This window comes from Bidens hawaiensis, unplaced genomic scaffold (genome assembly GCF_021521415.1).
Source record: "Bidens hawaiensis isolate Kalapana, Puna unplaced genomic scaffold, B.hawaiensis_p1.1 tig00018852_1, whole genome shotgun sequence".
NCBI lineage: Eukaryota > Viridiplantae > Streptophyta > Magnoliopsida > Asterales > Asteraceae > Bidens > Bidens hawaiensis.
The window spans coordinates 34,761-95,708 of NW_027492865.1; the positions used below are offsets into that span (position 1 = coordinate 34,761).

Here is a 60,948-nt window from a genome sequence, read left to right on the forward strand (position 1 = left end):
TAGACTCTTAGAACCCATAACCATGGAACTTGTAAATATAATAAATAAACTAAAATGATCAGAAGTTAAGCATGGTTAATATGCATAAACAAGTTATATAAGTATATATATATCAAGGACACGAAGTCCTCCATGTAGCCTTGCCTTACAAGGCTCGAAACCTCACCGATCGAGACCGGAGAAGTAAGCACCAAAGGTAACAAGGGGTGTATATTATATATATGTTTTACAACCATTTTCAAGTATTAATAAGACTACATAAGCTAATTAGAATGAAAGATTTAACTCAGTTTGACTTTTGGAAGTCAAACCTTCAAGAACACTAAAATAACAACCTTGAATTTTTGAAGTTTGAGAAAGAATTTGGAGATGTAGCAGGGGAAAATGATGGAAAATGGTGGTGTATATATAGGATAAGGGTCAAATATAGGTGAGAGTTACAAGAGTTTGCATACAAAATGGAACAAAACAAAACAACAAAAATCCGGGTCTGCACCTGAAGGGTGTCGCTATACGCGACGATATGGAAGTCTCCCCCATCACGCATCGCGATGGGGTGGTGACTGATATTATCCAATTTTCAAAAATGGCAGTTTTGGCCTTCGAAGTTCGTTTTAAGTGTTTTTAACGCGTTTTAAGGACCGAAAAGGTTGTTTTTGAGACCCAACAAGTATAAAACAAATATGATTATAAAATCCACCATTTTGAATATATCGAGGGTTTTGTTTACAAAACGGGTCGATTTACATAATAAATGTCACACCCCAACCTAAGGCGGAAATGTCGGGGCGCGAACTGATTGCCACAGCTCACAAGGTACTATCATGCAATTGTAAAGCGACAATATCTAATTAATTTATTAATTGTCAACGAACATTTAAGTATAACAAAAATAGAGAAAATTACAATATAAAACCAACTATTCTTGTTTATTTTTAACATCCTAAGGTCATCTCTACGTGAGCTTCAGTTCGATAAGCAATCCAATCTATAACCTGCAAATGCGTACAAAATATATATATTTGTCAACAACACATGTTGAGTGAGTAGATTCACCAGTTTTGACACGAACAAATGATAATATATAATGATATAAATAATAGAGTAAAAATAAGCAAAACTATTATCTGTGAGTATAAACAATGAAAGTGTTAAGCAAATAAGGAGTGTCGGTGAAACCATTGCCAATGCGATCGGGCTCCGGCCACTACGACGGTCGTATAATCATACTATAATGAGATTATGTTGGACCTCTCCGAATGCGATTCAAGTAAGCAAGTAAGCAAATAGCAAGTAACAAACAGTCGTTCAATTGATACACAACACAAAGATCACAGCTTGCGTTTGAGAAATAATAAGATAAATATTTGATAAATGGTACTCAAGTGTTCCCAAAACATTTGAAAACGGTAAAATAGGGGAGTGATTACTCACCTGATCAGATGAACAAAATATAATTGAAGATGATGCGTGAAAGATAAATCCTTCGGGATATATCGTCAAAGATTCATATTTAAGTAATATTAATATGAATAAGTTAATAATGAGACAACACGAATAATGAGTTTAGGATTTCGATGTGATTAAGTTAGAATTGGGATTAGAATGATTATTGATTGATCGATTGATTCCAAATATTATTTCAAAGATTAATATTTTTTGTTATCATTTATAAGAAACATCACTTTTTATTATTTACATATTCACCTTTAAATTAAAAGTAATATTTAATAAATACTTAAACAATTTTAAAGAATTAAGATGTAAGATATTCTTAAAATAATAATATCTAAAATAATATGATTAATATAATTGGAGATATACTTATACTATTCGAATAACTAAAATACGGACAAGTGGCTAATTATTTGTAAATAGATAAATATAACATGTAATAAAATAAATAATAAATAAATAATCATAATAATAATGGGTAATTATTCAGATATAATATGTAGTAAGACGTAAATAAAAATCTTATATATATATGTATATATATATATTATATTATATAAATATGAGCAAGTTTATAAAGACGTTCAATGACGAGAAATGTGAATTAAAGTGTCGGGTTTTAAATAAATAGAATAAGGTACACTGTTAATAAAATATCCTTATAATACTTATAAATATAAATATATATATATATACATACATATATATATATATAAGTATATATATACGTAACGAAAGCTTTTATCGAAATTTTGGCAAAAGACGTAATTAATGATGTCGGTTTTCATAGGATATAGTTTAACTAATGATTAATATGATTTTTCATTTATTAAGATTAATTATAATAATTAATTAAAAACCATTGATAAGAAATAAAAACAAAGAATCATGGTGGAAGGGTTCGAACCCGCGACCTCCTGATTTCAATAACCAAACAACACCAACTGCTCTACCATGACATTTGAGTTACAAATGGAAACAACCGATTATATGCAGATGAAACAGAAACCCCAAAACCTCAATAACCCTAACAATCTAAAATCAACCCTATCGTTTGATATTGATTCAATTAACATTAGGGGTTTTGTTACTTGATTAAAATCGATCATAAAGCACTGCCTAATTACCTGAGTAGACGTCGTTCTGATGGAGAACGGCGGAGGTGAGGACGACGGCCAAAGAGATGACGAACAGGCATGCTAGGATAAATCATCACACAATTAATGTTAGGGCTTTTGATTAGCGGATTAAAAAGAACTCAATGATATATTTAATTACCAGATACGATGAGGTATGTATGGTGAACGCCGACCCAAGTGTGACGGCCCAAGCTTGATCAAATACGCATATCGGCAGACCATGAAAACACAATTAAGTATGGGGTTTTGAGCTGCGATGATGGTGTTATTATGAATGCTAGTTTAATTGAAAAATAATGCTCTTTATAATGTAAAATCAGAAACGGTTATAGGCGGCCAAGTAAATAGGAAATACGTATATGTGTGATCGATTTAACGTAATTAAGGGCGTATATAGGCCGCGTTAGGCAAGATTAGCAAGTCCATGATTTTAATTTCTAAATATAAGACGATAATTGTGCTCCAAGATTGTTAAACGGGTCTCGGTTACTCAATACGGGTTACGGGTTGTTGGTAAACGGGTCAGGTGGATCAAATCAATAATAATAATATATATTTACACTTTAGTCCCTAAAGAATGAAAGTGGGAACATAAAGGGGTAATAGTTTTAGTTTGGGTTAAAATTGTCAAAATGTGAAAGTTATAAATATATAATATATAAATTATTAATTAATTATATAATAATAATCAAATAACTCAATAAACGTGATATTTTATTTAAGATAAACCGAACATTGAAATGGGTCGGGTTTTATATAAATATTAGATTTTCCAAAAGTCCGTGTTGTTACAATAAACGATTACGAAACGAAAATGAATCGAAACCCGAAATTGACGAATGTCACACGAAATTATATTATTTCTTTATTTATGTGTAAAACTGCAAGTAACACATTCGTTCAATTTAGATACTTAAACTTACAAGTAAGTAAAACATGTAGTAATATTGAGTTGAAAGTGAAGTTTCAAACACCAACAATATCGTTATCTAAAAAATATATTACTCCCTCCGTACCATTATAAGCGTCCAAGTTTTCAAAACACAAAGTTTAAGGTGGATTGAATGATTACTTTTTTCCTTACCAAATGACAATAATGCCCTTGAAAAGTGGGTCCATCAATATTGTTTATTAATGCTAGTTGTTTATGTTTAAGGGTAAACTTGGAAATTTGCTAATAAATTTAGAAAGTGAACACTTGTAATGGGACAAATAAAAAAAGAAACGTGGACACTTATAATGGTATGGAGTGAGGATTAAATAAAACCATATAAATCCAAAAGTCAAAAAAAAACAGATGTGAAAAAAAAACATTGCAAATTAAATAAGCCTCTAAATTAAAGTGAGTTCTGATTTGCAAATAAATCATGAGATAAAACAATTTACAGATCCTTAAAATAAGTTATATCCAATTTGCATAAAAGAAATTATTTGACCATAAAACCCAAAGTTTACTGGAATACCCCACTGAAATACTTAAGTAAATTAAAACCTATAAACATGGAATTAAATTTTAAAAATAACTGTTTGATCATTAAAGTAAAACTCTACCAGAATACCCTACTGAGGTGTTTAGCCCAAAACATTAAAGCTACCATATTCAATAATTTGATACTTTATCTATGAAAGTAAACAAAACCTAATTCACTTCAGCTTAAAGCCTCTGATTAAAATTAAACATAAATTTGTAGATCACAATTTTGAAGTTTATCGGTAAAGCATCTAACATAAAATCAAGACGAATCTAGATGTGGTCAAACCTGTAGAAACAAAGATTAATAGTTGTAAAACATAGCACTTGTAGCAATCAGATCTTTTAACATCGATGAATAGCAGCGATGACTTTCTTCTAGATCAATTAGAGTTCCATTGTAACAAACCGCTCCAATCACATAATAATAAATAATAATAATAATAATAATAATAATAATAATAATAATAATAATAAATGTACATGATTTAGAAGGGTGTAAAGTTCCTGCAACTTATCCAATCATGATTTTGTTATCGGGGTCATAAGCGTCAAATGATCTTCAGTAACTAACAAAGGCATAACGAAAAATAACCCTAATCAGAACACTAACATAAATAACCTTTTGAAATTGAATACAATAATAACAATATATATCATAAAACCTTAAAAAATTAATCAAAAAACCTAATTAATAAAGAACTAGGAATCTTTAATAGTTAACAAATGACAATCTTAAATACAGAACACAAGTCAATCAATTTAGGTAAACACATAGATTAGGGTCAATGATACAACTTACTTATTGAATTCGATTTGAAATTAGCATAATAAGAAAAAGACTCTTGCAAAAAAAATGGATTCAAACTTAGTGCGCAATTATGTGTTGCTTAAGCGATGAAATCGCAACATGGAATCGTTGATTGAAATGTAAGGTTTTGCAATTGTGTAGATAAAGAAAAACTTTCAATCCATCATGACCTTCGCTCAGTCTTCTCCCTATTTCAATCCACACCAACGATAAGGTGGGTGTGAGCAAGGTCTCGCAGGCAAAGGAAAGAGGAACTTGTTAAGATGAGTTGTTATACTCGTGGGTTATCCGGGTTTCATTAGAAGCCCCATACCCGTCAAAGCGGTTCAAACGCATAAAAAGATTTCATTTAAAAATTAAGCAATCTGGTGGCTTGAGAGGGGGTAGGGAGTGACCAGAGCGCGACGCGTAGGATATTAAAGGTTTCGTTCGTATTTCGGGGTTATTTTATATTACTCGTTTCTAATATATATATACATATATATATATATATATATATATATATATATTTGATTTTAATTTTATGTATTGTAAGGAAGTTAATAATTATATACTTAGGATTTGATAATGAAAACTGTTTCACAAATAAATTAGATGTTATATCCCGGTTTAAAAGTTATATGGGTTTGATAAAACCCATGGCTCGCTTCTTTTTTTTAATATAAAATTGTTTCTTAATTATAAATCATATCTTTTTTTAAACAATTAAATATTAACTTTTAGTATATCCTTATTTTATAAGATTTTCATATCAAATATTTGGTGAGATTAATTTTTAATTTAATGAGATGTTATAACCCGTTTAAGGACTATCTGGGTTTGGTAAGACCCATACCCGTGAATTCGGGTCAAATGCATGAGAGGTCTCCATTTAAAAATCAAGCAATCTGGTGTGTAACATTCGTTAACTTTCAAAACCGAAAACCTGACCCGTTTTAAATTTTCGGTTTTGTTTCTATTTAAATTTATATATTTTTATAAAATTATTAATTAATCTCAATTTTCGTTAATGTATTTTATGTGATCATTTCTATGCAATTATACTTTTCATCACCATTGTAGTATTACATACTCATTTAAAACATTCACAATCAAGATCAAATATTTATGTACATGTCCAATTCAATTTACTAGACTTATTATTTAACTACTACTACTACTACTTTTATCATCATCATCATCATCATCATCATATGTTACTTAACTAATAAAAACTAATGAATGTTTTAATTAAATAAAATTTATTAAAATAATTAAAATTTTTGAATGCCCCATTAAAATATTTAATTTGTTTTTTAATTATATTAAACAATTTAATTTCTTAAATTTTATAAAAAATAACCACTCTAAAAATTCACTATAAAAGGAAGACTAATCTTCCATCTTTTTCACACCTCAATACATTATTTTCTTATTTTTAAGAGCACTATTAAGTAAGTTTTTACTATTTCATGCATTTTATAGCTTTTGTTTTGATATTTATCTTGAATGTTCATACTTGTTAATAAGTTGTTCTTCATGATCATGTTACTTTTATAATAAAAATATTATATTTTGGTTATAAGAAATCACTATTATTATGGATATCCAAGATAAACACTTTGATTTTCTAAATATTATGTCAAAACTAGTTATTTTGCAAAAACAAATATAAATATTATCTAGATGTTATTATCCGTTGATTGTCATAAAATTATAAACATTTTTATTTTAAATAAGATGATATATACAAAATGGTTTTAATTAAAGATTTCTTATAATAGAACTAGTATACTTGATTTCACTAGATAATTAATTATTGTTTATTTTATTTCAACATAAACTAATATCTATAATTTCTTTAAAATAATTCATGTAAAACATTTAAGTTAATTAATTAGTACATTAATTAATTATGTTACTAGAATAAAAATAAAACGTTTAATAATAAATTGTTATTAATATTGTTATTTAATCTTATATTAATAAGTTATAATTATTCATCTACAAATCATTTTTCAACTAATAAATATCAAATGATTTATATAAACTTTAATTCATTTTTTGTTAAACTCATTTTAAATAAAGAAACCCCCCAAGTCCCCTTTTGCCATAAGTTATTAACTTTATAATTCCGGTAGCTAGTCCTTGATTTTGTATCTTCGTTATTATTTATTGTTTCGTGAGATTCAATTGCTTCGTTTGTTAACTCGTTTTCGGTTATTATTTCAAGTTGTCTCCAATATCAAATGTGAGTTTCTCACACCCCTTTTTTACGTTTATTACTTTTGGGGGTAGCATATATATCATATCCAAATTACAATTTCATTTATTCATTATTTACAAACTACAATTCGTTGCATGGACTTGTGTGTTTAATTGCTTACTTGCTCAAAGATTACGTGCTCATGGTTTCCTCTTAAGTATGATCATACGCCCCCTTTTGCGCTCAAGACATTTGTTGTTATGAGTGGAAAATGGCCGCATTATCCGAGTACGTTTGTGCACAATCCCAACTGGAAAGGACCTTACTTACGCTTATCCGAGTACGTTGGTGCACAATCCCAACTGGAAAGGACCTTGCTTGCTCATTTACACTTGTTCATGGAATTGTAGATTTTTATGTACTTATTTCAAAACTTGTGTGAATTCACCAATTATTCATTTAGTTGACTTTATTATATATATATATATATATATATATATATATATATATATATATATATATATATATATATGTTACAGTTGCAATTATTAGAGAATGAAATGAAGAAGACACTAGAACTTAGGTTATATTAATAAATTGACAAGTTGTTAATTGTTCTTCTATTTTCTTTGTAGTTCTTGTTACAAATTTGTATACTTGATGTTTAAATTAATTAATGACAATATTGTCACTTAATAGTGTCACATGTGTTTTGAGCAATCTGTACGTCACACTCAAGCATATTTCGCTTTAGCCGGGGTGTTACATGGTGGCTTCCATAAAAGAGGAGAGCGACCACATCACGACATGTAGGATTTTTGAGCTTTCGTTTATACACACACACACACACACTAGTTTTTAAACCCCCGTATTACGAGGGTTGTTTTATATTATTTGTTTCTAACACTTATTTATTTTTTGAATTTTTATTTATTTTTTTATTGAATGAAAGTTAATAATATATTTAAGGTTTGTTTATAAATTATTTCACAAATAAATGAGATGTTATAACCGGGTTTAAAAGTTATATGAGTTTGATGAGACCCAAAACCCATTTATTTTTTTGCTATAAAATTGGTTTTTGACGTGAGGTGAAAGACTCACTCAAAAATAAACCGATTATAACTAATTAGATAGCGATAAGCGGGTGTCGAACACAAGGAGTTTGTGGAAAATGTGTTACTAAGTAGCTTTATGATTTAACTCTTTTAAATTATATTGCATAAAAAGTAAATTCAAAGATTTGGTTGTTTGATTTGATTAACAAAAAGAACTAAAAACAATTTAACGAGTTTTAATTGATTCAATAAAAAGAATGCTCTCTCCCGATTTCAGGTTTCCAAGATTGATAATGTTAACTTTTACTTTTGGGATGAACTGCATAGTTATGGTTCGTGAGTATGTGTTTGATTGTGATAAAAGAGGACTAAGTACTTGGATTGTAAAAACGCAAGGTTGTCACTCGATAATCAGTTTATATAGCCAACCCTAATTCCCTTCCAATAAATCCCGAATGTCTATGCCACCAAGAACTGATAGTCAAGAACACGAATTACACTATACTAACAATTACTAATCAAACTCACAATCACCATATATAATCAAAAGATCAAGTTACTATCTCACAAATAACAAAAACAATTAACAAACATTCAATGGAAAACCTTACAATTCGGGAGAGAACACAAAAGAAATTAGTCGAGCATGATTCGGTTCATCATCCCTTCGATTATAGTAATCATATGAATCAAAAACAAGTATTCAATGGTTACACAACTCTCAATTGATGTTATTGAACCCCCAAGATCGCCCCTAGTCGTTCTCCAATGATAGATCTGTCAAAAGACACCCAAAAACCCAATAAAATATGCTGAAAACGGCAGTTACGACTGTCGGCCGTGGCCCACGGTTCACACCGTGGGTCACGATCCCTCCACGGTGGTCCAATAACCCACGGTACGGTGTAAACTGTTGTTTGAGCTGGGTTAACCGTGGGCCACTGTGGAACACTTGCTCAAGTTCTTGTTTTCTTCATATCTTTCTCGTTTCAACTCCGTTTTCTTCGCCGTTTTCGCCCACGTTCTCGTGATTTCGTCCTCTATCTCATTATACCTGCAAATAACCACACAATAGTAGTTATCCGTTTCCCACGAAATTAACACTTAATGCATGGATTTTTATATCAATTAAGCACACTTACGGGTTATCCTCCGATGCACCCGTCAGTTTTTTAATTATAAATAATATATATCTTTTTTTAAATAAATTAGATATTAATTTTTAGTATATCCCTACTTTATAGGATTTTTATATCAAATATTTGGTGAGATTAGTTTTGAAATTAGTGAGATATTATAACCCGTATTAAAAATTTATGGGTTTGATGAGACCCATTCCCGTGAATTCGGGTCAAATGCATTAGAAGCCTTCATTTAAAACTTAAGCAAATCTGGTGACTCCAAAAAAAGGGGAGCGACCACATCGGGGCACGTAGGATGTTTATGGTTTCGTTTATATTATATATAATATATATATATATATATATATATATATATATAGGATTAGGATCATGTGAGTACTATTTTGAAATTGAGAACTTTGAGGACAATTTTAAACCACAAAAAACATTCTTCTTATCAAAAAATAAAAAAATATATAAAACAAAAAAATCGAAAATAAAAAGTAAAAAAACCAAAAATTTTAATTTTTCATCCCGGTTTTATAAAAAAATTGAAAAAAATATATCGGTTTAACAAAATTATACACATATGTATAATACTTATTTTTTTAATTTTATACAAGCTTTTTATACACATATGTACAATTTAAGGTAAATAATAATGTGCATATGTGTATATTACGTAACTAGAGATTAAATGAAATTATACAAATGTGTATAATACGAAGTGTTTGTTTTTTATGAAACTGGAATGAAATATAAGAATTTTGGCTTTTCTACTTTTTTAAATTTTTTGTTTATTTTCGTTTTATGATTTTTTAAATATTTTTTTTGGGTTTTTTTTTTGCTCAAAATGGTTCTCAAAGTTCTCGATTTTCGAAGGGTTCTCTTAGGTACCTTACCCTATATATATATAACTTAATTTGCATTTAATACTGATTATATTCAGATATTATTACTATTGTATAAATAATAATAGTTATTAGCAATTTAGAAATTACACTATGAAAGTAGCTATGAGACTATGAGAGTATGAGGTGTCAAAAATTCGTGTTGTTTTGACTTTTTCAATAGAAAATAACATCACAAAACTTCAACAACAAAAACGCACCAAAATATATTTATTAAAATGTACATTTGAAATTGTCAAATCATGCAAACTCGAGCTCAAATTTTTCACCTCGGTTTCAAAACCGAGCTTGAGCTTGCCCAAATTCGCTTGACTTGAAACTGAGCCAAGACGAGCAATGTGTCACACCGACTATCGTTTGTTGACACTAAAGTTGACTTTCTTTTCGCTGTTTTGGAATAGGAATATTGGTTTCAAATAAACCCATTCATGTCCTATTACTCTATTAGTAAACAACATTCCCAACTTTAAATTTGGCTAGTGATGATCTCAATAAAAATGATATTTGTTTTTAACAGACCACGAGTAGCAAATGTTAACTCTTTTAGTGATTTGCTGACATGGCTCATCTAGGTGTCAAAAAAGCTTACTTGACATCTGATGTTGAGTAGGCACACTTTGTTGGACCCACCACTAAACACATCATCTTCATCAAATCATCTTCACAACGCAAGTCCACCACCACCGCAACCATCGCCGGAACTGACAACCACCACCATGTTCATTCGCTGCAACCACTTGCCTCATTTTTCCTCATGTGCTACGTCTGTGCCACGTCAGCTTCCCCATCATCAGCATCACCCCTCTACACCCTTCAACGCAGGGGTATACACCATTTCCTCATTCTCAATTTTCTATTTGATACAAAAAAAAGAGGGAAAGCGCGTGACTGGAGTGACCATGCCACCATCATCACGTCATGCATGACCAACAAAGGGGAGGGCGGTGTTCCAGTGGAGACACATGTGTGACCCTCTGCCACATTGGATGCCATATGGGATGATTTCTTTACCAACTCATCTCACGCGTGAGGAAAAGAAGGTACTCCCAGCCTATGCTATCAATATCGGTGCTATAGCGGTTAGCGGTCCTTCAGTAAAATAGCGGTCAAAATAGCGGTCCAAATATCGGTTCCGCTATTTGCGGCGATATTTACTGCTATTTTGCCGTTATTTGACTACCGATATATCGGTTAAATCGGCGAGTTTATCGGTAAAATATTTTTGACCCAAATTTGTTAACTTTTTGGCCCAAACCTATACCTTTTTTGGCTCATAGCCAAATTCCATTTGATTTAACCCTAAGCCCTATATCTGATTATTATTGAACGGCTTTAAACATCGACAATCAACTTCCTGTTTCTTCTCCAATTTCCAGCCACTCCAGCTGATGCTCATAAGCCCTATATTGTTATTTTGTGTTTTGAACTGTTGACTTTTATGATTTTGGTATTAAGACTTAAGTATTAATATTAGATAAATTTTGGTGTTTTATATATATATATATACATATATATATACACACACCGCTATCCTACCGCAATAACCGATATATCAAATATCGGTCATTGACCAATTTCTGTTATTTTTTGGCATTAACTGCATAGCCCCCAGCCTTACTAAACATACTAAACTATGTAGTGAAGGAAGTGAACCAAACATTACTAGAATAAAACTCCTATATTTTGTCACAGAATTTAATTCTAACTTTTATATACTTTAAATCATACCAATAGGTTGGTGACTTATTAGCAAAAACATAACTTTTAATACACTTTTAAGTTGGATGAGTTTGGAAGTTTTTAAGTTTGAGTTTTACATACGACAAATGAAAAGAAATTCACCGATAAGAAAATTACACTTAACAACAAGTCTGGTTATAATTTAGTTGTAATCGAAGTAAACACGTCAAACATGATACGGCTGAAAAAGTAGTCAATTCACTTCTTTCAAAGTCACCACCATCTATATCTATATTCTTTCTCTTTCTTACTTTATTTCAAAAAACATGAAAAGCTCTCTCTGATTTCTTCACAAAACACTCACTTTTGAAGGCTTGTTTATAAAATTTTAAAACTTTCCTTCCGTTTAATATCTTTAAAAAACTTTTCGCACTAGTTAGATCTGGTAACCAGAAGACAAAAAACAGCAGTTTCGTCGATTTTTTTCAAGAATGGCGAGGTTATGTGTAAGGATTCTTTGATTGTTGGCATATATACTTGCTACATTTACATTTTGTTTATGTTAAAAAATTCGGTAGGTGGGAAGTTCGTTTATGTTAAAAAATTCGTTCGGTAAGCTTAACCCACGAGCACAAACAGACGCCATGTTTTCATTTGTTTTCGTGAACGTTAAGTAATATGTTTGTTTAGGTTTGTCCAGTTATGTTTACTTATTAGAATTTTATTATTACTATTTTTATTTATTTATTTTAGACTTTCACTATTTTGACATAATTATGTGTACAATTAGTATGTTAAGGGGTGTTTGGCCTAGCTTATGCTTATTATATCCTTACACAAATAAGTTTTTTTAAATAAGCTAAAAAACCATCTTCACACAAGCTTCTTTAAATTAGCCTAATAAGCTTAAGCTTAAAAGCTAAACCAAACATCAAAGTAAGCTTATTTTATATAAAAAAGCTAAAAAAGCTATAAGCTTGGTTAAAAAAGCTAGGCCAAACACCCCCTAAGCCTCTTTTTGATATTATGTGGTGTACTTTTTGGATTTTTGGGTGGTTTTGTGTTGATTTAATTATTATTCTATATAATTAATATATGTTTGTTTGTGTTCGCCAATGTTTGTTTATGGTCATTTGTGCTCGTTAGTGTCCGATTACGTTCATTTGTGTCCGTTTACAAAATTAACGAATGGGCACGAGCAAGCTCAATTTCTTAACAAACGAACTTAGACACGAAATTTCATCCGGTTCACCTTTAGAAATGTTTAACGGACGAATACGAACAAGGTCTTGTTCGGTTCGGTTAGTTTACAGCCTATTTCAAAGTCTTGTGTAAGGGGAAACCTGGCCTCCATTCCTGGTATTATTATTCTTGTTATTAATATTCTGTTGAATCAATCTTTATGCGTGCCTGTTAGTTAATCGTATTTTAACACTGAGTAATCCATGGTGTCTTTCATTGCATTATGATATTCTGGGTGCTGGTTGGTTCAGTTTTGGTGTTTTATTGTTTATTTCTTGAAATATATTGATGTTAGTTTTAAGTTGTTTATGTTTGTGAAATTATGGGTGCTATAGTGGAATTTGTATTTGAATATGTGATGTTAGATATGCTAGTTTTGAATTCAATAAGTTATTATTTGACTACAAATGCATGCATACTGTTGACAATTTATATGTTTTTTCTTCTACACTTACATTCGTCAACACGGTCATAGGTAGCATATCTCTTGAAGTCAAAAACTTAGACATCATTGGCAGCTTCAAGCACAAGATCCAGATTAAGGCGCGTATGTCCTTGGACCAATAGGAACCTCGATGGAAGGATCATCTATTCTCTTGAAGTCAAACACGCATGCACCATTGTCTCCGTGAAACAAAAAATCAAAATTGAAGTAGGTATTTCTTTTGATGAGTGGTTGCTGATTGACAACAAAATGGTTATTGAGACACGGACGCCCTTTTTGACTTCCACATTACAGGAATTCGACCCTCACATTGTTACGCATATCAAGGGGATTTATCAAGATATTTATCAAGACTACCACGTACCAGAGAGACCATTAAGAGACCATTACTCTGGAAGTCAAACCCTCAAACATCATTATTAGCATAAAAGCGAAGATCCAAGATAAGGTAAATATCCTTTGTGACAAGCATGAGCTGATCTACAATGACAGTTTCTCGACTAAATCAATACCGTTGCTGACTATCACATTAAAAGGGAATCCACACTGACAATAATGTGTTTATCAAGGGAATTTACACATATGTTAGTGTGGATTTCGTTTTGATGTTATCGTCAACTAGGGCATCGATGTTATCAAGAACCCTTTCATTGAAGATCAATTCCTGCTCGTCATTAAGGAATATGTATCTCATCTTGGATCTCGGTTTTTATGTCGTGGATGGTGTCTGGTGGTTTTACTTTGAGAGTAGCAGTCTCTTAGTGTGGGTCTTAATGGATATATTGATGAATCTTGTTGATTTGCGCACTAGTGTGAGGGTTAATTTCCTGTTAATGTAGAAGTCGAAAAGGGTATCGTTGTCCTCAAGAACCATTTTGTTGGAGATAACACATGCTCATCAACGAGGGTACTCTCGTCACTCCAGATTTTCAATTTCACGTCGGGGATGGTGTGTGTGGGGTAAACCAACAAAAATATGGTCTTTTCGGTAAGGGTATTCACAAATATCTCCATCCTTCCCTTCAATATACCAGTGCGTGTGAGGGTGGATCCGTTGAAGTCAGCAAGGTAGCGTTTTCTTTAAATAGAACACTGTACATGCATATATGTACATATAGGCCTGTAAATGAACCGAACGTTCAGTGAACTATTCATGAACATTGGAGGGAAGTCTGTTTATGTTCGTTTTTTAATAAACGAACGAACATGAACAAAAAATATGTGCTCGTTTAAATAAACGAACGAACATGTACACATGTTCTGTTCGTTTATGTTCATGAACGTTCGTTTATTTATGTTCGTGTATGTCTGCTTATTTATTTTCGTTTATGTATTAATAGAAAATAACTAATATTATTTAGATGAGTAATCTACTTAAAGGTTTTATATTTGTTAGTTTGTGTTCATTTAAGTGTTTTCGTTTATGTTTGTTTTGTGTTTATTTACATTTGTTCATATATGCTCGTTTATCTTTATTCAGTTATGTTTGTTTAGATTTTAAACAAACGCATATAAATGAACATAAATGTTCATTTTTTAAAAATAAACGAATATGAACATAAATATTTGTTCGATTAAGTGTTCATGTCCATTTAAAGTTAAATGAACGAGCACGAACATGCCCTTATTCGTGTTTGTTCGATTCGCTTACAGACTTTCATTGTTCACAGTGATGAACATATCGGTCTCAATCTCTAGGCTCTACCGATTTTATTTGTGTTCGTTTGTGTTCGTGAACCGTTCGTGAACACATTCATATTCTTAATGAACGAACATGAACATAAAATCTCGTTCGGTAAGTGTTCGTGAACACACTATTTCCTTAACGAGCGAACATGAACAAGACCTTGTTTGTGTTCGTTCAGTTTGTTTACAGCCCTATGTACGTAATACACTAGAATATGTGCAATTCCAAGCCAAAAAATGTGAACAACTTTGAAAGAGTAGAAAAGGGTGTATACACCATAATTTTTTAAAAAACTAAACAATTTGTGTTTTGATACAATAGGTCGCATGGCATAACGACGCAAAACTCTGTAGACGGCAGCTAGGTTTATCCCACATAGGATGAAGTGGTGGTGGTCTAGGCTTGTTTTCTGGTTGTTCATGACGGAACGCTTTATGCAAAAATGTGTACATAGCAAAATGGTCATCATTTGGTGCCCCCGTATCATTTTGGTAAACGCAAACACGTATTATGTTTAGACTTTAGTCTTCCGAGTTCTAAAAACCTTGCTAGTATATAGCATGTTAGATGAATTTTTCTGAGAATCAATTCATTTAGCTTTGTATATTCTGTGAAGAATATGATTAAAAACTTATTTAAAAAAATGGGAAAAAATAGTCAGCAAACTGGCAATCCCTCGAGTCTTATTGTTAAAATTATTCTGCATTGTTCTGTACTTATGTTATTACCTTTGAATTAAGATCATTATTGTATTATGTACTAAAACATAAAATTATTGTTTTGGTGTAAATAACTAGTTCCAACTGAAGCATTAAATTTACACTTTTGAAGCAACATTAGCAAAAGTTAAAACACAAACCTAGTCACATGTACACGTTCAAATCATTCACTAAAACACCATGATTTAGCCTTTAACTACTGGTCATAACCAAAATCCGTATGATTTGACAACCTTCAACATGTAACAACTTAGAAACATCAACAAAGAACATCAACGAGTTCGACAACCATAAGCACATGAACTTGGATAATCTAAGTCAATTGCTTCTATATTTTGTGAATATAAACTATAAAACTAAAAAATGGTAAACATTCAAAAACATTAATATCAACAAACCGGCCGTCCGCTGAGTCCAATTGTAAGGTCATTAGTTGTTTATATCATAATGTTCTTTGTTTTTATCGTAACTTTGTACCAAAACTTACATTATTCAGATGCGCTTCTTTGATAATTTCATCTATTTGTGCATCATCTATACCCAATTCTTTGCACGATTGTTGGATTTCATTAACGCTTATATAACCACTACCATCTTTGTCAAAATATGAAAAGGCAGTACAGATACTATCTTCCTTATAAACCTTGTTCAAATGCAAGGTTGCAGCGACAAATTCTTCATTCCCCATCTTGCTTTGCATAGAAAGTTGACTCAAATAAAAAATAAATTACATGCATAGCAAATAATCTTAACTAGTATAATACTTGGTATGCACATGGTCATGGAACACAAGTATACATATATGAATGGAACAAAATGCATGAGGTATACACAATAAATCCGCATAAAAAAAATTACACTACATGTATATGTACGTACATATACATTAAAAATGTACAAATCCCAGCCAAAGAATGAAAGTAACAACTCTGCAAAAACTAAGAAAAGGTGTACAAACAATAATTTCTTATACAAGCACAACTTGCACTAAATTTAGTTATAAAAGATTGATTGAAATCACAATTCACAAGTGAAGGAGGCAAGAAAAAACACTATTTTGACCACCTGCAAACCACTTCTTTACATGGAATATTTTACATTCTTAAATTCTTTGGACTCTTTTGAGTTCTAAGAATCTTGCTGCGATCTAGTATGTTAGATGACATTTGCTGACCGCTTGTGTATTTTGTGAAGAACATGAATAAAAACCTCAAAATTTTAGAAAACTGAGATTAAAAAACAAGGTCAAACTTTAGTCAAGAAATTGGCAATCCGTCCCTGAGTCCAATTGTAAAATTGTTCTTTTGCTGTCTCCTTCCGACAATGACGCTTTCTTTTTGCATCATTGAAACAAACTCATTGTAATCGATATGCCCATCCTGCAACCATGTAATCGTCATTAGTTGTTTATATCTAATAAATGGGACCCACATGGAAATTAGCCATAATGGGTCCCACATAAACCGCTCAAGGAAAATTTAAGTTGGAAATTTTGTAAGAAACTTACATTATTCAGGTCAGCTTCTTTGATAATTTCTTCTATTTGTGCATCATCTATACCCAGTTCTTTGCAAGATTGTTGGATTTCATTCAATGTTATAAAACCACTACCATCTTTATCAAAATATGAAAAAGCAGCATAAATACTATCTTCCTTATAAACTTTGTTCAAATGCAAGGTTGCAGTCACAAACTCTTCGTAGTCGATTATACCATTATTGTTTATATCCGCCTATAGATATAAACATACATCAGCGAACTGGAAATTAGCGCGTTTTATATGCAAAACAAATAAAATGATACTTACAGCCTGCATTAGATCATGAATTTCAAATTCTTCGAGATCAGCACCAAAATTTTTCAATCCAATTTTGAGTTCTTCAAAAGTGATGTTACCACTGTTGTCTGTATCAATCATCTTAAACATTTGTTTTAAGCCAGCAATTTCTTCTTCTGAAAGCTTTGATGCAATCACCTGCAGCCATAAAAACATAATTAGTGTTCACAATTCCAAAATTGCCCATCATGCGTCTAATTTAATAATATCCTACTTTACCCTGAACCGTGGCATAATTGCATAAACCATCAAAGTTTCGTAAAACCCGGCACCATGTTAGAAAAAAGTCAACTTGATCAACGTTATTGGCGCGTTATGCTATGTCAAATAATAACCTACATACCTAAAGTCAAAATTTTTGAAAGTTCTATTGTTTTTTTGCAAAAAGATCGATACCGATACAGAAATTGGACAAAAGTTGACTACTTTTAAGTTTTAATGCAATTAGTCCCCTTTTGGTCAAAGTTATTCACAATTCCTAAATAGCCATTCTAATTTTAATAATATTCTCACTTACCCTGAACCATGGCATAATTACATAAACCATCATAGTTTTACATAACCTGGCACCATGTTAGAAAAAAGTCAACATTGTCAAAGTTACTGACACGTTAGATGCTATATCATGTTTGGGACAATAACCTATATATCTAAAGTCAAAATTTTTTAAAGCATTAGTGGTTTTTTTCTTAATGATCGATACACGATATAGAAAAAAAGTCAACATGGTCAAATCACGCACCTTAAGAGCCATTTTCTTTAGTTTATTCATGGCAGAAAACCGAGTCAAGTGAATCAAAACTGCAGGATCAAGAGGCTTGTCGGGAGCAACACCATCCACACTAATCCAAGGGTGGCCTACAATATTAAATAAATAATAGAACAATTAATGATCAAGTTCAACTATTTAAATATAAAATCTCGTGAAAGAAGAAAATTACAAAGAATTTCATGAGCAGTTATCCTCTTTTTACGGTCTCTAACGAGCATCTTTTTAACTAAATCTTTAGCACCCTCAGAAATATTAGGCCATGGATCTATACTGAAGTCAAGTTTACCATGCAAAACCTCTTCAAATATATCCTCCTCGGTATCTACAAGTCAAAATAAGAGAGACTTGACTTTTTTACGTACAACCAAAAGCGAGAGTATATTTCAAAAGTATACTATGTGTTATGTCTCACCTGCATAAAATGGAGGGACCCCACAAAGAAGAACATAAATAATAACACCAACACTCCAGATATCAGCTTCTGGACCATAATATTTAAGCAAAACTTCCGGTGCAACATAATAAGGGCTTCCAACAACATCGGTAAAAACTTGTCCTGATAATTGAATAATAAAATATCAATAAACTAATTATAAACAACATAAACTTGTCCTTAGGCTTGCAAACGAACCGAAACGAACATGAAAGGGCATGTCCGTGTTCGTTCATTTAACTTTAAGGAACAACCGATGGAACAAAAACAATTAAACGGACATGGTTTTATTGTTCGTGTTCGTTAAAAAAATGAGTGTGTTCATGTTCGTTTATGTTCGTTTATTAATAGTATAAATGAACCGTTCACGAACGCAGATGAACACACATAACTGAGAGAACAACAATTAAGAGTAAGCGTGAACATCAACTAATCGGGCCTAAAATATAATATAATCAGGCTAACCTGTAATGTTTGTAGTTTAAATTTCATAAACTAAACTGAATTGTATTAGGCCCAAAAAAATTTGAAGAATATATGCACGAACAAACTTAAAAACATAAACTAATGAACATAAACGACCAAAGTCCCAAACATTCACAAACATAAAGGAACGAACAAGACAATTGTTAATGTTCCTTCGTTTATTAAACAAACGAACTTCCCATCGAACGGTTCACTGAAAGTTCGTTTCTTTTACAAGCCTTCATGTCCTAAAAGTTAAATAATAAACATATGGTTTGAAAATGTACCCGGCTTAAAGAAACTTGACAGTCCAAAATCAATGATCTTCATAACCGAATCTTCATCTTCGTCAACGAACAAAAAGTTTTCCGGCTTCAAGTCTCGATGCATCACACCAAGGGAATGACAACCCTCAATCACACTAACAATAGTTTTAGCAAGATCGGCCGCCTTTCGTTCTGAATAATAACTTTTATCAATGATTCGATCAAACAACTCACCACCAGCACAAAGTTCCATAACCAAATAAACAGATACCGAATCTTCATACGCGCCTTCAATTGAAACTACGTTCGGGTGTCCCGATAAATGATGCATTATTTCAATTTCCCTCTTAACATCAACTATATCATCATCCGTAAGCAACTTCCTCTTTGCAATGGATTTGCAAGCAAATTGTTTACTAGTTGTTTTCTCTACACAAAGATACGTGGTACCAAACTGACCGTTTCCTAGCTTCTTACCTAACATATAAAAATCTTTCAAATTCCCTTTATTGGTTTTCAACAAACGGTCAGCTTGAAGCCCTTTACTCATCATTCGTGTCATTTCATGCGGCTTTTTAACCGACTGCGTGTGTTTGCTTTGTTGCTTCACTATCGAAATCTTTCTCGATGGCTTCGGCTCTACTTTGACTTCCGGTTTGACCTCCACTTTGACTTCTGGTTTGACCTCATCTTCGGGTAACCTAAGAGCTTGTGGAGGTGTGGTTTGAACAAGTGGAGGCGGGTCTTTAATATGTTTTTCGTCGGTCAATGCGGGTTGGATCTTATTCGGAGGCTTTGATTGCGGCCAGCATAACGCTTTGTATATCGAATGGAAACCCTTTAAACATACATTTCCCATCTAATTTTCAATTATATCCTAGTTGCTACATCACTTCAATTCAACCCATTTTCCCCTTTCATAAAAATAATAATTCAATCCGTTGCGGCATTTCAACAAACACCTGGTGTGCTATACCCAAAAAGGCGAAACTGCGAAAACGAACAAAACCCCTTTTGAAATCAATCTCATATATCAATTACCAACGCAATGTCCGTTCGCTGTGAATCAAATCAAAAGGAAATAATAATCTTTACCCGCCAAAATCTTGCAAGAAAACCCTATGAATCTTTTTATTTTAGGGTTTGAACTCCGATCATCAATGTCGGGAAGACGGTGGATGCGACGGGCAATTCGGTTAAATTCGTTTTATGAATGTTTCGTTAAGGTTTGAAGATTACGATTTGAAGTTTTTGTACATTTTGTGAAATCAATTTGTTTTGTAGCATTTTTATGAAAAAGCTTTGATTTTTATTTTGTTGGGATTTAAATTTGAGATGTGATTTTTGTAAAACATTTAAAAACTTATACATTGTATTAATTAATAAATACGTACACATATGCAAACTTATTTATGTGTTAAGGATCAACTTCAATCGACTTTTAACCTAAGAATTATACTAATAATTACAATTGGAGGTGTTTACTGTCCGGCTTTGACGGTTTTTAAGTCAAACCATGAACCGAACCGTTAGAAACGGTTTTTGATATCAAAAACCAAAACCAAACCATTAAAATCTAAAAGACTAAAACCGAACCATTACTAACGGTTTGATTATGGTTTGGTTCACGGTTTGGACCATCTTGGACGTTCTTTTTAAAATGCACGCTATACAAAAAAAGGCCGTCCAATATTACATAAAACAAGTTACGTGAAAATCAAGTTGGTAAAACACAATGTACAGAATTTTTGTGTCCGTAAAAGTATTAATCCAAGTTGGTAAAACCAAAGTTAAAATAGTTTAAAGCTGTTGAGAATACAAAAGCTATAATAAGCTATAATAACATATGATGTTTAAACTTTCCGTTACAATGTCTAAAACAAAGTTACAAAACAACCCAATTCATCAAATTTAGAGCACCCCCTTAATCGATGTATACATATAACATATCTCACTTCACTTTCCTCTCACCGATTTGAAATAAATAATTAATAATATCTAATATGATTATATGAAGCATAAAAAATACATATGAATCTTGCGGTCCGGTCCGGTTTTATGAGGTCGGGTTTTGGTATAAACCATAAATCAAATCGTTTGCTACGGTTTGAAAATTTTGAAACCGACCGACCCAAAGTAAAGGAGAAAAACCGATCGTGAATCCAAACCGATGATCGGTTTGAGCGGTTTCAATGTTTTATACCGAACCATAAACACCCCTAGTTACAATAATAGTAATTACTCAAATTCATTTTACTGTAGCGTAAAGTTTATTACTACTGCAACGAATTAAGCTAAAGTAATTATTATTTTAGTTTAAAACTATAACATAATAATAATTACTATAATGTCAAGATAATTAGCCTAATGTTTCTTACACATCTCATGTTAAAATTTGTCGGTACCAATTATAAATCATTATGTATGAATACGTAAGTCTACTTTTCGCATTATTCTTAAGTTAGACGTATTTAATTAATTAATAAATTTTAACTATCTTTAAGATTTTAAATGCCTCATACGAGTACAAGAAAATGGGCCTTTGTATATATAATTTTTTTACAAAGAACGTCAATAACTATCTATATCTATATATACTATTAAACCAATAGACTTTAACTCAACTTCCACTCTTCCTATTGGTTGTTTTCTAAACTTTCCATCTATATCTACCACCTCTCTAATTTTCATTTGAATAAAATAAATCAAAATTAAATTAAAATAAGAAACAATCAATTCTCTTTAATGATTCTCTTTAACTTTAATTAATTTTTAATTTAATAATAATTAACCAATTTATTTATTAATTAATTACGATTTTTATTATTTAAGTTATTTTTATTATTATTTATTTAACTAAAATAAATTAACCTAGAAACCCAAATCAATTTTCCTCTTTCATGCCTCTATTCTCATTGATGGTTCCATTCTGTTCCACCTATCACTACATTCAATTCATTTATCTGTCAAATTCACGGTCCACCATCGATGAAGGTGCTCACCATCAACGTTACCTCCTGTCAGTTTAATCATCAGGCTTACTTCCAGGTTTAATTTGTTTGAGATAATTAATTGATATTTCATCAATTGGATTCAATATAAAACAACCTAATATACAGAGATTACAAATTTAACTTTACTATAACTGTGTCTAATTTTATATTTATGAAATATCAATTTCGGTAATCAATTTCTGTAAATTAGGGATAAATTTAACATTTGATTAAGGAATTCTTTAATTACGGAATTTCTATATTTTAATAAATTATGATATATCATTTGATCATTTGATTAAGGTTTTGATTAAGCATCCTTAAGGGTTACTATAAATACGGATTTTGACCGATTGACTAATTCAAAATTAGTCAATCAAATATTTTAATATAAGAGGCTGATTCTAATATAAAATATATGTAAATTTATAATTATTATTACTACTTATCATATGTTATATCAATAACTCAATTTTTAAATTGTTGTTTATTATATTAAAATTGTGTTATTGTTAATACATATACATGTGTATAAATTCCTAAAAATTTAGCCCGAAGATATTTATGTGTATAATTAGTAAGTCTGTCTATATATACTATTAAACCAATAGGCTTTAACTCAACTTCCACTCTTCCTATTGGTTGTTTTCTAAACTTTCCATCTATATCTACCACCTCTCTAATTTTCATTTGAATAAAATAAATCAAAATTAAATTAAAATAAGATACAATCAATTCTCTTTAATGATTCTCTTTAACTTTAATTAATTTTTAATTTAATAATAATTGACCAATTTATTTATTAATTAATTACGATTTTTATTATTTAAGTTATTTTTATTATTATTTATCTAACTAAAATAAATTAACCTAGAAACCCAAATCAGTTTTCCTCTTTCACGCCTCTATTCTCATTGACGGTTCCATTCTGTTCCACCTATCACTACATTCAATTCATTTATCTGTCAAATTCACGGTCCACCATCGATGAAGGTGCTCACCATCAACGTTACTTCCTGTCAGTTTAATCATCAGGCTTACTTTCAGGTTTAATTTGTTTGAGATAATTAATTGATATTTCATCAATTGGATTCAATATAAAACAACCTAATATACAGAGATTACAAATTTAACTTTACTATAATTGTGTCTAATTTTATATTTATGAAATATCAATTTCTGTAAATTAGGGATAAATTTAACATTTGATTAAGGAATTCTTTAATTACGGAATTTCTATATTTTAATAAATTATGATATATCATTTGATCATTTGATTAAGGTTTTGATTAAGCATCCTTAAGGGTTACTATAAATACGGATTTTGACCGATTGACTAATTCAAAATTAGTCAATCATATATTTTAATATAAGAGGCTGATTCTAATTTAAAATATATGTAAATTTAAAATTATTATTACTACTTATCATATGTTATATCAATAACTCAATTTTTAAATTGTTGTTTATTATATTAAAATTGTGTTATTGTTAATACATATACATGTGTATAAATTCCTAAAAATTTAGCCCGAAGATATTTATGTGTATAATTAGTAAGTCTGTGTATAATTTTTAGGGATTTATAGCATCGAAATGACTGCATATTGCCCGGAGAAGTTGACTTTTTTTTAATACAGGTATTCAAATTTCGTCAACATTTCAACCAAAACAATCAAACTGTGGTCGCCATTTAATTAAATGTATACAAGTATGTTTTGTGATGTTAAATTTCCCTTACCTATTGTTATGAATTTAATGATTTATATCGTTACTAAATCTAAATCTAACTCTAATTGTATTTTGACATGCCTTGGAATATTGTAAGGTTAATTTATCCAACTATGTATATTGAAATAAAGTTTGTAAGACCGGTAAAGAATTTTTTAGTTATAACTTTATAGTTATTTAATATTGAATACAATTAAATAATCATTACTTTTAAAATGAAGATAAAATTTATATATCTATATCTATACATACTATTAAACCAACAGGTTTTAACTCAATTTTCCCTATTCCTATTAGTTATTGCTTAAACTTTTCATGTATTTCTGTCACCTGTCTAATTTTCATGTTAATAAAATAAATCAAAAATAAATTAAATTACTAGACAATCAATGATTATTAATAATTCATGTGAATAAAAAATTGTTAAAATAAATTAAAATACTAGACAATTAATTATTATTATTAATAATTATTAAATATTCTTAAAATCTAGTCAAACAACATAATTAACATATTAATGTAATTATTTTTAAAATATGGTCAAACATCATAATTAACCTATTAATGTAATTATGATATTAATTATCCTAATTATTATAAGAATTCAAAAACTTACTAAATCATCTTATTTACACTATATAAATCTCAAGATTGAAAAACTCTAACTAATATGATAATTTTTATTTATGACTTTTATTTTTTATTCATTTAAATTAAATTATAACAAGTATTAAAATTAAAATACATGTATATAAAAAAATTAAACGATTTGTCCATGATTTTCAACATTTGATAATTTTCCAAGATTTAGCCATAGTATTGATTTATAAAGTCGAATTTTTGTTATTGAATTAAATGATTATAAAATAAAATTAATGAAGAATTTATATAGAGTTATAAAAGGTGTAACACCGTAAAAATTTCGAGTTCAAAGTATCAACTTTCCAAAGTCTAGGGACTAAAATTGCCAAAATCCAAACTAGAGGGTTAAAAATGAAAATTCTGGTTTCCTGACCCATCGCGCTATGCGATGAGTCAGAAGAGACTCCCATCGCGTACCGCGATGGGATGTCTAACAACGTGTGACACGTGTGCCACGTGGCACACAGTGGCATCATGTGCTGCCACGTGTCACCACGTGGCAACACTGCCGCCACGTGTCGCCACGACTGCCACGTGTCAACACGTGGCAGGCCTATACGGGTGACTCAACTGACCTATATCGCGGTACGCGATAGGTCAGCCCAGGGACCCATCGCGTACCGCGATGGGAGCCCAGAAAACGCCTATAAATAGCAGCCACGGGATGTTCATTTCTCACAACCAAAGCCTGCTCTCACGTCTCTCTACTCTCTCTCTAAATACATCGATATTCGTGCCTCGTTTTCTCTATAAGCGCACCTTGAATCTTTCATTTGTGTAACAAACGTTTCCTTAGAGTTTATACCACCCTCCACCCACATATACCAAAAAGGTGTTGTTGAAATGGCAATGAATCTCGATAAACGTGTCGACGGGTACGGAAGTTTGGCGTAATCGTTTGACGATCGAGAAGTAAAGCGGCGTCGGAGTGCTGCTCAAGTCCCTAGGATTTCGGTACGCCACTTAAGGTTAGGCGTAATATCGAATTCAATATAATCTAATATTATATTCAAGGCTTAAGCCTTAAGTCGAGGTTATACTCGATGCCTCGATAAAAGAAAAGAAAACATAACAAAGAAATGAATGAAAGTATGATTGATGAATATAGTGATAACATATATATGTGTGTAAGTATATATGATTATATTCTTTGTTATGAAAATATTATTTAATGAATAAAGAGTATTCTTAAATAATAAAAGAAAAGATTACATTTCTTGGAGAAAAAGAAACGTTGGGTTTTCATATAAACTAAAGGTTTATAATTTACTTTTAAACAAGAGGTTTTCAAGTAAATAAGAATTGAACTAAAGGTTCAATCGAGGATTGAGATATAAGACTAAAGGTCTTAACCCGGATCGTGTATCCGACTAACAAATATTTATACTCGTAACTATAGGTTCGAGATAAAGAAAAGGGAAAGACCCTTGGACGGTGAGTGAAACCGATCCTAAAGAGATAAGGTGAATACGCCCCCAAACTTTTAAACTTGTTTTCAAAATGAGTCAAACTTGTTATGTGAAATTGTTTACAGGGAACTATGTGTTCCTAATACCGTTATAACTATGGGTATAAACCTAGCCCTCAGGCTGTGGTATACGTATGTCTGGATCCTTACATAGGTGGTACTATGCGATGTATGGGCATGATCGCACCACCCTTGGTCGAGGACGCTCTCCTGCAGGGAGTACGACCTTATGTGTATATTTACGGGTACTTAACTAAGTTAAACGCTGCGGTGTTTGCTGAGGTAACCTAGCGTAGAGGCTCTAGTTAATAATGTGTTGTTTGACTTTGTTATTCCTAAGCCATGTTGGGCCGAGGCAGGCGTAGTCTCGAGGGGTAATAAAGTAAAAGAAGTTATTTTGCGTCAGCGTGTTCACCAGCATTCGTTGCTGACGTATTTTCTTACATTTTGCAGGTGAACAAAGTTAGAGCTTGGAATGACGAAGTACTATGATATCTGATGGCTCGGATTTATTTTGTAAACTTAATATATATGGTGGTTTGTAAAATATAAACAAGTAACATCTTTTGTTAAACAACTTAAGCGGGTATTTTATATTCCCGTCTTTTGAATGTATACATAAATTACACTTTCGATCCTTAAAATTTTTAAGTCTTCCGCAAACTAAACGTAACTCTGATTTAATTACAACTGCGATACCAACTGTTGGGTCACGCTCCTAGGCCCTAGAAGGGGGTGTGACAGGTTGGTATCAGAGCCATCGATCTTAGCGAATTGGGTATCATAAAACAATACCCAAGCTTCGATCCAAGTATAGGAAATAATTGATTGTGTGTTTTAGGGATAAGATAGGCTGGTAACATTTCTTTCCCACTCTACATTCTAAACCACCCATAATATTAGATGTCGTTCAAAGCTCATATCGAAGAATTCGTATGCAAGGCAAAAGAGGCCGGAATTGCTGAACCTTACCCCAAAGACAACATGAGTGATGGATATTATGAGGCGTACTTCAACCAAGATGTGGAACACGACTTGTCCAAACCCGTGTACTACCCCGGAAGTCGACACTATCCGATAGATGTTCCCGATAGTCCACTAAAGCAAGGAATTGAACCACCAAGACACTCAAGCTACTATCCACCAACCCTACCGACATACCAACCATCAGAGATTCCCACTTACCAACCCCTGGAGATACCACAATGTTATCCAGCCGGATACTTACCAAACTCTCAACCATCCTCCGAGTGGATGAAGTATCTCTCCGAACAGCAAGAGTGGCATGCCGGAAGCTCCACTTTCAATGAAGTCAACTCCCAACCAACCAATCATGAAGGACCATCCCATAGACCCAAGATGAGGGTTATGATACCCACTGAGACTTTTCAGATGATACCAATAAACAATGAAACCACACAACCCATGGAGGAAGATGAACCGGAAGAAGAGGAGCCAGAAGAAGAGGAGGAATCCGAAGAAGAGGATCCTGAAGAAGAAGAGGACCATGAGGAAGAAATTGAGGAAGAAACGAAAGAAGAGCATCCTGAAAATCCCAACGAGATGTCAAGCTCAATGGAAGGATCACTCACTTCCCACCAACCAAGCTATGGTTCCGTTGACCCGTATGTTCAACACCATGAGAAACTAAGGAACCAAGCTTCGTCAAGCTTCCCACCATTTCAAGGAAGGATTCCGACAATCCAAGAGCAAGCTGATGAGATCCGCGAGCAGAATCAAGCTGCCAAGACCTACCTCTACCTTTCATCCGATATGGACTATGTTCCGTATCCAGAGCCGAGGAATCATTACGAGATGGTGACTCTGGGTTACCGTGACCCACCTCCACAGTATGGATTCCCCAACATAATCCCACAGTCATATGAAGAACACCTGGATCGCGCATTGCACGAAACCGATTACTGGAGGAAGAAGGTAGACGAGGAAGAGAAGAAAAAGAAGAAAGTTGGAGAAACACTCCTTCGAAAGTGCAACAAAATATCGAAGGTTGGGAAGAATTTCTTGAAGAATTGAAGATGGTGGCCAAGTGAAGACTGTGTGTAAAATAGTCCTGTATGATATGTGTATAAATAAAGAACGTTTGAAACGTTCTCTTGTAATGATAGGACAAATTATATATATATGTCGTTGAAACGATATATATATATATATGTGTGTGTGTGTGTGTGTGTAATATATAATATAGATATCCTTTTGTGATATGTATATATGAAATAAAACCTGTGTTTAATATAAGTAATGTTGTTAAAATTTCAGACCAAATTAAAAAGAAAAAGAAATAAAATGTCTGAACAAAGTAACAACAATGAAAACGCTTGAAAATAAAAAGAAATGAGAGATAAGGGGAAAGGCCCTGAGAACGAGCGAGAGGAAGAAATTCCTGAGAAATACATGAATAGAATCCAAAAGATGATTAAAGATGCGGTTAGGGAAGAATCCGCGTTTAGGTTTCAATCTCGACAAACTAGACATTCCTGAACTGTTAACCCTTCCGTTCATCCATCAAAATCCATTTAATCTCGTTCTAAACCATTCCATGATGAAGAGAGCGATCATGGGTCTCATACCGACGAAAGTGTTAGGCAAAAGTTTAAAAGGATGAAAGTTAGTGGGTGTACGTTCAAAGATTTTAAGTACTATGGACCGAAAGAGTTCCATGGTGACAAGGGAGCCATCACAACCGTGAGGTGGCTCGAGGAGATGGAAACTCTTGTTATCACAAGCAAGTGTTCCGAGGAAGAGAAAATCCAGTACTCTGCCCTAATGTTCAAGGGTGAAGCGCACGAGTGGTGGAATGCGTTATTGATGAGTAAAGGAAGAGACAAGATGTATAGTTTTTCGTGGGAGGAGTTTAAGGCCATGGTGATGGCGAAATTTTGTCCGATGCACGAGACTGATCAAATCCAAACTAAGTTCCTTAACCATAAGGTCGTAGGGACAAACCTTTGAGAATATAATACCAAATTCCTTGAGTACTGTCGCCTTGTTCCCCAGCTGGTTAACCCTCAGCAAAGTCAAAAGATATATATGGGGATTGCCGCGGGAAATCTGTGACATGGTGAGATCACACTTGCCTCAAACCGCTGACTCTGCAATGGAGTTGGCTGGTTACGTGATGGGCGGCATGGTCCGCAACAAAGAAGAGGACAAGAAGGTGACACCAGCAACTGCTCAAGGAAAGATTGGAGGAAGTTCCAACTTTAGAAGCAAAGGCGTAAACCGAAACAAAGCTACGCCATGTAAGACTTGTAGGAGATACCACAAGGGTCGATGCAATTTCGACCCGACTCCTAAAGTCCGTGAGTCCTGTAATCGTACGGGACATGACGCTGATAATTGTTAGAAGAAGAAGATGTCTTGCTTCAACTACAAGGAGATGGGAAATTTAAGTTTTGAGTGCCCAAAGAACAAGCCTGCTGCTGGTGGTGCGGGTGGAAGTGGCCAAAACCGAAAGGGAAACGCTCGAGTCTTTGTACTCGACACAAAAAGAGCCGATGATGTGCCGGAAACCATAACCGGTACGTTTCTAGTCAACGACACCTATGCTAGAGTTTTGTTTGATTCGGGTGCCAATTTGAGTTTTATAGATTATAGTTTCTGTAGTCTATTAAACAAACCATTAACTAAATTAGATAAAACTCTAAGCGTCGAGACTGCTAGTGGCGAAATCGTTAAGATCTCCGAAGCCCTTGAAAACGGAAAAATACTTTTAGCTGGTTATATTCTGCCTATTTGTTTGTTACCCATGAGTCTGGTTAGTTTTGATATTATACTTGGTATGGATTGGTTATCCGATAACCATGCCCGTATCATTTGCAATAGTAAAACCGTTGAACTTTAAGCCCCCGGTAAACGAACGATTCGAATTGAAGGGGACAAAGACGCTGGCCAAGTTAGAATAATTTTTATGATTAGGGCTAACAAATGTTTGAATCAAGGTTGCCTCGCATTCATGACCTACGTCACTGAAGGATCAAAGCCAAAAGAAATCAAAGACGTTCCTATCATTTATAACTTTTCTGACGTCTTTCCTGATGAACTTCCTGGAATCCCTCCCGATCGTGAAGTAGAGTTTAGGATTGATCTTATTCCTGGTACTGCTCCGATCGCCAAAGCTCCGTATCGTTTAGCACCGAATGAAATAAAGGAGTTGAAGAAACAGCTCGATGAGCTTTTAGAGAAAGGTTTTATTCGACCGAGTTCGTCGCCTTGGGGAGCGCCAATTCTATTTGTCAAGAAGAAGGATGGTTCTATGCGAATGTGTATTGATTATCGTGCGTTGAACAAAGTCACAATCAAAATCGATATCCACTCCCTCGTATCGATGATCTTTTCGACCAACTTCAAGGTTCTAGCTATTTTTCTCAAATCGATCTTCGTTCCTGCTATCACCAACTCAAAGTCCAATCCGAAGACATTCCAAAGACTGCTGTTCGAACAAGGTATGGACATTATGAGTTCACGGTTATGCCGTTTGGACTTACTAATGCTCCGGCCGCGTTCATGGACATGATGAACCGTATTTGCAAGCCATACATAGATAAATTTGTTATCGTATTTATCGATGACATACTTATTTACTCTAAGTCAAAAGCTGATCATGAAATTCATCTTCGAACGTTACTTGAAATTCTTAGGACCGAGAAACTGTACGCTAAGTTCTCGAAATGCGAGTTCTGGTTGCACGAGGTGCAATTTCTTGGTCACGTCATTAACGTCAACGGTATTCAAGTGGACCCCACTAAGATTGAAGCTATCTCTAAGTGGGAAGTCCCGAAGTCGCCAACCTAGATCCGAAGTTTCTTAGGTTTGGCTGGCTACTACCGTAGATTCATCGAGAACTTTTCTCGAATCGCCGTTCCCCTAACTTCTTTAACTCGAAAGAACATCAAGTATGAATGGGGAACGAAACAACAAGAGGCGTTTGATATACTTAAACAAAAGCTTACTCAAGCACCTATCTTGGCTTTGCCAGAAGGTACTGAGGATTTTGTGGTATTTAGTGACGCATCTCACTCGGGTTTAGGATGCGTACTTATGCAACGAAAGAAAGTAATCGCTTATGCCTCTCGTCAACTCAATGTACACGAAAAGAACTACACGACTCACGATCTAGAGTTAGGTGCCATAATCTTTGCGGTTAAGATATAGAGGCACTATCTCTATGGAGTAAGATTCACCGTGTACACTGATCATAAGAGCTTGAAACATATCTTTGATCAAAAAGAGCTCAGCATGCGCCAACGGCGGTGGATGGAAACACTCAACGACTATGATTGCGAGATTGTTTATCATGAAGATAAGGCTAACGTTGTAGCCGATGCCTTAAGTCGTAAAGAACACGAGAAACCAAAAACAGTTCGAGCGTTGCGTTTAGAGCTCCAGATTGATCTTATCAAGCAAATCAAGTTAGCTCAAACTCAAGCTATTAATGAAAACCAAATCTCTGACGAAAAGCGTAATGGCACTATTGACTTGTTAGTCAAAGGTAATGATGGTATCCTCAGAATGGGAAACCGGATTTGGGTACCAATCGTTGGAGGTTTGCGTAAGAAAATTTTGAGCGAAGCTCACAAGTCTAAGTACATGATGCATCCCGGAAGCGATAAGATGTATCACAATCTTAAAGCAAATTATTGGTGGAATGGGATGAAAAGGGATGTCGCTTCGCATGTTGCGAAATGTTTAACTTGTTTAAAAGTTAAGGCTGAACACCAAAAGCCTTCGGGATTGCTTCAGCAACCCGAACTTCCCGTTTGGAAGTGGGAGTTAAATCACTATGGACTTCATTACCAAACCCCCGAAGACGACTCAACAACATAATGCAATATGGGTAATTGTGGATCGCTTAACGAAGTCTGCACACTTCATACCCATCAATGAGTCGTACTCAATGGATAGACTAGCGCGTATTTATGTAAACACCATTGTCGCTTTGCATGGAGTATCGTTGTCTATAATATCTGATCGAGACAGTCGTTTTACGTCTCATTTCTGGAAAAGCTTCCAACAAGCTCTTGGTACGAAGTTAATCCTGAGCACTGCCTATCATCCGCAAACCGATGGGCAAAGTGAAAGAACGATTCAAACGTTGGAAGATATGCTCCGCGCTTGTGTGATCGACTTAGGTGGAAGTTGGGATGACCAATTACCCCTAATGGAATTCTCGTATAACAATAATTATCACGCAAGTATTCAAACCGCACCATTCGAGGCATTATATGGTCGAAAGTGTAGGACGCCCGTGTGTTGGTCTGAGACCGGAGATAATCAATTGTCTGGACCCAAGATTGTCCAAGAAACAACCGAAAAAATTCTTCAAATTCGAGAACAACTTAAAACGGCGCGCAATCGTCAAAAGAGTTATGCCGATGTCCGCCGTAAGCCATTAGAATTCAATGTCGATGACAGAGTTCTTTTGAAAGTCTCGCCTTGGAAAGGCGTTATTCGCTTCAGTAAGAAAGGAAAATTGAGTCCTTGATTCGTTGGACCTTTTGAGGTACTCGAACGAATCGGCAATGTTGCATACCGTTTGCGATTGCCCGAGGAAATGCAAGGAATACATGATGTATTCCATGTTTCAAATCTGCATAAGTGTTTGACTGATGAATCTTTGACTATGGGTTTTGAGGTTGTCATACCACTTTCATCCCGCCATTAAAAGACGTTGAAATTAACGAGAACTTAAAATTTATTGAACGTCCAATTAAAATTGAATATTCGAAAACAAAGAAATTGAAAAGAAGAACTTTGAAAATTGTGAAAGTTAAATGGGACTCGCGTAGAGGGTCCGAATATACTTGGAAACTCGAATCAGAAATGAGAAAGAAATACCCCCAACTATTCTTGTAAAGCAATCTCGAGGACGAGATTTGTTTCAAGGTGGGGAGGATGTAACACCGTAAAAATTTTGAGTTCAAAGTATCAACTTTCCAAAGTTTAGGGACTAAAATTGCCAAAATCCAAACTAGAGGGTTAAAAATGAAAATTTTGGTTTCCTAACCCATCGCGCTACACGATGAGTCAGAAGAGACTCCCATCGCGTACCGCGATGGGATGTCTAACAACGTGTGACACGTGTGCCACGTGGCACACAGTGGCATCATGTGCTGCCACGTGTCACCACGTGGCAACACTGCCGCCACGTGTCGCCACGTGGAGTGGCGACTGCCACGTGTCAACACGTGGCAGGCCTATACGGGTGACTCAACTGACCTATATCGCGGTACGCGATAGGTCAGCCCAGGGACCCATCGCGTACCGCGATGGGAGCCCAGAAAACGCCTATAAATAGCAGCCATGGGATGTTCATTTCTCACAACCAAAGCCTGCTCTCACATCTCTCTACTCTCTCTCTAAAATACATCGATATTCGTGCCTCGTTTTCTCTATAAGCGTGCCTTGAATCTTTCGTTTGTGTAACCAACGTTTCCTTAGAGTTTATACCACCCTCACCCACATATACCAAAAAGGTGTTGTTGAAATGGCAATGAATCTCGATAAACGTGTCGACGGGTACGGAAGTTTGGCGTAATCGTTTGACGATCGAGAAGTAAATCGGCGTCGGAGTGCTGCTCAAGTCCCTAGGATTTCGGTACGCCACTTAAGGTTAGGCGTAATATCGAATTCAATATAATCTAATATTATATTCAAGGCTTAAGCCTTAAGTCGAGGTTATACTCGATGCCTCAATAAAAGAAAAGAAAACATAACAAAGAAATGAATGAAAGTATGATTGATGAATATAGTGATAACATATATATGTGTGTAAGTATATATGATTATATTCTTTGTTATGAAAATATTATTTAATGAATAAAGAGTATTCTTAAATAATAAAAGAAAAGATTACGTTTCTTGAAGAAGAAGAAGAAACGTCGGGTTTTCATATAAACTAAAAGTTTATAATTTACTTTTAAACAAGAGGTTTTCAAGTAAATAAGAATTGAACTAAAGGTTCAATCGAGGATTGAGATATAAGACTAAAGGTCTTAACCCGGATCGTGTATCCGACTAACAAATATTTATACTCGTAACTATAGGTTCGAGATAAAGAAAAGGGAAAGACCCTTGGACGGTGAGTGAAGCCGATCCTAAAGAGATAAGGTGAATACGCCCCCAAACTTTTAAACTTGTTTTCAAAATGAGTCAAACTTGTTATGTGAAATTGTTTACAAGGAACTATGTGTTCCTAAAACCGTCATAACTATGGGTATAAACCTAGCCCTCAGGCTGTGGTATACGTATGTCTGGATCCTTACATAGGTGGTACTATGCGATGTATGGGCATGATCGCACCACCCTTGGTCGTAGGACGCTCTCCTGCAGGGAGTACAACCTTATGTGTATATTTACGGGTACTTAACTAAGTTGAACGCTGCGGTGTTTCCTAAGGTAACCTAGCGTAGAGGCTCTAGTTTATAATGTGTTGTTTGACTTTGTTATTCCTAAGCCATGTTGGGCCGAGGCAGGCGTAGTCTCGAGGGGTAATAAAGTAAAAGAAATTATTTTGCGTCAGCGTGTTCACCAGCATTCGTTCCTGACGTATTTTCTTACATTTTGCAGGTGAACAAAGTTAGAGCTTGGAATGACGAAGTGCTATGATATCCGATGGCTCGGATTTATTTTGTAAACTTAATATATATGGTGGTTTGTAAAACATAAACAAGTAACATCTTTTGTTAAGCAACTTAAGCGGGTATTTTATATTCCCGTCTTTTGAATGTATGTATAAATTACACTTTCGGTCCTTAAAATTTATAAGTCTTCCGCAAACTAAACGTAACTCTGATTTAATTACAACTACGATACCAACTGTTGGGTCACGCTCCTAGGCCCTAGACGGGGGTGTGACAAAAGGTCAAAGATTAGTCTTTCTAAATTTATATGAATAAGTTAATATAATTTTAGAATGATAATTATATGAAAAGGAATGGATAGAGGATTTTATGCATTTAATGAATTGTTATACATTTTAATAAATGTTAATTAGGTGAAAAATGTATTTAAGGGAATTGAGTATGTGGAATCCAATGTGGACACTCTATAATGATTCTATGTGGAAAAATCATTTTGTTTTAATAGTATAGTTAGATTATGCATAAATTAAGGATCAGTTAAAATATTTGTGTTTATTTTAAACATTCATTTTGACATAATTAAAATGTCTTAATCTTCTTATCACTATTATATGCACAAATTATGGACTAAATGGTTTTATTTTAAGCCATAATTTTAACATAATTAAAAGACTTTATTATAATCTTACATTAAAATTCTAACAATATTATATAACGATTAATTAGTATTTAAATAAAATTTTAATAAAAAGATGGAAAGTATTTTGAGGATGGAAAAGTTTTAATACGGGTTTTATTTTTACAATTAATTTTTCCATAATTAAAAGATTCAAATTTTCATTTCACAACTATTATATGCATAATTATGTATAAATTAATGATTAGATAGTTTTATTTTAAGCAACATTTTTGGCATAATTAAAATATTTTAATATTATCTTAAATTATTCAAATAACATTAACCTGGAAAGTATTTTAAGATTTAAAAATTTGTAACGAGAGTTTTATTTTAAGCATTCAATTTTACATAATTATAATGTTTTAATCTTACAACTATTATACGCATAATTATGCATAAATTAAGGAACATGGGGTTTTATTTTAAACAATAATTTTGACATAATCAACATATTATTATAGTATAATATTGAATTCAAATTCAATTAGAATCGTGTAATCATTAATTGGTATTTTAATGGAATTCTAAAAAAGTCTTGATAATATTTTGATATTGGAAAATATTTAAAGGCTGATTTTTAACTTCAAATAACATTATGTAATCATTAATTGGTATTATAATCGAATTTTAACCTTAAATTGGAAAGTATTTTAAGATTGGAAAATTTTTAATACGTAGTTTTATTTTAAGCATTTATTTTAACATAATTATAATGTTTTAATATTAGAACTATTATACGAATCTATAATTTTGAATAATTTAAGGACCATAGGGTTTTATTTTAAGCAATAATTTTGAAATAATCAACATATTATATAATAAACTTGATATGGAATTCAAATTCAAATATAATCGTGTAACAATTAATTGTTACTTTAATGATATTCTAAAAAAATGTTGGAAAGATTTTGAGATTGGAAAACTTTAAATACGAGATATTTAACTTCAAAATGTATACAAAATGGAAATATTAACATAAACAATTCAAATTTAACAAACATATTATGGAGATAGTACAAAAATAAATACAAGAAAATATCAATACTTTATAAATTCAAAACCTAGAGAAATTATAAAAATGGTTAATTACAATACATTTCTTTGATACAACCTATTAAAAGAAAAAGAAAATATGGTTAATTACAATGAATAATTATAAATAAAAAAATAAAATATATAATTACTGAAATATACCAATTTGCAGTTCATTTTATGATGATTGTATAACACAAGGGCATCGAGAAACCAGTTAAAGTTGCCTCCTTGGATGGAATTCTAACTGTCCATTTGTTGTCATGTTCATTTAAAATAAATATAATCAATTGTTTTCGACGAACACACATCAGCGAGTATTTCAACCAATCCATTTGCAAAACATACACCTTTACAATATTTGTTAACAAAACATTATAAGACGACACCTTATAATGTTGAATTTGAAGTGTTTGAGACATATCTTTAAACTTATCGTACCAAAATTTTATTAATATTCCAAAAGTTTATTAATTTTATCTTTGTCCCAATCTAAATTAATTTTTATGTTAATTAACATGTAAAACTTTATTTAATTAGATAGAAAAAAAAATATATCTTATATGAAGTTATAAAAAAACATTTTATAATGGTTAAAAAAAATAAATAATATAATATTCAAATATATATCAAATTTCTGTACGTGACGAATTTCCTAATTTCCATCCGTGTACTACACGGGTTAGTAACCTAGTTATAGCAATAAACAAAATCCTATATAGGCTTACAATAATTCATGCGCTGAATAATAAATTACTCATATATATGTTATAAGAAATGTGCTTGAGTTACTTAAAATTTAAAAATTCTTGTGAACTGGGTTTATGAAATTATTAATCCTATATCAATATTTATGATTAAAAAAAGGCTTTAATCTCTTATTGTTTTACTAAGGTTTGGATCAAATACAAATGAAATTAATGTGCTAAACGTGATAATCAAGTAGAGTAATTATATATACAAGTAGAGTAATTATGTAACTACTCTATGATAATTACTCTATGATTTAATTACATAATTACTCTATTGTATATATAATTATTATTTGATTCTCACGTTTAAAATAGAGATAGAAAATATTCGGGTCACACTTCTAACAATTAGGAAATTTTAATAGTCTCATGTTTGTAACAACTTCAAAATGTTGTTCTCTCTTATAATAAGATTGCAGAGTATATTGATATATTTCGTTTGTCGCATGGTATACCGCCTAATACCATACATGTCTCAATCCTATGGATTTTTTTTATAGTAATCACATACACGGTCCCATACTTAAACGTTTTGGGTTTTCTCATCAAGTTCGAGTTGGTTTGCCACATATGTGTCCCTATTAATCCACGAGTTTATGAGTTTTATATAATATTCTGTAAGATATATTGATGATTCTAACAAACATGCAAGTCATTATTGGAGATTCTAATAATAACCATATGAGTCATTATAGGCTGATTACACTATGGCCATGTTTTTATGCTACATACATGAACCAAAATATTAATAGAGAATAAACATACATAATGATTTATCCGTTTGAACCAACTGTCAGTCAACTGTCAAAGTGTGGATCAGTCCCTCACTTGACTACAAGAAGCAAATGCTGAAATCAAACTTGATGCATGCAATGATTTCTAGGTTTGAACCAACCCGACCCATTTTATACAAACCCGTCGATTTTGCCACTTGTCTAAATTAACATCACCTAAAACCAGCTCAAAAATAATATCCAGGAATTGCCTGTTTGCCAATAGGCATCATTGTTAGTTATTACTTAATGATTAATGACTTAGATGCACAAGATTCTCTTAATATATATATTATCCAAGGTACCCACTATTCAAGGCATTTGTCTTGGTATTTAATAATCAGAATCAGATAATAAACATTATTGAAATCGGCTTAGAAGCTTTCACTGTGTTTATGTTGTTTAATAATCTGATAATCATATGTTTTCATATTACAATAATCATCAACCGGTGAAGGTGGGTGTCCACTAACGGCCATTCCTGGCTCGGCTCCGATAACGCAATTCCGGGAGGAGTCGGTAGTTGGGCACTGGATCCCTTCGGACCTGGAGAACGTGTGACGCTGAGTCGGGGTTTGGTGAACCAACAGGTCGCTCCTCTAGTTGAAGTATCGGGCCCCTTTTTTGTTGCCTAGGTTACACCTTCGGAATACCCCAGAAGGTAATTTTTCTCTACTTCCCCCAATCTTCACTTTACGCCACGCCGACTCCCCTTTCGTCATAAGGCGTGGAATTAGACCAAGGGGAATCTCCATAGGAACAAGTCCCTTAGATTTCGCACATAGGAGATCGAGACACAGCCCCAGGGCTATGGGGAAAGATGTAGATCGATCACCCTAGATAGACAACTACATAGAGGGTCTCTACAAGTCAGTCTATATATTCTTTGATTTCGTTCCCCCCGTAAGATCAATATCACAACCAATGAGGTCCAAACACTCTCTTATCCAATGAAAAATATGGTTTCTCAAGGAGATAATAAACATATTTTTTATATCAAACGTTCTAGACTTTAGTATATTATTAAACACAACATTATAAAGAAGAATCTTGCTAGAGGCTAAGGCTCCATGTGATAAGTCAAGGTCAACCTGCATAACTTTGACTAAAGCGTAAAATAAATTATTGATTTTGAAAGCAGAAATTTGAGAAAAGAAACTCCAAACCTTGAGTACTTTGTTCACTGCTTTTATTCTTTTTAAATATATGTTAAATTATAAAGGAATAAGTAGATGTTATATAATGATTGTATATATTTGTTATCTGGTTTTTAATTGTAGTCATGATTACTTTTCAATACGCATAGTAAGTTCGATAAAAAAGTGCAAAATCTGCTATGATATGCAACGAGCAAAATGTTCAATATCCATGTTGATTAGGGAATTAAGGCGTTTTAGAGTGTTTCTTAAAAGATGTTTAGTAGATGTCACAAGATCATATAGGTCCGGAAATTGGCCACTTGTATAATGAGTCTAAGGGATACAAACGCAACGAATTTTGATTATACGAGATACATAAGATTGTTCCTAGTAGATCTCAAGGACTTTGCACAATGCTCGTCAAGTCAAATTTGTGGCAAGTGGTACGGGAGCGGGTTTGACCCTTTAGCTTGTTTGGTGTGTGACTTTGTTCCCCAAAATCGATTGTTGATGGTTGCATATCAATGCTGATGAGAGCATTTATCCGACGAGGAGGGGTGTTGAATTATGATGGTGGGTGAGAGAGATCGTGATCTCGGGTGTTATATGGGGTGACATGATGCCATGGGGAGTGATGTTCATTGCACACTAGAATTGTGTTGAAAGAAAGAATACTAATGAACTCCAAAAGATCGCGGTAGGATGTTATGCTCGAATGATTTTTTTCTATGGAGATAAAATGATCGGTACATGGTAATGTGGACCATCTGGTCCCAACACACTAAGATTGATTTGAGTTAAATCGTTAATGTTGGTCGACCCTTTAGCCATGAGATTAATATAACATCAACTCATTTGAGAGTGTTGTTGGATGAAGAAGAAATAGTCATGTACAATGGTGTGCATGATATGGTGGTGAGAGTACGTAACAAGCCAATTGTTAAAGCTTAGAAAGATAAGCATGTGATGATGGGAATGAATCGTTTACCCAATCGATGTTTAAAAAAAATACGGTATTGGCAAATTTTCGATTTTGATATAAAGTTTACAATACATTAGGTGAAAATTTGTAGAGATTAGATTGATGTAATCCTAATCCCATACAATGAAATGCTTTTGAAGGCTGCCTCGTCCTTCTTGCATTTTGATGCGTATCTGGACTATAATTTTATTTTATTTTTTTCCATTGACACTACCGGAAAGACTTGCTAGGGTGACTGCCTAATCGAGATGTCATGTCATTGGACTTCCAGTGATGATCAACTCATCCTTACAATCAACTCCACACTATTTACATGTACTTGTATTTTTGGCTCATTATTAACGAATCGTTTGTTACATCTAACACGAACCATTTTACTTTTCATGAACAATAAACTAATTTTGGTACTTCTCAAACTAGCTTATAAATTTTCAATATCCAAAAAAACTACTTTTTTTTTGCTTTAATTAAATATTTTTATAAATTTAACTATATTTGATAACTTTTCTAGCATTTATATTTCAAAATCACTTTCCTACTTTTTTATACATTCTAATGCAATTACTGTTTGTTTACTGGCGTATACAAGAAATTATTGCTTTCATAACTTTTTTCAAGTAAATTCATATTGGAATTTTAACTTCAACAGTAGAATGCTTCAACTACATAAAAGGCCAAACTGAAACTTTTATAAATGATTATCGTAACAAATTTAGTTTATATTTTATTCTGGTTTTCTTGGTTTGGATTAAAACATTTGGCAAGCAAGAGGTTGGTTATTCCCCAAGGGAAGAAAAGAACTAGGAATATCCTTTAGTTGACAAACCTGACTACGAATATTACCAACTTACATAGTTAAATTTCTAAAATCTTAAAAAACCTTATATTTGAGAAAAGGAAAGAAAAGAAAAATATACGACAATGTTTCAAAAACCGGAACATGTGTTAAACCATCAGCTTTACAGTTTACCGAATCGACTAGAGCGCAACAAATGAGACAAGCATCTACGTCTTTGGCCGATTGTTCCATATAACCCGATCCACTGGCACGTAACCAAAACAAAACCGATCGAGTTTATGTCTTTATGACTTAAAAGAGTCCAAAACACATACATTTGAATATAAGAGTTAATTCGAAAGAAATTTACATGATGGCTTCTATGTACAAGACAAAATTTAAAATAAATGGCATATTTATAATAATGATAACTAGTTTCAAAACATAATGCCAAAATGCTATACAAATGTGTCAATCCAACTATATATAGTCGGATTAACATAACTGATGTAGCTCAAATCTCATCGGTCTCGTCTTCCAGTAAGCGGGACCACCTCAGCCAACGGGGTCGAGAGAGGCGTTGGCAATGGTGACGTTCGACAATTTGGACATGTCGGGTTCAACCGAAGCCATCGGTCAACACATTTCACATGAAAAAGATGACCACAATCCGGAAGTTGTCTAAGCAAATCTTTCCCCTTATAATCCGCCAAACAAATCGAGCAACACGAAGAACCCGAGTCCTTTCTCTTAACCTTGACATCCGTATATGTCACAACCGGGTAGGTCAAGATGGTTGCCTCATCAAGGCCCATGTCAATCACATAATGGCCCGAGTCGGGTCGAGTGGTGATCATTGAGCCGACACTACCCCGCCACCGCAAGTCATTTGATTGTGATGATGATGATTGTGTGCTTCTAGTACAATAATAAGATGCTAAAGTTATTGTAATGATGAGCAAGAGTATACCGAATGAGATACCAATACCATACCCGAAGCCGCCAATGTTTTGTGATCCAAGAAAGCCACCGGAATCCGCTGCCGGCGGTACCGTGGTGGTGTTCATGTTTTGTCTAGGGGAATTTGAATTTGGAAGAAGTGTTGGCTTGGTCGGACATATTTGAGGGTTGAAGGAGGGTATTTGGTGGGATTTGTATTTAAAAAAAACAATTGTGACTATTTATTTGAAATGGTCAACGGTAACGAATACTAATTTAGAAGGCAAGTGAGATTGAAAACATTTTTCTACATGTTAAATAAAAAAATAAAATAAATATAGTAAGATTTAAAATGGAGGGTGAAGTGTCGTTTATCTAACTAATTATTTTGAACGATTATTTAATTACTTATGTAAATATAGTGCCATTATTAATACAATATACTATAAATATAATTTGAGAATCCCAAAACGTCACTACATGTATTAATGATTGATTACAAAATTGGCACGTATTTTAGTTCTATAGAAAATGACATGTGTTAACTTATCACTATGTTTATCGAATTAATTAGTATATCTAAAACTAGTAATTTTTTTACCTAGCCAAATTCATATATATTAGATTTAACAATCTGTGACCTGTCTAACCTTTAACAATTACAGAATCAAATATTTAAAAATCTAAACGTAGCGTGAAATACACAATTATACAGCATAAAAAAAGAGGTTTGCAATAGAATAATAAATAGGTATTAATTGCAAGTGTTGATCACGTTCATGCACAAATCCCTGAAAATTAAATTTGTTTATTTTTCATAATGATGTTAGCTGAAATTTTATGACCCAAACAGGCAAACCTAACCGATGTGAAGTTGAATGGATCACGGATTTTAGTTAAACAGAGTTGGGCATATATGGATGGCATTAATAACATGACTAAATTTGTGTATAAACGGATCGGCACATTTAATAACGCGCTAAATGTGCTAATAGGTTGGCGGATGCGCTTAAAACCGACTAACCAAAACGACATACATTTTTGTTGGCATAGAATAATATATATCATAATTGTATTCCATCCCTAAACCAACTAGCTTAGGGGCTGTTTTGCCGTGTTAGTTATGTCTTGCTATTATTGAATGTGTTAACCGAGTCGTGGTGTTATACATTACGTTTCATCATCGTATAAAACTGAAGGGCTTATACTTACGTGTTTAAATGTGTGAACATCTTTGTTTTTAATTGATTATATTTAGTCGTATGTAATACGTGGTGTGTCATGTGGCTCACTTATTAGACATGTCTATTTGAGTAAACGCAATTTTTAATTTAATACGCGGTGTTTTGGTTGAATAGTCATATATATCCCTCGTACCCAGACGTTTAACGTGTTATATCAAAATGCATGATCGGTTTAACATAACACGACACGTTTTATCAAACCTAATAAATGTGCTTGTGCATATTTATTTTTAATTTATGTCGGATTCTATAATCTCCGAGTAAAGAAAGTAAATGAACTTTTCTCAACAGTATTGGATTTGAAGTCATTTGAAAATTTGTCATCGATATTTTATTAGTATTCACATAAAATATATATATTATGATTAAATCAAACGAGAAATTGCATTTTAGGGAAAAATTGATTTGACTGCTTATCTGGTTTTTAGTTAGTAGTTAGTAATAATTGATTAAAAATTGTGAAATTCATAAACTAGTTTCTTGGTATGGGTTTGGTTTCAGAGTAGTTGAATCCTTTTGCCACATTATTTTCCATTAATCATTATCCACCATTCTAACTATGATTGTATAGGAAATAAACACATGCCCGTTTATCATCAACCGAACAAACGATCAACACAAATAGTTAATTGAACGGGGTTAATCATTTGTGCTCGTTTGCTAATAGCATAAACATATGGTTTACAAGCATAACCAAACACAAACATATAACATAGACTAAAAGAGCTAATTTAGTGAATACCAATTAAAAGTATATGTAAACATCTGTTGGAATAAAAGAAAATTAAATCGTAAAAGGAGATATTTCACTTTCATATAGTTAGAATAAATTGCATTGAGCATAATTATTTTAAATGAACATGTTGAGTAAAGAAACTAAAGCAAACTTAAACTAAGAAACATATATGAACGTGATCAAATGAATATAAAGGAGCGGATGAATATGAACATCGGTGAACTTCGTGCTCCTTTGTTTAACTAAATGAACAAGAAAAATTTTCTTTGTTTGCTCGTTTATAAAAATAAATAAACACAAACAAATTTTTTGTCAGACGGTTCACAACGATTCATTGAATTTTTGGTTGATCACAAGCCTACTACTAACTTCTAATTTATTTTAAACATTCATAAGTTTATGTGATTGTTTAAGAATCAAATAACTAATTCGGATAATTAATTCGAGATAAGCTGATTATTTAACAATTATTAGATTTTTTTGTTATTTAATTTAACCAAATTATTATTTTTTTTTTGTTATGAATGGTTAAAGTTATTATGTATCGTATAACTTCTTACAAAATAGAAATCCTATACACCACATAGTTATTATCTATTATTAGTTATTGGGTATAACACAAAAGTTCATTGTAAGACATTAAAGATATTATGGTGTTGTGAAGAAGCATTAAAGCCCAACTTAAAGAATTATGTCACGTTAAAGCCTCACCTCTTTAACATTTTAGCCCAACCATGTGTTGAAGCTTTTTCTTTACCGCCCGGTAATGCCTTGAAGCCCCTCCCTTACCATCCCAACGTGGTGTGCCGGGCTTTAGAGCAATACCACACCAGTTTTGAAACCTCTTTTCACGCCTGCAACAACCGGTCTAACCAACATAGGAAAATAAAACAACACTTGCGAGTGACACAAATCAGTCTCAAAATCTCATCAAGTTGACTGCTGTACTAATTGGGCTTTGAGCCAAGGATGAGATTGGTCTTATTAGATGAGCTTCATTTTGTAAATTTCAAGACTCGGCTCGGACCAAGATTTGAAGACCTCACGGCTCACACCATGAAATTGGATACAATTTCATGTTTCATCATACCTAGAAAAAGTTTTTGCATGAATTTATTGGTGACAAAAACGGATCAAAAACTTATAAATGTTTGTAACAAGTCAGAATGAGATGGGTTGATCTATTGACATTTTTTTTCATTTTATTAAATAAAAAATGTATTTGAAACATGGTAATAAAAAGTATTACTAAGTTAATGATCTAAATTTTGCTTTGAGTAAAGATAAATTATTAGGTTTAGTGTATATTTAGCATCCTTTAATTGAAACCATTTGACAATAAAAAGAACAATCCATGCGACATATATACACATACTTACCTGCAAAGTATGAAACACTCACAATAGTAAAATTCATTTAGATACATGTTGTGAAAATTTATTAGGTTATGTTGTACAGTTGTGGTTGTCTTCATCGGTTGCCAATTCTTCGGTTTTGGTTAATGGGTCCCCCACGATTGAGTTTAAATGCTCTAAAAGTATGAGACAAGGGGATCCTCTTTCGCCTTTCATGTTCTAGTTTAATGGAGGCCTTATCTTTTATGATTGGGAAAGCGTGTTCGGCTCGCCGGGTTTGATTCCTTTTACTTACCTCGGTTTAAAAGTGGGCGCTAATATGAATAGAGTTAGCGGTTGGTCGCCGGTTATTGAGGTTTTAGATCCATTCCATACTTTCAAAGTGGAAAACATCCTCTCTTTCGATTGGGGGGGGGGGGGTCGTGATAATAAATTCGGTTTTAGAAAGCCTGCATATCTTCTATTTGTCTATTTTTAAAGTCCTTGTTAGCGTGATTAACACTTTGGAAGGACAAATTAAAAGATTTTTGTTGGGACGGTCAGAAGAGATTAGGAAATTTCATTAGGTCGCGTGGGAGAGAGTGGTTTCTCCGATTAATAAGGGAGGCCTTAGTATCTCAAGGTTGAAAGACGTAAATCAAGTTCTGCTCTCCAAATGATTTTGGAGACTAAAAACTGAACAAGTCTTTGGAGGAAAGTTATCGAGTCGATTCACTGCTCCTCTAGAAGCTGGGAATTTGTTACAGTCAATAAATAATACGAGAGTTTGGAAATATATCGGAGCTGTTGTAAAGAACATAAGGGTTAGAGGGTGCAGTTTGGATGGCCTGCTCCGAGGAAAGATTCGGACGGTAAAACCATAAGATTTTGGTTAGATTGGTGGCATGATCGAGGTCCGTTAAAAGACTTGTTTCCAAAGTTATTCAAATTGGAAAAATATAAAGTGTGTGGTGATCGTTTCCTTGATTGAGTCGATGCGGGATTGGAGAAGACAACCGGCCTCAGAGGAGGAGCTTTTAGAATGGGATGAGCTTTTTGGCATGTTGGGTATGGCTCTCGGGTTTGGAGGAGCTTATCGTTGGGTTTGGAGAGGGGATATTGGGAAAGATTTTTCAGTGGCTGATGTGAGAAGATTAATTGTGGAGGATCGGGTGTGAGTAACAGATACGTGCTTGATTGGTCTTAATGGGTTCCGAGGAAATGCCAAATTTTCATTTGGGGAGCCGTTTTGAATCGTATCCCTACTTTGGAGGCTCTTCAAAACAGGATCATCTTGGTGGACTCGGATATTTGTCGGCTTTGTGGTTTAGTTAAGGAGACGGTTGATCACCTTTTTGCTGGTTGCAATGTGGCGGCCATGTTGTGGAGTTGGGTATCCTCGTGGTGCAAGTTTTATCGGTTCTTTGACTTTTCCATTAGAGATTTGGTGGGATTTCACAACATTGATGTGCTTTGCCTCAGGTGAAAAAAGAAATGTTCCAATGTATTATTTTCATTACTTGTTAGAGAATTTTGGAAAGCTAGAAACGAGTTGATCTTTGAAGACAAACCAGTTAATTTAGAAGAAATTATCGAGGATGTAAAGGTCTTGGGGTTCCTGTGGTAAACTGGGTGAATTATTGGAAAAATAAAAGTATGTCAGACCATATCCACATGGGCAAACAAGTTAGACCCGTAATAGACCGAAACTTTAACGGGTCCCCTGGGTAGATTGATGTTCCTTTAATCTTATGTAATTTGGTTGATGTTTTTTGTAGCCCTTTGTGACGGTTTGTCAGGTTTTATAATAGTTATAGTTTCAAAAAATACATTTCATTATTCTCGAAACACGGGTTAGTGAGTGTTGCTCTGTAGTGACATGGAACCTACATATCAAATGCACCACGTTTTGAGGATGAGCGCTTGTGGCAATACGTAGGTAAGTGTAGGGAATGGGCTCGTTGTGTGCCCTCTCCATAGAAAGATCTGTCGCAAGAACATGAAACGAGTGTGTAGACAGTATGAGAAAAAAAGGATTCTTTATTTCTCATGTAACGTATACACTCCAAGAGCCTCGCCTTCGTTCACTCAATTCTCAAAATAGAGCAACAATGAACAAACCTCAACACGACCACTTGTGAGATTACCACAATTTCAACAACCTAGTGATGTATCAAAGGTCCATGCACCACCTGCATTCACACAAATTCCATAGTAACAAATCGAACAATATCAAAATTGGCTGCAATTTCAACAATATCGAATGCAAATGTAGCAATAACAATCACAATTTCAACAACCAAGTTTAAGACATGTCGATGAAATCCTTGAACAAAAGAAAAACAAGAAAGAGGAGTTCGAAAGCTAAAAGGCCTACATAACCAATCTAATTATATTTATATTTTATATTAGAAGCTCACGTCAAATTTAATATTACAGTTTTTACTACAATGTAATATTTTATTAGAAGCTCATATTTGAGTCATTTGACCACCTACAAAGTTCTTTTGACTTATAATAATAATAATAGTAATAATAATAATATTTAAAAAAAACCCTTAAAACGTTTACGAATAATAAAAAGAAAAGTAAAGCATAAAAAGAAGACAAATAATTATTTAATCAACTCGTTTAAACTTTATAAATAAAAAACTTAAAACAAAATAAAAAAAAGGAAATAGTATGAAAAAGAGCGTGCAACCACGCGTGTAAAAAGTAGGCGAATCGAAAGATGCCTCGACAGAGATTTTTTCACGCTTACCAAAAGGTTATGTGAACGAACTTGTAAAAATAAAGCTACAACACCCACACACTAGCCTTGAGTACACTCCAGAATGTTTGCCTTTTTATTATTAATCTAAATGGTCCCTCTTGTTTCACTATATTTTAACTTTCGTTTCTATATTTTGAAAATTGTAACATTCGTTGGAGGGTTACATATTTAGTCCACACCTACAGGTGCAAACGATGTTTGTGATTTACTCGAACTTGGATCGAGAAATATGTTATAAAAAGCTTAGCCTTTTAGAGATTGAGTTCTCAAATAAAGCTCGTTCAGTCATCGAGCCAAAGCTCAAGATTTGTATGAGAAACTCGTTTATGCTCGTCAAGCCTTAACGAGAATTGTGTTTTAATATACAAGTTTTTACCTTTTTTGGAGTTTAATGTATTATTTTCAAAATGCACAAGTGAGAGTTGAGCTTTGGCTGTTTTGGCTCGTTTAAGGTATTACATGAGCTCGAGTCGACCTTAGCCTCGTTTATGGTATTACACGACCTTGACCTTAGGCTCGTTTAAGCCTTTTCTCAAATATATAAAAGCGTATATAAATAAATTAATATATAATAAACGAGTCAGGCTCAAGTTTTAGAAAATAAGCTTGAAACAAGCTGAGCCCGAGTTTTAGAAAATGAGTTAGAAACAAGCCGAGACCAAGTTTTAGAAAATGATCTCGAAACGAGCCTAGTCGAGCTCAGGTTGGCTCGTTTACACCCCTATCCACACTGTCAATTCCAGTTAATTTTTAACGAAAAAATGATATCCTTGGCAATTTTCATGAGGGTGTAATTGTACCTTTATAAATTTGGGATCTTAAGAAAGTACTTTTTTAAACTCCAAAACTCTTATCGTGGACTTCCTCACCTTCGATCATGCATTGACCAAAGGTGACAAAGTCGATGCTAGGAGTTTGAAAGAGTATTTATCGGGTTCCGGATTTAAAGTTTACAGTTACTCCCACAATAAATAGCACATGACATCGTTTTTCCATTTAAAAGCTAACTGAAATTAACGATGCAGAGTTGCAGACTAAGGTGCTGTTTGTTTTTGAAGACAAAAAATGTCTGCAATCTGATTTCATCTGACTTAATGTCTGCAACTGAAGATGTGGTCTGAAGGTCTGCAATCTGAAAATATAATACTGTTTGTTTTATAAACTGGATATCGTCTGCATAAGCTGAAAAGTAATTAGATATCATATATATATTACAGTAGATAAAAGTCATTTAACGTTTGTAGACTGCTAAAATAATTAGTAGTGGTGTACGAACTATGGAAGTGGGTGGTGGTAGAAAATATGGTAGGCGGTGAACGGTGGGTGGTGGTGATGGACGGTTGTGGTGGTGGGTGGTGGAACGTGTGGTGGCCGACAATGGGTGGTGGTGGTGATGAACGGTGGTGGTGGTGGATGGTGGTGGCGGCGGACGGTGGGTGGTGGCGGTGGCGGGTGGTGGTGGTGGCGACGGACGGTGGGTGGTGGTGGTAGTAGACGGTGGTTGTGGCCGACGGGGGTGGTGGTGGTGATGGACGGTTGTGGTGGTGGGTGGTTAACGATAGTGGTGGTGAGTGGTTGACAGTGGTGTTGGGTGGTGGTGGCGGCGGACGGTGGCGGTGGGTGGTGGCGGCGGACGGTGGCGGTGGGTGGTGGCGGCGGCGGACGGTGGCGGTGGGTGGTGGTGGCGGCGGACGGTGGATGGTGGTGGTGGCGACAGACGGTGGGTAGTGGTGGTGTTGGACAATGGGTGTTGGTACTTGGTATGATGTTAAGAAGTGTGAAGATGGTGAAAAAAACTTATTTTTTAAGACCATAAAAGCAGTTTTCAGATCTTTTTTTAATTTAAAAACAAACAGTCTTCAAGAGCTTATGTCTGCGCGCCCACAAACTTATGCTCCTTGAAGACCTTATAAGCAAAAACAAGCACAACCTAAATATACAATCCTTATTATCCTCTCACAAATGTTTATACTAAACTTACAATACAATCAGACCACATGTACCAGTTATGCAACACTCTCTCACTAATATTATCACCATCATCATCATCATCATCATTAATATTAATCTCTCTTCAAACAACAAAACACAGAATGTCTGTCCACTCCACTTCCACTTCACCATGAAAACCCTCATCTTCCCATCTTAAAATCCCAACACCTTTACTTCACCAAAACCCACACAAATCAATGGAACCAACATGTAACAACAACACCTTCATACTCTTTATCCTCTCAATTACCACCGTCTCAACAGCTATTAACAATGCACACCAACTGTTCGACCAAATGCCTCTTAACGTTCAAGACAAGTCTTCACTACTTCAGTTCAAAACCCACCTCCATGACCCGGATCAGAAACTCATTTGGGTCGGGTCGGGTTTCCAAAACTGGACCGGAGTTGGGTGCTCCAGGGTTAACGGTAGGGTTGTTGAGCTTAACCTTACTGGGTTTAATTTATCGGGTCGGGTTGATTCGGGTTTGTGTCAGCTGTATTCACTTGAAACCCTAAATTTGTCTCGTAATAATTTTGATGGGTTGATTCCGGGTTGTGTTAATTCGTTAAGGAATTTGAAGGTGTTGGATCTTAGTTATAATATGTTTAGTGGTGGGGTTCCTGATAGTGTTGTGAAATTGAGTAATTTGGTGCATCTTGATCTTGCACATAACTTGTTCGACGAAATGCTTCCTGGGGTTTTTTCGGGAAACTTGCGAAAACTCGAGTTGGGGTTTAATTCGTTTCGGGGGGAGATACCGGACGGGTTGTTGAAGTTGAAATCTCTTAAGTTTTTGGGTTTGTCTCATAATAATTTATCGGGTAATTTACCGGATTTTAAGCAGGCTTTGGAGTATCTTAATCTTGAATCAAATTCGTTTTGTGGTACGCTACCGTGCTTATCGTCGTCAATCGACTCGCTTTCGGTTTTGAGTTTGGCGAAGAATTCACTTGAAGGTGGGATTCCGACTTGCATATCGTCGTTGAGAGGATTAACACATCTTAATCTGTCGTCGAATCAGTTAAGTTACGAAATATCTCCTAGATTCGTGTTTTCCAATAGATTGATTGTTATGGACTTGAGTTATAATCGGTTGTCGGGTTATCTTCCAAGAAAGATTCTTGAACCGGTTGAAAAATCGGGTTTGATCGTTTTAGACCTTTCGCATAATCAATTCTCAGGTGAAATCCCGTTGGATTTCACGGAGTTGAAAAGCTTACAAGCTTTGTTTCTTTCACATAATCTTCTGACGGGCGAAATCCCATCAAGAATCGGGAGTTTAGAGTATCTTCAAGTGATTGATTTGTCTCACAACTCGTTATCCGGTCAAATTCCATTAGACTTCGTCGGTTGTTTTCAACTACTCGCGTTAATCCTCAACAACAACAATCTTTCGGGTGAAATCCAACCCGAGCTCGACGCTTTAGATAGTTTAAAGATTCTTGATGTCAGCAACAACAAGATTTTGGGTCAAATCCCGTTGACTTTAGCGGGATGTAAGTCGTTAGAGGTTGTGGATTTAAGCTATAACAACCTCTCTGGTCCTTTGAATGATGCGTTGACTAAATGGTCAAACCTTAGATATCTTTCTCTTGCACACAACAGGTTTAACGGGCCTGTTGCAAGTTGGATTTTCATGTTTGAAGCGATTCAAACGATCGATTTGTCAGGTAATATGTTTTCGGGTGACATACCAGATGGTGTTTTTAACGTTAGTTTACGTTTTAACAATGGTAACTTTAATAAAGATAACCTTAAAGTGCCATTGTTAGATAGTAAACTATCGGTTGTTATGGGTGACGATTTGCATCTGAATTACAACTTATCATCAACGGTCGTGATTGATCTATCGGATAACATGTTAAACGGGCAAATCCCAAACGGGCTTTTTAATTTACACGGTTTGGAGTATTTAAACCTGTCACACAACTTTCTCAATGGTCAAATTCCCGGGAATTTGCAGTCAATGTGGAGCTTAAAGATTCTTGATTTATCTCATAACTCATTATCGGGTCAAGTACCCGAAAACCTATCTGGTCTTGGGAACTTGACCCATTTGAATCTTTCTTTCAATTATTTTTCTGGGGTTGTTAACAAGACGAAAGGGTATTGGAGATTTTCGGGTGCGTTTGCAGGGAACCCGAATTTGTGTGTGGAGTCGTCTGACGATGGTGAAGGCTGTGAGGCGAAAGGGAGGCCTGTTGGGCCGGAACGGGCTTATGAAGAGGGTAGAGAAGATGGGCTGATTTCAGTTTGGGTGTTTTCGATTAGTGCGTGTGTTAGTTTTTACGTTGTTGGTGTCGTGTTGTTTTGTTCATCTCGAACGAGGAAGTTTATGTTTGGGACGAAAGATTAATGATGGCGTTTAAATGTAGAAAATGTAGGTTATGACTTACGATTGTATATATGATGAATTTTCCTAATGGATCTTACAACCACCTATCTTGTGTAAATATTAATGATTTTTTCTAAAGGTGAAAATCGGCTATTGAAAAACCTATAAACGCTGGTTATCGGAAAACTTATAAAAGCTGGATTCGGACCCGACACCTAGTATTTGGTCTATTGTGTTATTAAAATTTTTTGCTAACGGTGAGAATCAGTTATTAGAAAACTTATAAAAACTAACTGGGTTCGAACCTGACACTTAGTGATTTGTGGTCTATTGCGTTATTAATATTTCAGATTTATGAATTTGAAACCAAAATTAGATCCATTTCATGTGCAAAATTTGGCCAATCTGTATATTATATTATGTTATTATGATATATAAATACATTTTTAACACTTCTTATGTAAGATGAAAAGAACCAACAATTTATTGTTTGTTTTTATTTACTACAAATAATAATGTATAAATAAATTCCATAAAAATGGAAAATATCATATTGGAATATGTGCAATTGTGTGTGTGAAGCCTTCAAGTGGACTAGTTGTAAGGAGATTGGATGCCAAATGAAAGTGTTTGGGTTACTCTTTTTTAGCTTGTTTTGGTATACTATTATTATACTCATGTCCAAGTGAAATGAATCAATTCTAATTTAATGAGATGTTTATGAATACCTGTTTATAATATTCATGGACGTAATAAATAGAAAATACTGTAGGTAAATATCTATTTTTAATATAACTAATATATTAAAGCTACTTTATAATTGATCGAAAGAGGAGGTACGGTAATATACCAATCCCAAATAAAATGAATATATAAAACGACAGCATGATAACATATCGAGAAGCTGTTTAAATTGAAATATAGAAAACACTGTTGAGTCATAATAAAGTTCTTTTACAATACCAAGAACAAAAATGAAAATAAATAAATAAATAAATAATTGTTATAATTTTAATAGTATAACAAATTAGTAATGAGATTAAAAGAAGCTTGGAGATGATGATAACAAATATATATAAGAGAATAGATATTGTTTTTGAGATAATATTACTCAGTACATTCATGTGATATTTATATTACACAAAATTCACTATTTGGGGAGACAATCCTCACTTATTGGTTTGAAAATTTTCATCCATCACATGGATGTGTTTTCCTACACATTTATAACATTCCCCCATGGATGCCACATTTTCAAACTCCGGGATATTTGAATTACTGCCTCATTAAAAACCTTGTTAAATAAAACCCAATGGGAAAAACTTTACCTAAGGGAAAAAGAGTGCAGTATATAGCTCCCCCTCAAGTTGTATGTCATAACATTTTCCGTACGTGTCTCATGCCAATATCATGATCGTGTTTCCGGAATGTTGCTGTGAGAAGTGCTTTTGTGAAAAGATCAGCTGAGTTGTTGTTGGACTGGACGTATCTCATCTCAACCTGATTGTCTTTAATAAGGTCTCGAGTATACTCAAAGTATCTTGGTGGTATATGCTTTGTTCTGTCACTTTTGATATACCCTTCCTTTATTTGCGAGACACAAGCTGCATTATCTTCATAGATAGGAGTTGGAATTCGATATTTCTCCAGTCCACAAGAAATCAATATGTGTCGTGACATAAATCTTAACCATACGCATTCTCTTGTGGCTTCATGCAATGCAATGACTTCAGCATGATTTGAAGATGTTGCAACGAGTGTTTGTTTCTAAGAACGCCATGAAATCGCAGTTCCTCCATTCTTAAATATGTATCCAGTTTGAGATTTTGCTTTATGGGGATCAGGTACATAACCTGCATCTGCATAACCAACTAACCCTTCTTTTGAATCGTTAGGATAAAATAAACCTAAATCAGCAGTTCTTTTTAGATACCGAAAAATATGTTTAATGCCATTCCAATGTCTTTTAGTAGGGGATGAACTGAATCTTGCCAATAACTTAACCGCAAAAGAAATGTCAGGTCTTGTACAGTTAGCAAGATACATAAGTGCTCCAATTGCACTGAGGTATGGTACTTCGGGATCAAGAATCTCTTCATTATCTTCGCAAGGACGAAATGGATCATTGTCAACATTGAGTGATCTAACAACCATCAGTGTGCTTAAAGGATTTGCTTTGCCCATATTGAAACGCTTTAAGAGTTTCTCTGTATAAGTTGACTGATACACAAGTATCCCATTATGCATATGTTAATTTTTAAACCAAGACAATATTTGGTTTTTCCAAGATCTTTCATTTCAAATTCTTTCTTTAAAAGAGCAATCGCTTAATTAATTTCCTTTTGTGTCACAATTAAATTGAGATCATCAACATACACAGCTATGATCACATATCTTGATGTTGTCTTCTTGATGAAGACGCATGGACAAATAAGATTATTTGTGTATCCTTTGCTTATCAAATAATCACTCAAACGATTGTACCGCATCCTTCCAGATTGTTTCAGTCCATACAAGGATCTTTGTAACTCGATGGGATACATTTCCTTAGGCTTTGAGCTTAATACTTCGGGGAGTTTAAATCCTTCGGGAATTTTCATATAGTTTTCACTGTCTAGTGATCCATACAAGTAAGCTGTGACAACATCCATAAGACGCATCTCTAAAATTTTAGAGACTGTTAAGCTGATTAAATATCTAAACGTAATAACATCCATAACAGGAGAATACGTTTCTTCATAGTCAATTCCTGGCCTCTGAGAAACACCTTGAGCTACAAGTCTTGCTTTATATCTTGTAACTTCATTTTTCTCATTTCGTTTTCTCACAAAAACCCTTATATATTCTACAGGCTTTATTGACTTTGGTGTAATGACAATAGGTCCAAAAACCTTTCGATTGTTTTGTGAATTTAATTCAGCTTGCATGACATCTTTCCATTTGTTCCAATCTTGTCGATTTTTACAATCATCTACAGATTTTGGTTTAGGATCATCATTTTCTTCCATGATATCACTTGCCATAGAATAAGAAAATATATCATCAATATTTTCCATTTCATCTCGATTCCACATTATACGTGATTGACCATAGTTGATTAACAATTCCTTATTGGAATCATTTATTTCTTCCTGAGGGAATGTTATATTATTTATTCTTTCCTGATGGAAGGTTTTGTCAATCATTCCTTCATTCGGGCCAGCATCCTTTTCAAAGCCCTTTCTTTTTCGAGGATTTTTTAAACCGATTGGCCTTCCACGTTTTAAACGTTTTTGGGATTCATGAGGTGCATTATGGTTTTGCTTGCTTGGAATCTCAACTCGAGCTGGAGCATTAGCAGCTAGTATATGAGATTTAGTGACCCTGTTTATATCAGTAAATGCATCAGGTAATTGATTGGCAATTTCTTGTAGATGTATTATTTTTTGAACCTCTATCTCACTTTGTTTTGATCTTGGGTCTAGGTGTAATAATGATGTGTAACATCACGGAAAATATCGAGCCAAAAATGTCAATTTCCAAAGTTAAGGGACCAATTCTGCCAATTTCCAAACTGCAAGGGCTAATATGAAAATTCTGATTTTCCTGACCTATCGCGATACGTGATGGATCAGAGGGGACACCCATCACGTACCGCAATAGGGTTGTCTGACACATGTGCCACGTGGCACACGGTGGCAGCGTTTTCTGCAACGTGTCACCACGTGGCAACACGTCCGCCACGTGGCGCGGCACCTGCCACCTGTCACCACCTGGCAGGTCTACCTGTGACTCGGCAAGCCTACATCGCGCAACGTGATGGGCTTGCCAAGGAACCCATCGCGTAGCGCGATAGGGTCCAAATTGAGCCTATAAATAGAAGGCCACGAATTCAGATCCATCACATCTCAAAACACACATATTACTCTCTCTGTAGTCTCTCTATACACCTCGAAGTACGTGCCCTCGATCCACCTCGAAATCCATGCCCGATTCCTCATATTTCGTGCCCAATACCTTGATAATCGTGCCACCTCCCGATGATGTTATAAGCAAGGAGAAAATATTGGTGTGAAGTCCCGAAGATCATCTCGAGAAGCGTGCCAAAGTGTGGAAATGATAAGTGATCAAGCGACGACGAAGTGCTACTCAAGTAAATAGGGTTCTATAAGCCAACCAAGGTAGGCATAATGCCCGAGTAAAAATAATAATAAAATACTGAAAGGGCTTAATACCCCAAGTCAAAGTTATTCTCGATAAACAAAGAAATATATAACAAAGAAAATAAAGTAAAAGAAAAATGAAATATATATGTGAGTATATATATGTATTTGATTATTCTTTGTTATAAAATATATTATTTAAGTATAATGAGTATACTTAAATAATAATGAAAGGAATACGTTTCTTAAAGAAGAAGAAACGTAAGGTTTTTATAAATAAACTAAAACTTTATAAAGATTACTTTTTAACTAAAGGTTTTTAAGTAAAAAGAGATATTGAACTAAAGGTTCATCGAGATAAATAAGACTAAAGGTCTTAAGCCGGATCGTGTATTCGACTAATAAAAGTTATACTCGTACTATAGGTGCGAGATAGCAAGAGAAAGACTCACAGACGGTGTTGGAAGCCGATCCCATTGAAAAGGTGAATACACCCCACTTTTATAAACTTGTTTTCAAACAATCAAACGTGTTATGTGTAAAACTTTACATGAGACTATGTGTCTCTAAAAACATTGTAAATAAGAGTATAAGCCTAGCCTTCAGGCTGCAGTATTCGTTTGTCTAGATCCTTACATATGTGGAATGCGGTGGGCACATCGCACCACGCTTGGTCACAACCTCCAGCCACGATGGTCCGGACCTAAGTTACGTCCGAGTGAGAGTGACCATGTGTATATTTATAGTACGTAAGTTATGTTGAAACGCTGCGGTGTTTTGCTGAGGTGACCTAGTGTAGAGACTCGAGTTCATGATGATTGTTTAACTTGATTATTCCTAAGCCAAGATGGGGCGAGGCTTACGTGGTCTCGAGGGGTAATTAAGTAAAGAAAATATTTTAGCGTCAGCATATTCAACAGCGTTCGTTGCTGACGTATTTTATAACATTTCGCAGGTAACCAAGAATAGAGCTTGACGGACGAAGAGCTCAAGAATCCGATGGCTCGGATAATTTTTTTTGAATATTAAAATATGATGTTTTTGTAAAACATATAAACAAGTAAATACTAAACGAGACTTCCGTTTCGTCTTTTTGTAATGTAAATATTTATAAGTTTAATCCTTATGTTTTATAAAGTCTTCCGCTATAACCCGTAACTCTGTTTATATACAAACATGGTACCAACTATATATCACACTCCTAGGCCTAAGATGGGGGTGTGACATGATGACACACACCATGATATATCTCTTTCTTTCTTTTTCATTTCTCCCATAATGCCGGGAATATTGTCTCATTAAAATGGCAATCAGCAAAACATGCTGTAAATACATCACCTAATAAAGGTTCAAGGTATCTTATGATGGAAGACGTTTCATATCCAACATATATTCCCAACCTTCTTTGGGGACCCATTTTTGTGCGTTGTGGTGGTGCAATAGGAACATACACAACACACCCAAAAATCCTAAGGCGAGAGATGTCTGGTTCATTTCCGGAAGCAAGTTGTGTGGGAGATTATTTATGATTCACACTTGGTCTCACACGAATTAATGATTCAGCAAGCATAATTGCATGACCCCAAATAGAAACAGGGAGTTTTGTCCTCATTATTAATGGTCTAGTTATTAGCTGTAGGTGTTTGATCAACGACTCGGCTAAACCATTTTTTGTGTGCACGTGAGCAACAGGGTGTTCAACAACAATCCTCACATACATGCAATAATCATCAAAAGCATGCGATGCAAATTCTTCCACATTATCAAGCCTTACTTTTTAATGGTATAACCGGGAAAATGTGCACGTAATTTGATAATTTGAGCAAGAAATTTTGCAAAAGCGACATTACGAGTCGATAATAAAAAGATATTAGACCATCTGCTGGATGCGTCTATTAAGAACATGAAGTATATAAATGGTCCATATGGTGGATAAATTAGTCCACATATGTCACATTGAATTCTTTCAAGAAACATTGGTGTTTCTTTATCAACTTTTAATGGCGAAGGCCTTGTAATTAATTTTCCAAGAGAACAAGATGTACATTGAGGTATTTTATCTATTTTGTAGATCTTTTGACCTTTCAAAGGATGCCCATGTGCATTTTCAATGATCCTTTTCATCATTGTGGATCCTGGATGACCTAATCTGTCATGCCATAAGTTTATGATACCAGAATCACAACAATTTTCTTTGACTGCCATATGTGCTTGAGGCACATTTATATATGTATAATGCAAACCAGAATGGAGCATTGTCAATTTTTCTAATATCTGATCTTTGCTTATGATATGCAAATATTTTTCATTACTAACAGTCCTTGACTAGGAAATATTTACTTGTTTATTTGAAATAGGGATAAGATTGGTTGGTAACCCTTTCTTTCCCTCTCCTCAATCTAAACCACCTAATCCAAGATGTCTTATGAGAAGTTAATGGAATATTATGATAATGAAGCAAGAAGGGCAAGAAAATACTACAAGTTCCCAAGAAATATCATGAGTAAGGATTACTTTGAATCATTCTTTAACTCCAACGAAGAACATAATCAAAACCCCAATCCAAGTCCAAACTACTATCTAGATAACACTCCACATCAAGAGTACCAAGCACCAAGGCATTCCAGCTACCATCCAACAAGTCTACCTATGTATCAACCATCCGAAGTCCCGACATATCATCCTACCGAGATCACAACTTATCAACCAACTGAAATCCCACCGTATTACCCATCCGGAGGATCAACACACTTACCACTAAATCCTCATCCTTCATACGCTTTCCTCTCCAATTTACAAATCAAAGAGGGACCAAAATCTTCTTCATCCGACTGGATGCAATGCCACTCCGATCAACGAAGGTGGCATATCGACACTTCAACTATGGATTCCGCTGATTCTCGCATCAACAAGGAAGGGCCATCTTACAAGCCCAAGATGAGAGTCACAATGCCATATGAGAAGATTCACATGCCGGCAATGACTGAAGAAGAACCAGAAAAGGAACCGGAAGAGGAAACCGACCCTGAGGAAGAATATCTTGAAAATCCAAATGAAGTAACCACGTCAATCGAAGAACAACACTCAACCCCAAGCTATGGTTCAGTCGATCAGTATATGAAATTTCTCCATGAACTCAAGGGAAAGGTGTCATCAAGTTTCCCACCATACCAAGGTGAGATTCCATCAATTGAAGAACAGACCAATGAGATCCGTGAGCAAAATGAAGCAGCCGATGCATTCTTCAATTTTCCCTCCGATATGACAACGTCTCCGTATCCAAACCCGAAGAACCATTATGACATTGTGATGATGGGTTGCCGCGACCCACCTCCAAAATATGAATACCCGAATGAGATACCGCAATCACAAGAGGAGCATTTGGACCGAGCCTTGCACGAAACTGATGATCTTAGGAAGAAAATTGCTTTGGATGAGAAGAAAAAGAAGAAGATAGGAGAGACGCTTCTTCGAAAGTGCAACAAGCTAACCAAGGTAGTGAAGAAATTCATGAAAGATTGAGAGGATGATGGTATTGATGGCATATTTTCAAGAGATGAAGTTGTATGTTAAGATAGTTTGTATGTTATGTGTAATATACAATGTAATAAGGATAGAAGTTTATATACCGCTTAAACGATATATAAGTATGTTGTAAAATAATATACATATCATTTTATGATATGTATATATGTGAAATAAATAAAATTTGTGTATTAAGAAAAGAAATATGTTAAATTTCAGATAAAGAATAAAAGATAAGAATGTTTAGACAAAGTGATAACCGGGAGGTTTCCCGAAAGGAAGCCCAGAAACGAGAACAAGGGAAAGGTCCTGAAAAAGAACAAGAGGAACCAATCCCCAATAAATATATAAATCAAATCCAACAAATGATCAAAAAGGCTGTTGGGGAAGAATCTGAATTTCGATCCCAATCTAGACAAACAAAACATTCACAATCTGAAAATCCTTCCCGAAAATCCATTTCTAAACCCCGTCCTCGACCTTCACATTTAGAAGAGAGTGTTCACGAGTCGAATGCCGACGGAGGTGTTAGACAAGAATTTAAGAAACTCAAGATTGGCGGGTGTTCATTTAAAGATTTTAAGTACTATGGGCCAAAAGAATTTCATGGTGACAAAGGAGCCATCACAACTATAAGGTGGCTTGAAGAAATGGAGAC

The 60,948-nt window shown here is 34.1% G+C and overlaps 2 protein-coding genes and 1 pseudogene across 2 annotated transcripts; 1 reads left to right on the forward strand and 2 right to left on the reverse strand.

Moving 5' to 3' along the window:
* Positions 1-16,697: 16,697 nt before the first annotated feature.
* Positions 16,698-21,029, reverse strand: LOC143557267 (calcium-dependent protein kinase 26-like). Its single transcript, XM_077046378.1, has 7 exons — positions 19,719-21,029; positions 18,946-19,089; positions 18,703-18,855; positions 18,504-18,619; positions 17,732-17,899; positions 17,432-17,656; positions 16,698-17,303 (listed from the first exon to the last, which is right to left on the reverse strand). The coding sequence occupies exons 1-7, from the start codon at positions 20,554-20,556 to the stop codon at positions 17,181-17,183; spliced, it is 1,767 nt and encodes a 588-aa protein (XP_076902493.1). The 5' UTR covers positions 20,557-21,029; the 3' UTR covers positions 16,698-17,180.
* A 20,658-nt stretch (positions 21,030-41,687) lies between these two features.
* On the reverse strand, positions 41,688-42,741 carry LOC143557262 (RING-H2 finger protein ATL70 pseudogene; annotated as a pseudogene).
* A 7,599-nt stretch (positions 42,742-50,340) lies between these two features.
* LOC143557268 (uncharacterized) lies at positions 50,341-52,777 on the forward strand. Its single transcript, XM_077046380.1, has one exon. It carries the CDS (start codon positions 50,482-50,484, stop codon positions 52,642-52,644), a length of 2,163 nt encoding a protein of 720 aa, XP_076902495.1. The 5' UTR covers positions 50,341-50,481; the 3' UTR covers positions 52,645-52,777.
* The last annotated feature ends 8,171 nt before the right edge of the window (positions 52,778-60,948 follow it).

Bases quoted from the DNA above. Each gene is read 5' to 3' on its own strand.
- LOC143557267 (XM_077046378.1), bottom strand. From the start codon at position 20,556: ATGGGAAATGTATGTTTAAAGGGTTTCCATTCGATATACAAAGCGTTA. The intron at 19,090-19,718 runs GTACATTTTCAA...TTCAATTATCAG, and splicing joins GTCAAGTTTCTTTAAGCCGG to GACAAGTTTTTACCGATGTT. The intron at 17,657-17,731 runs GTAAGTATCATT...TTATATCTATAG, and splicing joins TTCATGATCTAATGCAGGCT to GCGGATATAAACAATAATGG.
- LOC143557268 (XM_077046380.1), top strand. From the start codon at position 50,482: ATGGAACCAACATGTAACAACAACACCTTCATACTCTTTATCCTCTCA.